The sequence below is a fragment of the Pyrgilauda ruficollis genome, unplaced genomic scaffold, assembly GCF_017590135.1.
Source record: "Pyrgilauda ruficollis isolate IOZ18807 unplaced genomic scaffold, ASM1759013v1 scaffold18, whole genome shotgun sequence".
In the NCBI taxonomy this organism is placed as follows: Eukaryota; Metazoa; Chordata; class Aves; order Passeriformes; family Passeridae; genus Pyrgilauda; species Pyrgilauda ruficollis.
The window spans coordinates 3,204,650-3,266,842 of record NW_024516984.1 but is presented as its reverse complement, the minus strand read 5'-3'; the positions used below and the strand labels follow the sequence as shown (position 1 = coordinate 3,266,842).

Below are 62,193 nucleotides of genomic sequence, written 5' to 3'. Positions count from 1 at the left end.
AGATGGTTACTTGTAGTTTTCAAATACATTATCCTACTCTACCCTTCAGTATCTTTACATTCAAGTGTATTCAAGTCTGAGGGACTCGATTAGGACACTAAGATACAGGAGACAGTGTTGCAGTGGAATGTGATACAACACAGAGACAACTGTGATACTGGAAACTGCTTCTTCTAAGTGCACCAGAGTAATTCATTCTGCTTCTTCACTAGTTAAGAATCTGCAGGATAGAATTAGTTCCTGGAAGAATTTATTACATCTTACATCTTGTAAGATGTAATAAACACCTTTTTGTATCATTCTGTCTGGCGAAAACCATACAAATAGTTGCAACTTTGATTTGTGCAGCCTTCTTGTGCCTGCCAACCCTAAGAATGGAGGAATTGTGGGAGGAGGAAAATACCCCAACAACAGAAAGTAGGACGTCACAGAAAACCAGATGGATGTTATTTATGTGTGGCCACTGTCTTCTGCACTGATACTTCCCCTAGTTTGTTTTGGGTCTAAGGAACTCAAGAGCTGTGCATAACAGTAGTCTTGCAGACAGAACTGTCAAACTTTTCTGCAAACCTGGGCTGTTACGAGCTGTAGCAAAGCAGCAATTCGTGGAAAGCTCTGTCTCTGCAGTCTCAGCCTTTACTTTGTAATTTATGTCAGTGTGTGATTGATGAACTTAAATATGCCCACAGAGAGAACATTCAAAATTACCTTGTAGCATTTCTGTAGGCAGAAGGGAATCGGTTCTTTTCAATGAGAGTGGGCTTTACTCGTTCATATAAAAATGTTAAAATATGTGGAATATTTCCCTCCCTTCCATAATGCTTTGACAATTCTCTCAAAAAAAAAAAAAAAAAAAAGGATGTGAAGCTATGCATTGTAATTCATAGAGTATTATTATTCATAGAAGGTCTCATTTGTGGAACAGTTCAGCAGTATTTCTAATCTTGAGATTTCATTGAGACAGTCCTGGATGTGCAATAGATGAATAATTATGAAACAATTTAAAATTTTCTCCCTCTGTTGTGATGTTGTTTTTTCTTACACATCAAATAACAAGTTGCATACAAATAAAGATGGTTCTCTCCACAAAGCAGTTGAACCTTCACCTCGCTGCTAATGCAGAAGAACTTTCTTTTGAAAGAAATTATGGTTTTGGTCTTGTCAGAGGATTGCGGAATATGCAACATACAGAATTCACTCATCCAGCTTTTACTTGGGCAAACTTCCCACTGATTCTGTTAGGCTTCCAGTTTTGCCTGTGATTACAGAAGCTGAAAGGCTTTAAAGAACAGGCCTACGGAATGCATAGCCTGTAGGGTTATATATAGCCTGCAAAGTGAGTGTTTTAATTTGGCATGGTGCCTTGGTTGGCTGGTCAGCCAAGAAGCTGTGAAGCCTGCCTTTGCCACTTCTTGGCTTGGCCTCTGCATAATATTTTTAGTTTACAAAACTGTTCATCTAGTGGTATCTGAAAGGGGATTGGGAGAGAGAGGAGATGCTAACCTATAGAAGAAAATAATGTAGTTGGGAGTTTAGCTTAAAACACAGCTTCAAGCTTTTTTGTAATACTGCATCTGAGACTGATGAGTTGATGCAGAAGGTTGGCAGTGTGGGAGCTCCTGCATGGGAGGCTGTATCCCCCAGCTGTGGCACTCATGAAGGATTTACTGTAGTTCACAAGTGTGATGTAGCTAAGACACAGAGACATAGGTTTCTCTTTGCACCATTTGTCTAAGTCTATGACGTAGATGAACAATTGGACCATTGGTTGCAACTTTGCAATGCAGAGCCAGAAAGCGTAAATCCTGCTTTTTATAAAATAGCCTTTATTTTGAAGTAGCTGGTTTAGATACCAAGGTTCTTCAGACAACTGTATCAAGTGCTTACTTGATGAGATGTAACAGAGAGCATGCCCAACCCCTTAACAAGATCAAGCAAGTAAATCAGCAGCCCAAAATTATACTTCACTTCTGGAGGGTGAACTAAGTCTTTCCCATGTTAATTTGCCAGAACCAAAGACAGCTGGAGCAGATGTTTATGCTTTCAAAGGGCTGGCAATAATTCTATAATCTGCTTTCCTATTGCAGATTTTGGGATTTATTTTTTGACAATGGTTTTGTTATGTTGCACTTTGTCCCAAGGTAAAACATCCCAGCACATAGCACCTGCTGTCTGCTCTAAGCCACACTGGTCACAAACCCAGGTCACCAATTAGAAGTATAAGGGGAGGAGGGAGAAGGGTAGAGAGAAACATGAGGAACCTTAGCAACAGTAGGGCAGTAGCAAGGAAGAGGATAACTATGGGAAGGGAGAGGAGAAAAGAGAAAAGAACACACACAAAAGCTAAGAGCAAACTGAGCAACAGGAACAACAGGAAGAAAGCAAGGATAAAGAGGAGAGGGAAGAGGAGAAGTAGGAATAAGACAGAGTAAGAGAAAAGGGAGAGCATGAGTAAAACAAGAAACAAGTAAGTGGTCGTGAAATACAATGTGAGCCGTAATTTCTAATACACCAAAAGTTCTCTTTTCAGTGTCAAGGTTAAGAATATAAATAATTTATGCAGTTGTGCCAGGAGAGGATGGCAGGAAGACAAGGAGCTGGAGTAGATTTTTCTCATGCGTAGTCTCTACTTTTATATTCTATACCCAAAAGCGAAGTCCAGCCAGCCCTCTGAATATTGCAAGACAAATAGATGGGGCCACACCCCGAAGCACCGTCTATTTCTTTTCTTTCTCTTTAATTTCAACTTTAAGGATCTCTCCTTCTCCTGGCTTGGGGGATGGTGTCATACTAATGATCAGAGACTCCTTACTGGTTGCTCTCTGCATAACTGCAGGCTTAGCATCTGCCTGTGGCTTTTCCTTCTGAGCAGGGGGTGCGGAGGGGGCTGCGGGCACCACAGGTTTCTTCTCCTCTTCTTTTGGCTTGGTCTCTGTTACAGCTTGAGTTTCCTAGAAACAAGAAGTTTAATGTTTTCCAATACTGCAGAAGAAATTCAGGAAGTAGCTCTGTTCTGCACATGCCATGGAAAGGCACAGCATGACAACTGTATTAATGGTATGCAACACGTGTAAATTTCTGTTCAGATGCTGAAATTGGTTTCTGAATGAAAAATGCAACTTCAGAATCAGAATATCAATATAAAACCTAGGAAACACATGTGGATATTAATATCTGCCTCTTACTAATATAGGGGGATGAAACAGACCCGTTTTGGAGCACAGAACCCTTCCTTAGGTCTTGCCTTCCTTTATGTCCTTAAACTAGTGGAGAAAGAAAGAGTGTTACATAAACCTTGACATACTTCACACTGCCCCCATTCCTTGGCCAAGCCTATTTGCTAATAAGTTCACAAATACACACTAAAATGAGCAGTATTTCTGCTCCAATCATATTGTTATAGTCATTGGTGTGAGCAAAGTTCTTTATTTAACTTAAATATAACCGCAGCTGTTTCAGCTATAAAGAAAAGAATTCTACCACCTTTGGGTAAATATGTAGAAGTGAGCAGGCTCTTATTAACATCAACATTTCTCAGAACAGAGTGTTATGTGGGAATTATTTTTCATCAGTTGAAACAAATTTTCTCATAAGTGCAAGATATTAGAGATTTAATCAGTTTTAGCTGTGTGGGCCACACTTTATATTTTGTCTTCAGGATTTTTAACAACCAGAGATCTGACACTGAATTGGAAAGTTCACCATGTGCCTGAGTCAGCTGGATCAGATTACTGTGTTTGGGTATTCCTGTATTTACTGTTGTTTACATAAAATTAGATCAGATGCCCTTAAGGCCTTTGTAAAATCCATTTATCCTTACTTTCTTAGAGGATTTTTTGTTTGCTTGCTTTTTTTCCTTGCTTTTGTTTTTTTCTGGTCTGCATAAAGTCCAGGTTCAGAAAGATTGAGCCAAATTTTAGAATTAATGTTTACAGAGCTTAGGAAAAGTGGTTATATCTCAGCTACTGGGAGTTTTTGCTGTTGATTGCAGCTAGGCTAAATTTTCATCTACTCTGTTTGCCCAAGCCCTCTGAGTAGATTCTACTCTGTTTTCTGTGGCTTTACCTGAGTTTCTTCTTGTTTCTTCAGCTGCAGCAGCTTAGCAAGGCCTTCTTTTCCTTTCCCTCCAAGCATTGCTTTAAACAATTTCGGAGTTTCCTGTTTCTGCCCAAAGAGACCGGCCAAGCCCCGTGGTTGTTGCACTGGTGGTCCCGGAGCAGGTTTCCCCTTCTGCTTCAGGAGCACCCTGGAGAAAAAAGGGGATAAGAACACACAACAATGCTGTGAAACTGAGAGAAGTTCCTGCAAAGCTGATATACCACAATTATGCATGAAGATCTGATGGCTCTTACTTGGTTCCCAGGCCAAGTGACAGGAGCAAAATTGGAAACAGTAAAGGTTTTGCCCCAGGCTCTGGTAGAGATGGAGGAAACTGTTCAAATTTGGAGTTGCTTACCTGTATCCTGGAGTATAAACAAGGGCTGGCTCAAAAATTAAGGTGTCACAAAATAGATCTAAGAGAAAGATAAGGAAAGAAGAGGTGTGGAGGGGGATGGCTGCCCCATCCTGAGGTGGCAGTCTCTTATCTGGCCTTCTGGATGCAAATTCAGAGAGCATTTGGTGCTCCACCAGGACTCCAGTTGGCACTTTTGGAGGAAATACTTTACCAAACTAACTTCCAGCATGGCTCATCTCTCATGGGTCAGGTTAGACAGTGGTACTTAATTTTGGTCCTCTTCAGTAGAAGACACCCTGACAATACAAACACTACTGCCAGGCTTGTGGCAGTAGATTTTCACACTGTTCCGTAGCTGTACTGATTTACAGCCATAATGACAAGAACTGAGAATGAATAATGAGGGTAAAGATTAGATGAAAGATCTGAGATAGATGGGACCAGTAAAAAGCAGAGGGTTTCCATGCTTTCATTTTCTATTAGATTACTGTACAGGTTTCAAGGCCACTTTTCTATCCTTGCAAAAGCCCTGACTTAAGGCTCTTTATGAGTGAGAACTGTATTCTCAGACTGAAGTATAGTAAATCCCATAATACTGTAATTTTCTCCAGCATCTTGTACTTTGGGAGTTTTAGAAGTGAAGGATTTACCATTTTTTTTTTTTCATTGCCACAAATTAAAAAAGGTATGCTTTAGCAGCTTGCATGGCTTTATTATGAAAAAAACATACAGGGGTTATTGGGCAGGTGGTGATAGAATAAATGTCTTTCTTGAATAAATTCTTTCAGTTTACTTCAAGGGACCCTTTAAGGGTGTCACATGACCAAAAAGAACTCAAATGTAAACCTTCCAGGGCAGAGCAACTGGTAACATTATTCCAAAACAGAACATAACCACAATCTTTATGAGAACAGTGCACAAATTTACTCTTTGTGCCTAGTTTTGACATAATTTTTGGATGCCTAGACTGGTAAGCAACATGGCCTCCTGCGCAGGGCAGGTACTGCATATCTTTAAAATCAGTACCTGCCCTGTACTGGTAAGTACAGGGCAGGTACTGCATATCTTTAAAATTAAACAGAATATCTTGTTTTTAGTCTGATATCTAGAGAGGTCTTTGAGCTCAAATGGGAGTGCAGATACAAAATGATTAAGCTCCATGGTTGAGAAAGGCTGTCTGGAGGAAGCAGAATCTAATGGGTGGGCAGAATAATGCCTAGGGTGGGCAAGAAAGCAAAACAGGCAGCATGGGACAGAGAGACAAGAATAACGAGGTCATAGTCCTGTTTAGATAGAAGCTGGAGAAAAGTGAGGAATGATTGTTGCTGGGGATCATTGGTCCATGCATTTGTTCCTCTTTTCTACCTGTTAATGCTAGTTTTGAAAATTGAGCAGTCAGCCCATTCTGTGTCTGGTTTCCTTGTTCCTCAGGGGCATCATGATTCTCAAGATACTGTTGTTTGACTACCTGGGCTGTTACAATATGATGAATGCAGCCATTTGCTAGCACTTCTGAAAAACAAAATATCTATACTGTGCTATGTTTAGTCTTCTCTGGGGGAATTTCAAGTCTGTGACCAACCTTCCAACCTTTGATAGCAATTTGAGGCAACAGTAGAGACCAGTAGGGGTACTGAAGTATACTAATAGAGGCAAACTATTTCAAATATTTGGATCTTTTACAAGGTAGTAAGGTACTCATTTTGTCGTAATTTTATGACAAAATCTGACAATCCTTTGCCCTTTCAAAGCTGTGAAAATGGTGATCCTTGCAAGCTACAGCCAAAGGAAGGTGAAAAGCAATCTTGGTTTGAAATCCCCTTTTGGAATGCTTTTGAATAAAATGCACAGTTATCTAATCTGTATAATTCCATTTTGTCAGGCCTCACTTTAAATCCATTCCTAACTGCTGCTTAAGGTTTTGGAAATGCTTACAAGTCTGTGGATGCATTGAAGCATATCTCTGTAGAATTAGTTGCAAGTGTTTCATTGCATCTTTGAAAACCTTTTCCTTAACCAATATCTGTCCTGCAGTTTCTTTCTTGATGATGTAAAAAGTCCTGATATGTATCCTTATCTCCTATTTTTTTAATGTTATCTTAAATATAATGCATAAGGCAACTACATTCAGGATTTCATTCTACTTACCACATTTCCGTAAGCCTTGGGTTTCCTTCCAAGACCATGCTTTCAACTAGAAACTACCAGGCAAATCTGACCCTTAACACCAAATGTGTTTACAACTGTCACTTTTCCAAGAAAGGAATGAAAATAGTCTAGGAGTCACAATTGTCCATCCTGCAGCTAAATGACATGATTTAAAAACCATTGTTAGGACATACTTTGCTTTCTTCATGAGAAGTTTTTCTGAGTCAGGATAGTTCACCAAGATTTCATTGAGTGTTTTCTTGTCCAGAATGAAAAGGTTGGCAAAACCATGAGCCACCACGTTGGCAGTCCTTCGATTTCCTCCACCTGCAGCTAGTAGGCTGGAATGAAAATAAACACCATCAGTCACAGTGTTACTTGCCCTAGTGAGGAATCTCCCTGCCTGTGCTTCTCCAATGAAGTCATTGTAAAGCTCACTTTGGAGCTGGCTGTTCTATCCAGTGTTCTGTAAAGGCCCTGTGCAATGGGATTAGAGATTCCATCTCAGGAAGGCAAACTGTGACCGGTGGTCAGGCATATGTAGATGCTAAGGACTGTGAAAAGTTTTGCTAATAGAGATACCCACAGCTCAGACTGCACTTGTTTTAGTTCTTATGTGAACTTGGCATTTTGTCAGTTTTATTGCTGAAAATTATTTGCATCAGTAGTAGAGCTGCATTATTTACAGTGAATGAATTATTCTCCCCCAAGGATTTTTTCCTGACTGAATAACTTCTGTGGGGCTCTTGTTTTTGGTTTTCTCACATATCTCATCTTATGTTTAAATGTTGGCAATGAATGATACAGTTTAGGAAGGTCTTTCAGGCTGACAGTTAGAAATGTGTCTGCCAGAAAAAGAAGGCTATTTTGTTTTGAACATAAGGCATTAGACCAGTTTAGCTAGCAGCAGTTGGCCGGAGGGAAGACATGTAAGAAAAATTAGATGTACAAATAAAAATAAATTGTTCATCCTGCACCAAGCAATTGAAGAGACTTCGCTTGTCAGCTCTGCTGGTAAGTAAGAGAATTTGCATTTTGTTCTTAGTACTAAAATTTCTCTATCACTTTATTCAAGATCTACCCCAAAGTTTGTCCTTTAAAGATTTCCCAGTGAATTAATCTTTTTAGAGAGCATTTAGTATTATCTAAATTTAAAATTAAAAAAAGATATTCTTAACCCCAGTAAACAGGAATTGATACTCATCTGAAATAAGAATAATGGATATATATTTGTTTTAATACTAAAGATATTTATAAAACATATTTCTAAGTATTGAATAATATAGGTAATATATTTAATAGTAGGAGACCTCTGCGACTGTGTGTGCAAGGCTAGTTTTGCATGCCCACAGAGTGTTTTTCTGCAACTCAAGACAGCATCAATACATAGACTGAAGCTGAAAATGCAGTTTATAATCTTCTTTTAAAACTATTTTCTATTATTCCTCAGATAGAATAAAACTCTGCGCAATAGGAAAAGCTGCTAAAGAAAATTGCAAATACCTTTTGAGCTCTGATGAATCTCTTCTCAACAAGTCATTGAACAATCATTTTTAGGCTTTCCTAACAGAAAGCTCATTTTATCAAGGTAGACGGGAACTAAAGAGATCAGCTTTTTCATTATGGTGATGATGTGAGGTGAATTTTACAAGTGAGGCAGTCTCTGCTCAAACAGAACCATATTTGACTAAGGACAAAGTTATGGTACTTCAGCATTCAATCTGGTTTGGTTAGTCTGTGAGGAGTTACATGACCACATTTTTTAAAATGGGTACATTTGCCTTGCAGGGGTTCTTGGTAATGCAATATCTATATTAATCACAAAATTTGCTTTTTTTACCTAACATTTTTTACTCCAGTTTTGAGTGTCAAATGCTCTAATAATAGTATGAGTTGATGACCTTAGAATTCTTATGCTAGCAAATTAAATTTCAAGCTATAAGGTTGTCAAAGTGATGACTCAGCTTATCTATTGTTTTTATAGCTGATCTCTGTGGGAAGCTGCCGTTAATAGAAATTGGAGAATGGCTTGTGTTATCAGCTGAACGTGCAGGGTTGTGGTGGCTCAGCTGGGCACCTGTGTGCATATGAGGACAACTGGTAAGTCAGGAAAGGGAAATAGGTCTGGACCTTACTTCTGATAATGATGTCAAACTCCAAAGGGCAGAGCCCATCAAAAACAGCAGCTACTACTTTGAGGGAAATCCTGGACAAAAGTACTGGAAAACATCATCTTTCACAAAACTGAATAGCGCCTGTAGTTTGGGTTTTTTATATAAAGTTTAAAATTACTAAACAAATGAAAGCTGATGCTGAGATCAAACATTTAGAGATCTTCCGTCAAAAATTTACATAAAATGGAGAAATGTTTTAGTTTTTCCAGAAATAACATTTTCTGATAGGAAATAGCTCTAGTGAAATACCAGTAAATGGATGAATGAGAACATCTGGCTTCAAGTGTAACTGTCTCTGGGCTAGTGAAATGTTGTTATAACTGGATTTCTCTTGTTCTGAATTGTCTTTGCTGATGGGCTCTCATTAAGACAACAATCTGTTTGCTTCTGATCCTGAAATTATTTTACTTCCCCAAACTGATATCTGTACAGGGAAGTAGCAATGAGGGTAAAATGTTAATTGGAGCTCATATTACTTCATCCCTTCCTGTAATAATTTTTAAGGATGAAATTGGCAAGGGATATGTTTCATTGTTACTTTTGCATTGGATTTCTAGTATAATTCAGGGAAGTTTTTGGAGATAAACTCTTTTTATTCAATTCCTTTGCTCCTGGAGACTTTTAAGCATCATTGACGTGCATTTTGAACAGAGTGAGATTAAATAGCAAGCATCTTATATATCATGTACCTAAACCACTCAGAAGGAAGCTGACATATTTCTCCAAACAAATCTTGAATTAGAAATCAGAAGGAAATCAGCCTGATATCAGGTTATAACCATTATAAAGTGAGAGAAAAACTTGGATGTCCTAGAAAAAGTAGTACGTAATCCATTAAAGAATATTCTTTTCCATTTGCCTGTGGTATTCTCTATTCAGAAGACCTTGAAAAAATTTATATTGAAAGGCACAATACAAATTCATTATTTTCTAGCACCTTGCCACTAGGAAGAGCATATCTCTACTGATAAACTTAGTGCATCGTATCTGCCAGTTGCTGTGTTTTTTTCTCCTTGATTTTATCCACTGCCTGATATTTTATATGCAAATTACACGTGTCTGAATGGGTTTGCTGCTGCAGTAGGTCAGTGATGAATAAAACAAGACTAGAATTGTAGTGTTATAGCATTGCTCAGGGTTCTGCTGGCCATATTGGCAATTATGTAAAGAGTAACACGGACTGGGAAATGAATCTTTAAAGGTCGTTGCGTGGTTCTCACATGGAAACAAGTGCTCACCTGTGTTAGATCAAAAGTGTAAAAATCCCTTCTTTGTTTTGAAACCAACAGTTATCATTTCTCAGTTTAAAATACAAAGTTCTCCCTTCAAATACCAGGCTAATAAATAATTGAAAACCATGTGTGTGTTACATATGGGGGCTGCTTTTGCTTTTTCTTCTCTTTTCATTATTCAGCCCTTACTGATAAGTTCCTTCTTAGTGTTTCTGCATAACTTACAATACAGCCTTTTGTTTGGATCTTTCACTCAGGTAATTATGTTGTCACACAGAGAAATACCTTCCTAATAACCTTCTCCAAGAACTGATATAATTTCACTTTCCCACTTAATGAACAAGTTCTGTAACTGAGCTATATCAGGTGTTTTCCACTTGAGGTCTAAGCAAATTCTGTATGCACATCCCTGGATAAACAGGAATGTTTCCCCTACTACAAAGGGAGACACAACTAGAGGACAAATGTAAACCTGGTACAGAGCTGATTATTGCTTTTCAAAAGCCAGATTAAAGCTACCAGCAACAGCATTAGCAATAACAGGAAGGCAGCTGGAAGAAACCAAGGATCCAGTTTATCACATGCAGCAGCACATTTACTTTATTACTTTTCCTTGGGCCAGCCTCAGCAAAGGAATGCAGTGCCTAAAAACTAGCACTTGATTGGCTAAATGGGGTACTTAGCACACAAAAGTTAATGGATTTTGCATAGAAAGTACATGCACAATATAAATACCATTTGTAGCCACCAGCAAAACAATTCTCATCCAGATAAATTCAGACAAAAAAAAAATCTGGTCTATCCACCTTTTTCTTGTCTTGTATGCTTTTAAATAAATACTTTTTCAAATGGGGTTGTCTGATTTTCAGAAATTTATTCATCTCTTAAATGAGCTATTTTTAATTGCTATTTTAGATTTTTGTATCTATTTTGTTGGAGATTAATTTTCATCTTTGCCATCTGCCATTTAAGGGCACCTAGTCTTATTATACAGACAATAAAATGCATTTAGTCCTTCTGTATTGCAGACAGCATAACAGGAGATGTGTTAAATCCTTAAAATGCTAAAGAAGAAATTTGTCTCGATATCCCTGTGTGCATTGATCAAAACACTGGTCTCAGATCTTACCCTATTAATCATTGATACTTCACTTAGATTTTCCTTCACTTACATGCATGTCCTTGCTCAGTGTCCTCTTTGTTGATCCTACCCACTTTCTAGCCTCCCCACTGTCACACCACGGAGAAGTTAAACAACCACTGAATATTTGACAAGTTCTAAAAGAAATTACTAAAAACTGTGATAGACCTACCTGATCTCCCCAAATACAGCTCCTGCTCTTAGTGTAACCAGGACTTTGGTACCATCAGGGCCTCCAAGGACTTGAACTTCACCCTGTTTGATGATGTACATCTCTCTGCCAATCTCTCCCTGGGCACACAAACACATAAAGAACCCATGTTTTAACAATGGTTTTTGTTATTAGAATACTGTTACAGGTTCTTCTTTAAATATCTTTCTACTCTCACATGAGCAGAGGGTGTACCACTATTATGAGGCAAAGTGGCAATTTAGTTTTAAAAGTGAAAAAGCAGCAGCAACAGAACCAGGACTGAAAATGAAAGGAGTTGCACTTTCTATCTCTTCACTTGGTGCTCTAAGCTTGCACGCAGCATGTCCTTGGTGAAGTAGGGTGAGACCAACATACATCCAGGGGGAAGGTGGTTCCAACATTCCTTACTACATGTTGCAGCATTAATAAGATTGCTATGGTTGTTGGTCACATAGTAGACTTCTACAAGTGAGAGGCCTTTTAGCTGTGAACCAGGCTGTAATAAGTTGATAGTTCAATTTCTCGTGGCCTGTCTTTGTTAAGAACTGTTTGCATTGGACTGCAGTGTCAAGACTTTGAATCTGTTGCTGTCCTTTATTCCCTCTGTTGTGGCAGAGTCCTAGCTGTACTCTAAGATCCTTTCATGCTGTGCATTGTGTAAACAAACACACCAAACTACTCTTCCACCCTTAGCCAACAGCAATTCTGGGATTGGTCTTTGAAGGGACACACTTGATCCTTCATTGTATTCACAAATGTTTAACTTCTGCACAGTGGAGTCAGTGGAGCTAGCCCAGCATTCTGGAGGAGGATTGTATGCTTAACTCTTGAAGGGAGCAGGACCTTAGTGAGCATGTTGGACCAGAACTGCTACAGACAAGTTAAGGGGTTCTGATGGTCTCTTGTGTAGGTGGTGGGACCTGTGGGTCACTTGCCAGAGCAGTAGCAGTGCAGATTGCTGTTCATCCCCCCCAAGCTTTGATTGCATCTGACATTGCCCTGTGTTTACGTGCCTTCTGGAAAGAGACGTGGGCTCTCTGGTCAGAAGCTGAGCTATTTACCTGTGAACTATCTGCCTGGCCAGGTTTAAGCCAAAAAGCTGAGACAAGATAAACATCTCTGATAAGAGACAGTGTGACAGCATTCAGCTGGAAACCTGGAGGTGGCTCACAGCTGTGAGTGAAGGCAGAGCAGATCCTGCTGGAAGGAGCTTTATGGGAGCAGTGTATTTTCTACATTCTTAGATAATTCTACTTAAGTGTGTCTGAGTACACAAATGAAACACAAAGTGTCATAGACTGAGAACTGTAGGCTGGGTTTATATGTACAGAAGTATAGAAACATTATATTTGATCCATTTTAAATATTATTTAAAATTTAAATATTTATATATTTAAAATTTTCTTGAGGTATCATTAGATAAGCCATATTTACATTAAATACTTTCCCATATTACTATAATTTCATGGTTGATAATGTAAGTAATAGAATTCATATTGTCTTGTTCTAGATTGAAATTTGAGAGCATATTTGTTGTTGTTATTACACAGAATAGCTTAATTAATTTTATGCTTTCTAATTCAGTCAGGATTAAGTTTATTTAAAAGGACATTGTTGACCGATATCTGAACTCTTTTTCTAAAACACTCTTTTTTTAATAATATAATTCTTATTTGAATAAAACAAGAATTCTCACCTTTTTGCAGACAAAGTCACCAGGTAAATATACAATGGATTTCAATCTCAGCAGCATGTCATATATCATCTGGGTATCACAGCCCTGTTAAAATAGAGTTGATCACTCTGCTAATTCAGTATTAAAAGTGATTATTAGTGCCTCAAAAGCCAATACAGGAATAATCCAGGGATTCCATAATTGGAATGCAAACTCAAAACGTCACAAAGATCAGCTACTAGAGCTGAGAATAGACTGAAAGAGTTGTTATTTCAAATAATTATGAAGTTCTCTATGGGTTGAACATATTTTCATTTTTTTTAAAGTGAGTTTCTTTACATCTAGATTTTCTGAGGAAGCTCAGTTAGTGTTATGTTCAGAGCTTTATGTGTCTTTTATGAGGATTTTATGGGATTTTTTTTTAAACTGATCCAGGGAAAACAACAGATCCTGTCAAATGCTCATATAGATCTATGAACTCTATGTCTTCAGCAGATGTAGAAAAAATGTACAGCCATGTAATTTTTATACAGGTATATAATGTAGTTTCTTACAAATATCCTAACAATAAAATTTTCTGTGTGTACTTCTAAAAACTCAGAGTCTCCTTGCTTTTGTCCCAGAAATCCAATTTTAAGCGCACCTTCAAATTGTGGCTCCGGAAAACTACCGTGGTAAGTAAAGGGAAAACTCTTTTACACAAAAACTGACTGTGATGCAGCTTTCTCTATACCAGTGTTAGAACACTGCCAGAACACAGAGCATGGGTGATCTCTTAGGCAGACCTGGGTGGCCACAGCAAGGTGGACTGTGTCAAAAATTAGATTACTCTCTGACTGTTGAGATTAGTTATACTCTGAACTCACTCGCAGTCTGACCATACCATCAGTTATAGGATGTCATCATAACAGGACTTTGTTCTAATCTCATTTGTTTTTTTCAAGATCACTGCCTCAACACAAAAGAAATCCAAATGCAGGCACTTGGGTTTGTTCTGACGTCTCCATTCACTGAGACATTTCTTTGGCTTATTTTGCCTTGCATACTAACAAATATGTTAAACACTTGAGTGTTGCAAGATGTACAAAACAAGGTTTCTATATGGAATATCACATATTTCTGCATTCTCCTCTAAAACTACTTGCTTTGAATAAATCCACTTTGTTGACAATGGCAAAGTTCACATCAATTGCAACGGCTAAATGCATTTTGGTTGGCATCTGCTCCAGTAATTCTGATTCATCTGAAAAAAAGAAAAAAAAAAGACAAATTAAGGAATGTCCACAAAAAAAGAGCAAAAATAACTTAATGGAGTTATTATAACACTTATAAGTTCAAGTGAGGAAGCAGCTAATATGCTTTTACTAAGATGCTTAATAAATCTTATCTAAAATTACTACCAAAACATTGTATTAATTAATAGGGTTTGTGGAGTAGTAAGAATCATATTGTTTTGTAGTTTCTTTCTTTTCCAAAGTAAGTTGAGCAGCCTCCTCTCACTTCCCACATGCAATTCAGAAAAGGAGAAATGTGAATTTCACTCTGTATCTGTATCTGTACAACCACTCTCACTAAGACATGCTAAGTAACTGGAATTGGAAATCCTCACCCAGCATTCCTTGAGAGTCCCATGTGTATTCATACCAGGTTCTAACACGATTCTGCACCAATTTTGGAATAGAATAGGTGTTCATATAGGAGACAGTGTTGTCCACACAGGAACGAAAGTAGTTCTGCCCTGCTGTTGCTGCTCCAATTACGTCTCTCATCTGCAAATATCAATTGTTTTTACCACACATTTCAGAAAAATAGTCTTGATTTTATCTTGTCAGCAACTTATGAAATAATATTACACTTTTTTTGCAAAAAATTATACATTCGGCTGTGTGTTTTGAATAGGTGCTTCATCCGCTTTTTCAGAAACATTACACATTTAATCTGATTGTCTGATTGTAACATGATTTCAGAGGAATTGTTTCTGGGTTTTAGCTTATTCTTCTGTCTTGTATTTCTGGACATGGATGAAAATTATAGATAATACTTTTCTTAAAAATCCATAGTAAAGCTACTCTGTATTTGGCATGCAATGCAAGTCAGAAGCAAAGCAAACTGGGCTGAATTTCTGTAATAGCATCATCTGACACAACTAGAACTAAGATTGTGCCACTGTTTAAATAGTGAGATCAGACAGATAGAGATCAGTCCTGAGCTCTGAGAATGGAAAGGTGACCTTAAAGTTTTTAGCGCAGGAACATCATTTAACATTTCAACTCAAATGTGATTCAGTTTTTAAAAAGTGGTTGAGTTAATGTTTATAGATATTTCTTCTTCAAAAGAATAAGTATTCAGGTGTCATTTTAGTGGAATGGCTTCATGTGGCAGCTGCCAAGGATTAATGTGCCATGGGTTGAATTTTGCTCTTTATGACAGAGGTGCAATTGATTGCAATGGGAATAACAATTTTTAGGCAAGTGTGCTAAAGCAGGAATAATAATAATTTTAAGGGTTCTTTCTAAGCAGGAATTATAACAAACAAACTGCAATGAAGCAGTTTGTGTGTTAAGGTTTAAAGTTTGAGACTGCAAATAACTACACTGGTTACAAAAAGTAATCTGCAGAATCTTCTTGGGGAAATGAGGCTTTCATTTATAGTTACAACAATTTAGGGAAAAAATATAAATATGCAAACTCTGAAGTTTAATTCTATTTACTTGAATTCAATAGTTTTCCAGAATAATTATTTTATATATATGTATTGTTTTATTTTTGGTAATTCTGGTTTATGGAGGAATTTAAAATCATATAAGGAAGAATCTCTTCAGTGACAGTTGCCCTTTCTTGCAGTTCCAAAGAGCAAGAGACATATGCAATCTCTAGCTGCTTGACTGAACTTTTCAAATACTGTATTCAAAACAAGAATTAAATTTCAGTTTTAATTTAGTTTTTTTTTTTTTTAATAATTAATTTCATAAGCATGGACAAATCAAAAAGTCTGGAATGGCTTCTGCAGGAATTGCTAAGGCACAGCCTCACTCAGAAACCTCAGCATTTATTTTTCTGTAGGCAATGTGTTTTAAAACCTATGATCTAAAGCCCAAATTTAATAGTTACAAACCAGAAATATTTCTATCATGTTCATTTGAAAATATAACTGATTTGCTGTGCTATGGGCTTTTTTATTTCCCTCCTGCCAAATGGGAACCAAGACAAATAGAAATGAGTTAATTTTCAGATTGACAGATACATTGTAATTTGTGGAAGAGATCAGAGTTCTAGTTTGACAAAAATCATGGGATTTCCATTAACAGAATCCTATCAGTAGTAGTATTGAGCATGACCTATTCAACAATCACAATTTTTATTTCAGATTTAACAGTATAATGTAAATGTCAAGGATTTGTCTCCTAGGCTGTGAGTAAGGGGGGAAAAAAAAGGAATTATACATAGTTTCAAAGGTCATCTGTGTCCTGCAGAGTCTTGGCTTTTAATCAGCTTGTATGCAAAACAGCTGCAAAACAGGGAACTGATTAAACACCTGTGTTTATCAGAAAAATAAGTATATGTGATGTTAAAATAGAGGATGGAAACTAAACTTTTTCTCAGAACTAAAGTCCATTCAACTGAATATATTATCACTACATTACAGTAATTTGAATCTTACTTGTTTTTTTATGTACCTGACCAATTAAACTGGAGAAGACAAAGACACCCATGAAATAATTCAGCAGTTGAAAGATTATCTCAAACAGCGTTTGTGGTTCTGCAAGGCCACCGATGGTGATTAAACTACGAACTGCCCAGTAGTAACACCTCAGGTACCTGTGGATACAAACAGCACTTTTGTTAGACTGTAGCTACTTATAAGTTTGAAGTTAAGCATATGCCTACCTGAGCTGGGCCTTTCAGTGATGCTTTTCAGTCCAAAATACTTTCAACATTTTATAAATGTTGAAAGTATTGCTGTGAATTTATAAATGTTGTGAATTTATAAGTTATACAATTACATAGGTCAGGTTGAGTTGACTAGCGTCACGCACAGCAAAATAAGAATGTATGGGACATGCAACTATAATTTACAGTTTTCTACTTATTCTAGGCAGCATTAAAGAAGACTTGTGTACAAAAGTGCCAAGATGGACATTACAGGGTTAGAATGCTACTAGTGAAGATGGTCAAAAGCAGTGTAAAAGTGTTGGAGACTTCGCAGAGTCTCTCTGTAGCAGCATAATAGATGCTCAAACACCTGAAGGTGCCCTTCATGGCTTTAGTGTGATGACACCAGTGCAAAGCCTTATGGTGGGAGTGACAAATGCAGTATTGTTCTTCTTATGTCCATTTTTACTCCTTTTACTGTGCTGGTCTTCCTCCCACTCTGCTTCTGAGCACCCTTCATTGGCTCTACCTCCTGGGTTATGTCAAAAAAGTTACATATTTCCACAAGCTGTGTGTTAATTCACCTTTTCCAAACCACTTATTCAGCACTAAAAGGTTGACTTCTCTGTTGATATCTCTTAGCTGCTGGTCTCCACATCTCCTTTTGTCACCTTAACAAAATCTTTCTTGCCTTTTTCACTACAGAGCCTTTTGCCTTCAAGTTGTGTATTTCTACTACAAGTTTATGAAAGCAGCAAAGGAGCTGGACAGAATGCTTTAAAAAAGTGCCTTGGCATCTCTAAAATTCTGGTTTAAATCACTTTCTAGAACATGGTACCACAAGCAATGCAACACTGCAGTGAGGAATAACTAGTTCAAATCATTGTTGTGAGAATGCTATAATTTCTTTATTTTCTGAGTAAACAAGTAATTGGTTTAGATATATTTTTAAAATCCTGCTATTAATTAGAATGTGACTTCCCAAGTTTCTATACAATCAGACTTCATCTTTGCTGATGATTAGGAATGGAACTTCATTTTCCTTAATTATAAAGTGGTATTTTCTATTACTTTAGCTATGACTACTGCTTCTGAAGCAATGATGATTCCTTATGTGTGTTGAATTTTAAATAATAATTTTAAAAAACCCCAAACAACCCCCCCGCCCCCACCCCCAGCACTAAGACACAGAAGAAATATTTTTGGCGATAAGTTTGTTTTGAAATAAAAAGTCTCACGTGCATCTTCTCATGCCTGCTCTGAACCTGAGGACATTAGTCCTGCTTGCAGACATTAGGTCTGTTTCAGACCCCTCTCTTTTTAAGATATGAACTCTGCTATAATAAGAAGTTCATGTAATAATACAGCTGCAATGTTGGTTTTGTGCAAATATGAGAAAATAAACTCACAATAACAACTAATTTCAATAAGAATTTTTCTTAAATCACTTGAAAGTGTTTTCAAGTTTTTCATCCAAAATGTAAGGCTTTACCAAGCAACTGATATCTGCTTTTCATTACAAAATTCTTTTTTTTTCTTGGTTGCAGATTATGAAAATGCAGTAACAGTGATCATTTTTACCATAGTTTTCTAGTTTTAGATGTTGACAGTCAGAACTGGCCATTTTCATTCAGAATCCTCAAAAAAAAAATTCATTGCATATTTTCCAATTTAACATTTTTCCTTGTTAGGGATGCAAAATGAACTGCTGGATTATGCCACAATAATATTTTCACTTGGGATAAAAAAATATCACATATGCACATTTCCAGCAAAGTATGTATAAGTGGCAGCTTTTTCTTAGACTTCTGTAGCATAAACAAATAATAAGAAAAAGACTGAGGTCTGGTTTGGAAGAATTACAGATTTAAGCATAAAATGATGCTTCTAGCTTGGCTGAGGGGAATTAGGTAAAGCATATTAATATATAGATTTGCCATAACTGAGAATGTTCCGGTGCTTGAAATGTGTATAATTTGGTAATATAAAAGTAAAGAAATTAACAATACTTCTGTGGTACTTTAGGAAAAAAAAGTAATTAAGCAAATCACTCACCCTCAATGGCTCTGTGTGCCAAGTTTGCAAACTCGACCATTAGAGACAATATAATCTTTATTCTGGGAATATCTACAAAGAATGAAAGCAGCTCCTCAGAAGAATTTAGGGGTCACATTCCTTTTTGCAGTGTTGTATGTCCAAAATGTGAGGGTTTTTTTATATCTTTCTACCCTTTCTTAGGATTTAGTTAATATACTGTATTCTGTGTTTTTACTTCAAAAGAAACTTTCTATTGGCAAGGTACATGATATTCACTATCTCTTTGGAACAGGTTTTCTCCATTTATGCATTTTTGTTTTTATTTTAATCTGAAATGGAAGTTACACAGTTGAAATACAGAGCAGCTTTTTTCTTCCCTAAGAAGGGGGGAAATGAGATTGTAAATTTTGTTTGAGGAAAGCCAGAAAAAACAACTCTTATTTCAAGAGTATTAGCAGCTCTGCTTCCTACCAGCATGTGTCTGGAAACTATCACTCTTCACTATACAGCTTACCAGCTTGCTATAAAATTACTGTTGAAGTAAACAACAGTCATGAGACAAGAAAGGGATTTTTTCCTCTGCACATCATAGAGAGTATGTTTATCCTTCAGGCAATCAAAGTACTAGATTTTTGCTTGAAAACATCCTAGGTATGAAAACATTCAGAAATACTGCAAATAAGATGCCTTGTAATATTATGTCAACAGAAATATCTTTGTCAGAAAAGTCCATTTAGTGCATTTCAGAATGCACTAAACTTCTTTCATGGTTTTGGTTAGTGCAGGTAAATCAAGTCTTTGTGATTTGCCTCTCAGCTTTTAAGGTGGTATTCACATATTCATTTCAGCCCAGGGAGGCATTGTTTCAGGACTATCACATTTGACTCCTCTCAGCTTACAGCCAGGATGGGTTTAAGCAGAGTAAAGCAGCAGCCTTTATAAACTAATGACTTCCTTCTTGGTATGTCTTCTAGAGAGATGTGTTCATCAGGTGCCTGTGGGTCTGATGATCTCAGACACAGCCGAGCAAACTACAAAGGTTTTACTTAAAAAAGTATGGCTGTGGGTAGCAGGTCTGAAAGTCTGACATATGAGCTGGGCTGTGCATTCACAGCTTGCCTGGAGACACAAAACTGTCTTTGCACAGCAAGCACTGGGATTATGACACATCAGACCTATTGCAAAAGCAATGCACAGCTGAAACCCATGAGACACATTTCAAGATTTGCCAGTCTCACTGTACGTTGGGCAATGCATACCAAAGGAGTGGATTTGTTCTAGACATGTACAGTGACCATTTTATGGGACTTAAAGATATTCACTAAATCTGTGCCCAGAAAAGGAAGGCAGCACACTGCAGAGAGACATAATTGGGATGCAAATAGATGTCTTAAATTTGCCAAAGAGTTTTGCAGTCTTCTTGTGGATGACTTGCAAACAGCAGAAGTACATCATAAGCAAAGTGAAATTATTTGTTCTGCCTAAATTTACTGCTGACCTGGAGGTTTTGCATGAGAATTTCAGCTCCCTAGTTTTAGTTTCTCTGTGAATAGTGATGAAAGAGAAATACTTCCTTGGAACAATTCAGAACAATGACATTATGTTGAATCCCTGAAAAAAGATTTGTCCATTTTCCTCAGGAATTAGGGAGATTGATCTTTTACTTAGGTAGTTAAATTAGATTATAAATAAACACAAAGAGTTGAAATTGTCCATTTAAGAGACCTTTTCAATATCTGCTAGTGTCCTTGCATAGGCTCTACACTGGTATTGCATTAGTGATTCTGTGCTTCTGCTTTAGGAGAGACTGAGGTCTTGCCTAACTCAAGCTGTGCACTTTCAATGCTGGAAACACCCTGTGTGGCTAATTTGGGTGTGTTGCAGGGAGGTAAAGTTGACTGTCTTTTACATCTCAAGTCAAAGGCTTTGACTGAAGGCAGCTGTGCAAAAGAGTTCAAATCTTGGACTGACACTAGCACTTTACAGCCTGGACAAGAACCAGAAAAGAATAGGGCTTGCGGAAATTTTCAGAAGAGCTACATTGATAACTTTGGTTGTGGTTTGAGTGTTGTGTATAGCTGTTGGCTATAGATTTAATTCACCAGCTAGTATGCTTGTTCAGGAACATGTATGTAATCAGACTAATAATGGGAACTGCTGTCTGTTAATTCTTTTTAGCCTGGAAAAGGAAAAAAAAAAATCCTAGGAGTGTTCACATTTTTAAGAACTGGTTCTGGCCATAACTAACAATATTTTATGGACAAAGCAGGGATTCCACATAAAGCATTAGGGCCACTAAATCAGTGCCATATCATTTTCTGTGGATCAATGTAATCTGAGACAGCTAGAATTTTGGTTTACTTGTCAAACTGCTTACTGTCATTTTTCAAAATTAGCTAAGTTGCTATGTATCCCTAATATTCTTTCTGAATATGTTCCCATTCTTTGTGAGACTAATGGCATATTTTCTTCAAATATTGTCAACCCTGAATGCTCTGTGAAAGAAAAATGATAAGTCCACTGCTATGCCATAATATATGCTGCAGTACTAGTCACTTTTCCTGACAAATTGTTCTTATATCTGCTTTCCTAATAAATGAATATACCTAGAAGTATCTTGTCTGATAAGTTAAATACACTTACATCTCCAATTGTAACTAATGTTCACACAATGCCTCTGTGTGTGAAAAAATCCTCAAACATTTGATGATTAGATTTTATGTCATGCCTAATTCTCTAAGGCAATGAAGGCAATGACTATTCTGCACAGTCAGCATTTGCTGTTAGTGGAATGCAAAGCTATACTTTATGAAATGCAGCTCCTTCTAGAATACTTTTAGAGGTTCCATGTTCATGGCACTATATATTCCAGTGTGAGTTAGAAACAGGCAAAAGAATAAAGTCATATACTCACCAAACAATTGTCAAGATGAAGTGGATTAATGGCTTAATGAGGTTTAGATGGATATATCATAGAATCATTGAATGGCTTGGGTTGGAAGGGACCTTAAAGATTATTCAGTTCCAGCCCTCCTACCATAGGGAGGGACACCTTCCACTAGATCAGGTTGCTCAGAGTGCCATCCAGCCTGGCCTTGAACACCTTCATGGATTGGGAGTCCACAACCTCTCTGGGCCACGTTCCAGAGCCTTAACCCCCTTGTAGTAAGGAATTTCTTCCTAATATCTAATTTAAATGTGTCCTTTTTCAGTTTAAAGCCATTCCCCCTTGTTATATCTCTGCACGCCCTTGTAACAGTTCCCTGTGCTGCCTTCTTGTAGGCGTCCCTTTAGGTACTGGAAGGTGCTATAAATTCTCCCCATGCCTTCTCTCCTCCAGGCTGAACAGTCCCAACTTCCCCAGCCTGTCTTCACAGAACAGGTGTTCCAGCCCTGTGATTAATTTAGTGGCTTCATCTGGACTCATTCCAACAGATCAATGTTTTTCCTGTATTTGGCTATTTGGATATCCAAACATGCATTTTATTTAAGAATCTCAGTTTAATGCAGAACTTGAATTATCACTTTATTATCACTGTGTATAAAACAAACCTGCTCTAAATTCCATGTGATTGCAGTGTGACTTCATTTGAGAACTTTTTTTACATTTTCTCATGGAAAAAGTAGCACAAAATATTCAAAAACCTGGCCACTGTGAATGCACAAGGCCTTGTCTGTGGGAAAGCCAGTAAATAAACCAATTGCTTTTCTGAGAAAAATGTGAAATATTTTTGTCTGTGAAAAACAGGTAATTCTTTCTTGCCTGTACTCTAGACTGTTCTGAAGAAACATTAAAAACTTGAAGACCGAGTAAACTCTCTACTTTCAGAGTTTACAGGTTTCTTATTCTTGTGTACCTTACTTTTTGGGTATGAGGCAAGTATTCCTAAGAAACACATTAAAAAAAATGGAAATTGCTTCTGCATTTTTCTTGTCAGATTTCTAGAAACCTCAATCCTGCAAATAAACACCCATCTATAACTTCACTTTCCTAAGTGGTTCCATTAAGCTCCATGACCCTGCTTGCACATGTCTGACTGCAGTACTCAAGCTGTGTAATTTAATGGTGTGTGGAAACTTCAGATATGGCATTTTTTTTTTTCAAGAGATAACTCTACGTATAAAAAATCTGGTTTACACAAAGTGTGGTTTGCTCTTCAAGGTAGTGACTTGACACCAAACTTGTGAAGTCTAACAAAACTACAAACATGAGGAGCACATGTCCAAGAGAAGGGTGAAAAGTTGTTTAGAAGGCAATTCATGACAGCAGTAGGATACTATATGTGGTTTTGCAAGGAATGTGATCAAAGAACAAATTGAGCTTCTGTGGCTTTAACTATATTATAACCTTTGAAAGAAATGAATGTTCATACAATTGAACCTACTAGATATATCTTTACAAAACTACACACAGAATGTATTACAACTTTGCTTTTTTTCTCTTACTTCCTCTCTTTTACCTTAATAAATGGTCTTTACTTTGCACCCAACCAGTGCTGTCACAAAGAGTTTATGGAAAATTGTGCCAAAATCGTTGTTTCCTCTGAAGACACTCTGCCATATGTTTAAGCATGACTTTCTCAAAAGATCTGAGAAAGCTGGTGGAATTTCTTCAGACCAATCACCATCGTGTAGAGGGACTAAAATGTTGCACTTTAATGACACAATGCTGTGTGGCAGCAAAAAAACTCCCGAACTATCCCTGTGTTTCTTTTGAGGGATTGCTATACAATCCTTCTTACTGTTCCCATGTGCAATGCAATAAGCAAGTTTAATTTATGACCCTTGTTGCTTTCTAAATGTTTAATTAAGTCGGTACTTAGCATCAACTCATAAACCTATAAAATCTGAAAGTGGTGAACTGATTATTCACTGCACCTGCCCTCCAAATATGTGTTAGCATTGAAAGCTGCTTATCAGCAGTCATGATACTAAAAGTTTGCTATCCAAGCAGTTAAAAAGTAAGCAGTGGCATGGGAAAAGGACAGGGAGGCAGGAATGAGCAAAATAAAAGAAAGAAAATTTCTTGCAAAAGAAAAGGACTTACATGTTTCCTTCGCCATCATACACCCATCTAGTGCTGCCAATTCCTTCATAGTCTGAAGCCCAATAATACAGGCATGCATTAATGTGCAAGATAAACAGCAAGTATCCAGTTGTTCGAATGACCCTATAAAAGTCAACAGATTCCTGTAAAGCAACTTAAATTTTTTCTTTTCTTTTTAATATAGAGCCCATTACATTTTTGGATTAACAATGTTAATGTTAAGCATACGCTAAGTGGTTCCCCACCTGTACTGAGTCTATGAGAAAAATAGCTGGCAGTTACCCATCTCTCACATCTGTCCAAGGTCAAATAAATATCTTCCCTAGAATATTTGACATGGGGTAATTTTTAAATTATGGTTCCCTGAGGAGTTTATAGTCCACTTCTTTAAATGGCTATGAATATTTCCAGAAATTTGAAGCTATATTAATGAGGGTACAGGGTAAAAAATAATGTTTCCCAAACTCTATCCAAGATAGGTGCTATACTTGTGAACCAAAGCCAAGAAATGTCTGAGGTCAGAAATAAACTGCTTTACAAGACCTGTAGTATAAAACCTGCAGTAGATCCTCTAAATAGTAAGATTTACTTGCTATAGCAGGAGTTATATCATTCCTAATCCTAGTTCTTATGCTTGTGGCCGGTGCTTTGAAGAATACCAATGATGAACTACTTAAGCACCAAGCAGCTTGCTGTTTAATACAGTAATGATCTCATTGTATAACCTTTGTTCAGACCATGGGGATCAAAAGAAATGTCTCCTGGATTTAGATCTCTATTGAAATATTCATACAAGCAGGGGATAAATAAGCAGGAAAAGTGCAGGACTTGCCTAAACACAGGCTGGTAGTTAATGAGGTTATCTGCTACAGCTAGAATTCAATGCAGTATGCAGCACAGAATAACTGAGTAATTGGTTTTATGACAATTTAATAAGATCTAACTAAGTTGGGTCTATAAACAAAGGCAATGGGAGCTAATATCTCTGTGGTTACTTAATTAAGCACTCCTTTGCTGCTTGTTCAGGTGCCTTTTTTGCCTTCCTTGGCCTTTTCATGCCGTTAGATAATATACCTGAGTCTATTCTTCTTTATGATGCTCACAAATTAAAGCTATTTCTCTGTTTAAAAGTTGGTGTGTTTCCAGGACAACTCTGTTTAGGATTGCAAGCTACAGAGAACGGCAGAGAGCTGTTGTGATCTTATGTTGCAGTGTTGTCCATGCTAGTTCTTCTGTTCAAGTCTGAATCCACAAAAGTGGGCTCCTGAGGTCTGGGTGGAGATTCCAGAAACCTTTGCTGTGTTATATTTCTCCAGACATATGTTGAATATATCACAATGAGAAGATGTAAGGAACTTATGCTAGCTCTATATCTACAAACTCAAACTAATTAGTTTGAGAAGAGAATCCTCCTAGCTGTAGAAGCTTAATTTGATATTCTCTTGTTAATTGGTGCCTTATTGCTCAGAGTCTGGTTATACCAATCTCAGACCAAAGCAAGATTGCCACATTAAAATAAAATGCAGTAGTTTGCACAAAAAGATTGGGGTTTTAAAGATTTTTTAGCTCCTGCTTGTACTCTTCTGGATAACTACCTCTGTTCTCAATTTGTTAATGAGAAAACCAGGAGTCAGTGTTTTCTGAAGTATGAATTAGAAAATGGATTCACTTTGAAATATTTAGATTCTGCAGTTTACATTCTGCAAGTGATTTAATACTGCAAATCTGAGTGGGCCTTTGGCCAGGAAGCAGACAAAAGCAGCAACACAGTTGTGGTTCTTAACCAATATCATGCTAAAAAACCTCTGTGACAGGGCAGAGTAACTGGCTCTGCTACTGCATACATTTTACAGGACCAGTGAGATAGTCTGTGTGTCTTAGACTTTCAAAATGAGCACCTTTCCTGTTTTTGACATGTAAATAAACACCATATCCTTCAAAGCTGGTCTAGCTTGAGTATATATACATCCCCTTTACAACTTGTCCTTTGAACATTCATCTCCCATTCGATATTTTCTTAATAGTGTGAAACTCTGTCCCTTGAAAAACTTTACTTAGGTGAAAATGAATTTTAAATTTGTTCCCATTTCTTTGAAATCCATATGCATACAACAGTATTGTTACATACAAACTAATTACTTGATTCAGAATTGTCTATATTATCTATATAATATATACTGTATCTCTCAATACTCCCTGCAAGTATTATAGGAGATACAGAAAACATGTTGAATTATGATTCCAAAAAGCAAAGGATATAATATAGAAAATAATTAGTTTTAAAACAATTAATTTTAAAGCTTATCAATATTAAAAAAGTTAGCATAAGCTGATGAAGGCCCATTTTTAAAAAAAATGAAATTAGAAACTGAAGAAGGCAGAGATTCAGAAACTGACAAGAAATTTCCTCTTCATGTGGAAATTCAGTCCTCTCTTGAACTAAAAGAATTAAAAAGAAAATAAAAAAAAAACAAACCAAAAAAAAAAACAAAAAAAAAAACAAAACAAAAAAAACAACAAAAAACCAAATCCCAAATCAAACCACAATGGAATTGTCCATAACTGAAAAGAGAGGTAAAAATAAGAATAAGTTTTGTGAAGGTCAACATCTCAAAAATTAAAAAAAAACTTTCAAACTTTCAAGTTTTGCTTTAATTCACAGGTACATGAAAGAATGAAAGAACAGATATTTGAACCTCCTTTTGTACTTTATCTTGCTTTTAAATATCATAAAATATCTCATTTGAATGTATTAATATCAAGTGTTCTGTTTAAGTGCAATAATCTCTGAAATGAAATGAGATGGTAACCAACATATTTCTACACCAACAGATAGGAACAATACATACCCCAAAAATGGTACAGGGAAAAGGATCTGTTGGTGTAGGAATTACACAAGGTAAACCAGTCCTGATGACATTGACAATAATGATGACAAAGCAGATGGGGTCATTGGATCTTAGCAGCATCACTGGCAATGGAGGAGCCTATGAAACTTGCCATAGCTACGTCCATGGACTACTTGAGTTGGACCCAAAATTCTTTCTGTCAATGCAGAAGGTGAGAACACAGTTCAGCAGACTATGGTTATAATCACTATTTGTGAACTGTGCTGAATTGATCCTCATTCCAGCTGTAGTCAGTGCAGTGGAGGATCAAGTTTCTCTATATGTCAGGTTCATGGGGAGAGCATGTTTGAAGAAAAATGTTGACACAGGCTCAGGCTCATAACTCCTATTAAGTACAAATAAACAGCTTCTGAGGATTTGGAACCACTATTAGCAACCTAAAGAAAGTGTTCTTTAGCTCTTTCAGTAAAGAAACTTTCTAAAACTTCTGATCAATTACATTTTGGCAGAAGCCTCAGTTTGGTGAAAATTTTGCCAGAACCAGGCCAGCTGAACTGAGCTAGATTTCATATGTAAATGAGGCCTTATATATACATTATTTAAATGATTACCATAAAGGCAGACATTTTAAAAAACCCTTTAAATTGAACAGTTAAAGATGTATCATATTCCACCCAATGCTTAACTGACAACTCATAATTTGAAATGCATTCTGTGCCAAGCTTTGCATGCTACTTGAGTTTTATCAGCACATACCTGTAGATGTATGCTTTTTCCATAATAGCTTCCAAACGATCATTAAACTCAAAGAATGTGTTATGCTGAATGGAAAACAAATGAAAGTAATCCAATCACAGTTTTTCAGTACACATTTTTTTTTTATAATAGTACTGGCATCAATTCACATACACATTTTGAAAATGGATTTTTCTGTAATCAAAGTTTCTATAAATATTGGTTCTGGCCAGGGCAGGGTTAATTTTTGCAGTGCCTGGGAGGGGCATGGCTAGGACTCATGTTATTCTATACAATCTCAAGTCATTGCTGGGAGTGGGATAAAGGGACTGTTTCTTCTAGGGAAGAAAGGTGTTCCTTCCTGTTGAGAAAATCTAGTGGAGGGAGCTGTCTGGTATTGCTTATTACTGGGGAGTTTTCCATGTGAATCACTTATTTTCTTACACCCTCTGTCATTAGCAATGTTGCTGTTAGTGTTCATTTTCTGGTCTCATTGTTGTTTCCAGTAAATTGTTCTTATCTCAACCTGTGATCATTGCCTTTTGTGCCTCTAGTTGAAGGGGTAGAGGGACTAGGCAAAACGTTTTAGTGGGAGTACTAAATTGGAGAACACAATTCCTAAACCATGACAAACATTTAACAAAAATATGAGATGAAAAACAAAGATAAATTTGAGTCAAGTGTTTTTCTGAGTGTTGAGTGATTATACAGAAATAACCTTGCTGTTTTGGTCAGAGTACTGCAGGTGAACAAATTCTACTTCCTCATACGTATATAATTGCTTGGGCAACAGGATCACAAAGAATTACATGCATTTTTTCACTTCCTGAAATTTCAGTAATTGTCCAGTAAGTGATCATATGTATCAACAGCCACATACTAGAGCATCAATGCCACATACTCTGTGGCATCAATGGCAGCTGTATTGAGTTCTCCCTGTTTGGTATTTGTAGTTGATCATTAGTGATCGCATGTAGCTTGTTTCTTTGTTTTTGTTCGATACACAGCTGGTTGCCTAATACAAGGTACTATTTAACTTTTCTTTCTTTCATATTATGTTGGTTCTGATTTAAGGAATTTTGAAGTTTTATTGAATACCAAAGTGAAGAAAACCTTCATTTTATTGTCAGAGTTCTTGTATTCTGCCCCAGCTTTAAATGAAAACCAATTCTTTGTGCACATGTTGATTGTGTGCAGAAAAATGCATTTAGCCACATAGTGGCCAGTGTTCTAATCCCTTCTCAGACCTTTCATTACACAACTTGAAGGTCTTTGGAGTCAATAACAAAATTGGGTTTATCCTTGACAGGTATTCTGTGTATAGTTTTTGTCCAAAAAAAAATTGCCTCCTATGTTGTTAAACACCTGACATAAGCAACACAAGGGGAAGGTACATTGGCATTAATTAGTGTTTTTTTAAAATCTTTGAAAAATAAGCAGGTAATTTGAGATTAATCTAATTTAAATAATGTGAAAAACCTAGCTTTAATCAAAAAATACTTTTTTGAAATTAAAGTCATAAGAAAAATAAGAAAATAAGGGCTTAATTTGGCTAGACTATAACTTGTATTTTTTGTTTCTTTATTAAATTATGTTGTACCTTAGCCTGAAGGCATTTTACAGTTTCTAAATTTCATATTCCTAAATATTATAAAAAAATTTCTGTTGCATTGCAAGAACATCTAAGCATGGTTAGCCATTCATCACTAACACAGATCTTACCTTAAGCATCCTGTTTGCTCGAAGTGCTGGATTAAATCCAAAGAAGAAGTATAAAATGTCAAATGGAAACACTGATATCAAATCAAGCTGTTGAAGAGCAGAGAGGTCAATTTAAACTTCATAGTAATCATAATGTATTTATTTGCTGTCAAAAACCTGCTTAGACTGAATCATGACTGTGATAATATTTGAAGAGTCAGCATGCTAAGCATGTAGGTTTTTAAGTGCTGGCAGGTAAGATTATCTCCTTGAAAACACCAACAGCTTGGCTCTGCCCTGCTTTTGAGTCCCCTGTGCCTGAGATTTAAATCTGTTTCATGTGGATTATTAACAGTATCTCATATATTTGATTATTAATACAACTCTGTTTTTTCAATTGTAGTTCTGATCAGACTAAAATGTTTGGCATGGAGCTGGTGAGTGCAGGTGGGGAGGTCAGTACACAAGCACTTCTTAAAAGTCCTTTAAAACACTTAAAACCACTTAAAAGTCCTTCTTAAAAACTTTTAAAACAAGGCTGCCTAAAGCAATTTGAAGTTAGATTTCTTGCTTGCAACCTGCAGAAGACGTGTGTTCCAAACAACAGATTCATCATAGGATAATAAATTTGGCTGAGTTTTTTTTTTTTTTTTTTTCCTGTTTTGGTTGGTTGGTTGGTTGGTTTGGGGTTTTTTTTAAAACAGATTTCTTTTTCTATCAAATTTGTATGCTGCTTCTTCCCATACCACTAAGGTTTTCAACATCTCCCTGCAGTCCATTAACTATGTGATTACTCATCTTTATTCTTTCCTAAGATAGAAAAGGAAAGCTGTGGCAAATGTATCTTTCCCTTTTAAAGATCTTGGGATACCTTGCTTTGTTGCTGTTTTTGCTTAGAAGTAAGAGAGGGATGTGTAACTCTGGGCTTCATCTCACCGAATCAGAAGTGCCTTTGTGCTGAGGGATGTAAATCGTGCTGGCAGCAACCAGCCTGCAGCTCTGACCTTTTATTCCATGCAGGTGAGAAGCAATTAATTCCCAAAAGTGTGCAAAGCAACCCAAAAAATTGGTTGAGAGAAGCACCCTCTTATTCTCTCCCGCTCTCAGACATATGTTTAAGAGGAGGGAAAATTTAGTCGAAAGTGCATTAATATCAGTAACTGCTTATTAGTACTTAATCATATGACAAATTCCCACGTTATATCTATATCTTGCATGTAGTGAGAACACTCAACTCTCATTTGTTTTTTTAGAAATCAAGAGCCCTAAACATACAGCAAGTGTGAACTTAAAATAAACCCATACAAATCCACTTTGACTGTATGGTATATATCCTGCACTTTTGGATAGCTTAATATCAAGTATTTAAGTAACGATACCACAGTCACTGAGGAAAAAAAAACTGTGAACAAGGCAGGTGCAAAAGTATAGAAGAGGAGAGGGCAACAACTGAGATGTGTTCTTAGTGTCACAGAGCTGTAAGTTTCATCAGGAATTCAATAAACTACCTATCTTCCATTGACAAAATAACCCCAACATTTAGGAGCAACATTAACAATTTTCCTAAATCAAATGCATCTTTGTTTTTATAAAGTGCCATGAGCATAAAAAACCTTAGTTTGAATTTTTGACTCCTGTGAGCGATGAAATGTTCAGTACAATGAGGTACTTCAAAAGAGTTTACAGAATAGTTGTCATATTTCTTCAGGAGTTTTAATTGTTTTAATGAATCTCTGGCAAATGGTGCTATTGTCTTTAGTTTGTGCTGGGATGACCTCTCAAAAATTAATCAAGTTCTATTTTATTAATTTATTAAAATTCCAAAATAATATCTAGAATTGCATTTATAAATATTCTCTCTTACAGGTAAAGACTGTTTGTGAAGATATCAGTCTTCAAGTGTGAGCACTGATATGCCATTGAGCCAATGCTTTCTGGTGATATTCTTAAACCAGCAGTGATTTTCAGTGAATGAAAAAAAAAAAATCCTGTGAACAGCCAGAACTACATATTGGTATCAGTAACACAGGTTCTACTTACCCGAAACTTCAGAGAACTGCGGTAGAATTTCTCTGTTTCTGCTCTGTCTGACTACAGTGATAATGAAGGGAGAAAAAGGCAGAGTCAAGATCAAAATGTCAAGGATGAGCCTCTGCTGCTCCACAGTACAGTAGGGGTGATGACAGTTAAATTAATGATGGTTTAAAAGTATGAATGGAGAAATATCTGTAGGTATTTCTGAGAAGAAGTACTGTTTTAGTCTAGCTTACATTAGATCAGATTTTATTAGAATCACTTGAAAAAATGAGAATTGGGGTTTGTCTGATTTTTTTTCCAATCTGGATGTTGGTCTAGAAAAGTGCATTAGATTTTTTCCACAAAACTTCCCTCTCAAGACATCTGCATGACCTCGTGTTCAACCCAAACCCCTTCAATTTCATGGCAAAAATGCATTTATTTGTAATGATTCCAAGAAAAAAAAACTCAAAGAGTGTTAAAAATGGTGTTGTACAAAATTAGCTCTTTGAAAGCCAACATTAACATTCTAGCATTACTAGCATTACAATAATCAACACTGCATTCATTAGTAATGATTAGCTTTTTATTTTTAAATTGTTCTTCACAGGAACTGATGCTAATATAATAAGAAAGGATAATCACAAGTATATGAAGAAATTTATCTATTATTGTACCTTCTGTATTTATATCAGGGAAACTTTAAAAATAGCATTAAAATCTTAATCATATTTCCATTCCAACTTTCACTATTATCAGTTTAAACTAAATGCAAGAGATCAGGCAGGAGATGGTTTCTGTGCACTAAAATCTGTGAACTGTAGAAACAGCTTCAAGGGAAATACAAGCTGAGCTTTGTTAGAGTTTTAACTTTGTTCATAAAAATTGAGTTTTGTTGGACTTAGGCAAGATCCAGTTACTGAATGTCTTGGTGTGGAAAAATACATTCCACTGCACTGCATTTAATACCTATTGAAATGGTATTTGCACAGCTTGGTCTATAAAGGTATCAGCAATTTCATGTATGTACAATGTATAAATATTTTATAAAAGCACTGAAGTAAAGCTAGTTCCAAATTAGATTTGAAGTTATATAATTTTGAATTTTCTGTCTGTTGGGCACAGTAATGTCAGGCTGAAGTTATCAAAACTTTTTTTCTCAATTAGGTATCTTTTTTCTATAAGATGTCAAAGAATCAAAAGCAGGGAAGACTTTAAAGAAAAGTTAACCCTTTGGTAGATTAAGGGCAAACTTTCAGGTACTTGTTTAAAATTTTATTTTACATTTTTCTATAGAAAGATAACACAAAAATTGTAGCAAGAATCAAAATTGAACATACTTATTTCCCCCAAAGAGATTATCTCAAACAAACTGTTTTTGAAGTATCCTAAAATTACAGGGATTTGTTCTGATTTTGGAAAAAAATAAAACCATCATGTCACAATCTGTTACAAAGCATGCACATCCTGTCCAACCCTAGCAGAATATGCCCTGTCTTCAAGTGTGATTCTGGTACAAGGCAAATAGGTGAAAGTTTCACACAAACATACAAACAGATATATGTATATGCAAGAGTACATATGACCACTGATTCCAGTGAGGAATCTGTTTAGAGCTGTATGCCTGTTTCAGCTGTTCTCATCTGTTACTTTCAAATCTGAAATCTTGAGGGGTTTTTTTTCAATTTTTAACAATTCAGGTAATGCATATGTTTCTTCCTACATAGGATAATGGAACATCAGTCTAGAATGGAAGGTCAGTGATAAAAAATATATGTACCCTTTGATGGATAAAAAAAGTTACATAGATTTGACACAGTGATAGAAAAGAAGTGTCAGATTGGATGGATTTCTATACTCTAACACACAACTACTGCCCATGGAAGTCCCACTTCCAATACTTACTATTATATCTCCCCCTTTGATAAACCGCACTCGGGGCTGGAAAATTATCAAGTCGCACAGGTAGCAGATGTCACACATGACATCAATGGCAAACCAGTATATGGTGTTACTGGGGGTTTGATATGGGAACACGTAGCGCAGGGGAATGAACCAGCAGTTCCAGTTATAGGCAATTGTCACAAGCATGAGCCACGCCACATAACGGCGATCTGAAAGGAAAAACATTAAACAGAGAGGCGTGAACTCGGAGCCTGTTGCCATTTTTTTTAAACTCCTTCATTCTGCTGCAGTCTCTGGGAATCCTTCAGTCCAAACCAATGTACCATTCTCCCTTTTGCAACTGGAACGCTGCTAAAGTGATATAGCTTGGAAATAGGAGTCACACAAGGAATTTGCAAAAAAGGGAGCATATTCAGTGCACCTGAAGTGTCAGTTTCTCTGGGTCTGGATTTAAGGCACTTAAGATGGTAGTTCATGTTCGGACTCAGGTCTGAACATTATTATTTCTTATCAGTAAAACAGTCTCACAACCATGAGTTCGGCAACTTTTCATTAGCAAGGCACAAAATGGCTAACAATCTCTTGTTACAAGGTCTTTTAAGACTAAACTATCCAATTAAGAACTGACATCTAGATTATTTTCCCTTTTACCCCAATAACTGATCCCAAAGAACCCGCAATGTGGACTTCTCTGCCCAATTACAAAATGTCACCCAAACCCATGAAGAAGAAGGAAGAAGAAGCATGAAGAAGAAACTCAGGATAATACCCTGTGCCTGCCATCTTTCTTCCATCCACCACATACTAAAAATCCCAAAACCTAAATTTCTCACCAAGTGATACACCTACACTACTCTCTATAATCTATTTCACACTTTTGTGGATTCTAGTCCATCTCGAAGTGTAGGAAACGTTCTCCATGAATGAGGGTCAAAGTCAGTGCTCCCCTGGGGGTCAGAACACCCCAGAACAGATAGAAAAATATTCCTGGTCCTCTGGGTTTCCACACTGAAGAAACTTGTATGATCAAGTATAATTATTGCATAAAAGATATTGCATCTTGCTCACGTATATTATGACTGACAAAATAATTATTTGGCCCAAATGAATGGTACAAATTCCAGATCAAGAAACAGAAGACCTGGGTTCCAATTCTCATCAGTTTGCATTACACTTTTTTTGCATACCTTCTTTAAAACTGATGACACTTTTCCCTGTTTGGAATAAATGTTGCTTAGGACAGGACCTCTGTGTCCTTGGGAGTTGCAAACTGGAATATGTATCTTATGGTGGCTCACAGGTGCCATGTAACACCAGGTCACTTCAATGTGACTTTACCCCATTCTATTACACAACTTTAAATTTACCTGTGTATGAGTCAATGGTATCTGGTAGCTTCATATACTCCATGTATTTTTTCAGTGGAGGTTTTTTGAATTTACAGCACAGCATATCACAGTAATGATCCTCCTCTGGCTTTGCTTCTGCCTCCTCTTTCTTTTCTTCTTTCTTTTCATCCTTTTTTTCATCTTTCTTTTCTTCTTTTGGTGGGGGCTTCTTTGGTGCTAGACACATAGATTACCAAAAACATTGGCATTTTAATAATTGCTCAATTAATTCACCCTGTTTTAACATGAAGAAAAGCTTCATCATGTTAAAAATGATCTTTATGTTCTAAAAACACTGGGCAGTGACTAAATTCATTATATTAAAAACATAGAAAAACACCTGAATAATAAAATCACCACTGGTATAAACACATACATCTGCTGTCCTGAACAAGGCACTTACATTACAGAGTGCAATATCTATATTACTGAATTTCCCTGGACAATGTTTACAAGTTATACCTTTTATAAAACTGACAAGAAAATTGTTAATTCATAATTTAGCATTCATTAACATAACTGAGCATTTCTCTTTGCGTGACTGTTGCAAAGAATGAATGCAGTGAGGGTGGAAATAGGAAAAGACCGCTGTGCCATGGGCTGATCTCTCCCCTTTCCTGAGACTCGATATGCAAGATGCAGCAGGTGAAACTGGTTGGAAGCCTGTGGATTTTTTGCATTTCTAGGCTTATAAATGTCTTGTAGCACTCCTTTGAACCCAGTTCTTCCATCTTATGCTGGATAATCTTGTTCGCACATGTGTCCTATTAATTCTGATGGCTCTACCTCTGATTAGGATACACAGTCTTAGCAGTAAACTGACAAACAGGATCTATAATAAGAAATAATGGTTGTAAGTTCTACAAGGAGAACAAAAGAGGTAGATCAGCAAATATGAAATTTAGAAAAAGAAATCCTTTGTCAGTTGGTATAGTTTATTGTTCTTCAGACACCATTTTTGCAGCTTCTTAAAAATTACCTACACAATGAACAGCTTCTAAAAAGCACCAGAACATAAAACAATCACACTCAATTCTTTGTGGAAAGGAAAAGGAAAATCAAACTTTCCTCTGAAGAGAAGAAAAATTGATTAACATTTCATATTTTGTCAAAAGTCAAAGATTAATTAATGTCAGATGAGTTTGCTGTATTTAAAGCAAGTGTGTCCAGATTTCTGTCAAGGCTAAAATTTTATTTACTGTATTTACACAGAAGATCTCATATCAAAGTGACTAACATCAACTCATAAGATATATGTTTCTTCATATGTTTCAGATTCATAAACATCTCTGGGATGAATAAACATCTCTGGGAGCTATTTCAAAATACAGAAAACTTCTTGACATGAATGATTCTAGATACTACCTCTATAGGGTTTCCCCCCAAATTCTTCAGTGATGTCGTACAAGGGGAGGTTGTACTTAAAGGTTCTGGCTTACTGTAGAGAAATAGGGATAAATTGACTTCATAGGGCACAAAGTGATCCTTTCCAATGGATAAACACACTATACTTACAAAAAATTATCATAGTATTTTCTGTTACCACAAAATTATTTTCAGTTTTAAACTGAACAAATGCATAGCTATTTCTAGAGGCACTTACATGTTGGAGGACTTGCTTCAGGTGAAGATATCACTGGGTCATTCAGCTTTTCCTTATAGACATTTGCCCTTTCACGCAATTTTTTGACAATCTCTTGAAGCTGGGCATCAGTGTACTCATTTGTTTGGGGACCCAGATGTGTTGGCTTCTGTGCACTGGTCAAAACAAAAGGGGAAAAAGGCTTCATGTACTGGAAATTGACGGAAGGAATCAGTGGTAATTCGATTTCTGAACTGAAGTCAGACATTGAGATTGGATCTTTAGTAAGCACAGTGCTTATTCATATCACTTAATTCATGCTAAGTGGAAACCTATGTTACCTGCTCTTGCCTCTTGCTCATGTCAGCAGCAGTCTGTGTGTTTTTTCAAGAGGTCAAGGTACCCTGTTTAGACTTCTGCACTAATGGCTTCTCACTGCTGTTTTTCACCAAGTTCTACTGTGGCTGTGTAAGGCCTAGAGCTTCCCTGATGTATTCACTAAGTTACAAGGCATCCTCTCCACACCTGTGTATAAAACTGTCCTCGTTGTGATATGGCAATATCCTAGGGATGACAGGAAGTACAGGTGAAGGAGGAGGGACTTATGATTACTTTGCACTTTCTAATGTTGAGAAAATTTATTTCATCTATGATTTTTATGGTTTGTTATGGCTAACATGAGGTTAAAAAAATTGCTTCTGTTTTCAGTGGAAACAAAACACTGGTCTTGCTGAGGTTTCTTCTTTCTCTGCTAAGAGTTTGCTCAGGGTCATAGTAACACTAAGCTGATATTCCAGCGCTCACAGCATTTGTTCAAACCTGAGAACTATTGATTTTCAAACACCTGCAGACTCATACTCTGCACTGAAACTAATGCTTTCATTAGGTTTTATGCATGCTGGGCAGTCAAATAGAAAATCCAGGTGAAAGTGATTCTTGATCAACTCTTCTGTGCTTATTCTTATTTGAAATTTCATCCTCGATTATTTGCTACTGTCTGATTTTGCAGACTGGGATTGTTTTTGAGTGCAACTCAGCTGGCAGCTGGGCCAAACATTTGGACTTCCTCTATGTAGAGACAAGGACATGGGATGTTTTTTCTGTATCCTTGACTCAACCATTCACAGCTGATGTGAGCACAGATGTCAGAGATGGCTGGAAATGGCTGTGACTGGCACAGGGAAACTTGAGGTCTCCCCCCAGTTGCCACAGGTCACAGTTGCCATCCTGTACTGAAATTCTGGAGGCTATGTCCAATAGAGGAGCTACAGCAGGAAATTGTTCTTTCTTTCTTAACAGTTTTTCAACTCTGTCCCAGGGATGTGGCTACAGCAAGAGTAGCAGCAGATCAGAAGTGACACATGCTTGAAATGCTCAGATTCTTGAGAAAATCTTCCCAAATGTGAGTAAGGGAAAAGTGGTATGACAGTACCTTGGGTAAGGAAGAAATGAACACCAGTGCAAAGTGCTCTTTGAATAAACACGATGTCTTCTCAAGACCTAAACCTACTTTGGAGTTTCTAACAGAAGGAGCTGTAGCTAAAAAAAGGAGAGTGTCAGGGTGGGATGTCTAGATTTTTGAGAAGCAGTTTTCTGGAGACACAACAAAAATCACAGTGCCTAAGGAAGTATAATTTAAGCATATAAAAATCCTTCAGCAATAAAACCATTGGATAAAGTGGAGATATGCTCCACTTAGAAGCAGAAGCAAAAGTTTGGAAGTATGTGTTGTCATACCTCTATTTTAAGCGTTATATACTGTCTATTTCTTAAAACTCCACAGACAGGAGATGAATCAAAACAGTTCTGATACATTTTGTAATCTCATCACAGTTCCTTTTGTGTCACATTGTCCCTTTGCTCAGGCCATCTGCAATGTAATGACATCCTTTCTTGTTTTGAGCTAACATCTCACAATTAGTTTTTTGCCTCTATGCAAAGAATTTAAAATAGTTCTTAGTCTTTGCTTTTGCTGTATTTGCTCAGGTCATTAGCTATCTTATAGTTAGGTACCACTTACCACAAGTGTCATGCCAAAGGCCCCTTCTAACTTCTTTCTAGGGATAAGCTACAAATTTCTTGATATTTTCTTCTTATTTCACAGATTTTCCAACAAAAGTTAAAGTCTCCTCTATCATTAATTTGGTGCAATGTAGTGCAAAGGAACCATGTTTCCATTTGGTACTGATTAGAGTCTATGTGACTTAGTTTAAAGTTATTTGCCCTGCAGTTGATGAGAAATTGATTTTCCTTGCCTTGCTTCTCATTTGGCTTGCATTACCTCCTACTCCATTATTTTCTTGTAACAAAACCCTTACTTTAAATTTTCTTTGGTTAATACAGATGCAAGAGACTGCATGTGGAACACTGCTAATTGGAGGATGTTTATTGTATATGTACTTTGTGTGGAGGTGCACTTTAAATTTTCTGGGCTAATGAAGCCCATTTAACTTCACTAAATTACTTTTAATTAAACTTGACTCCTTCTGTCGCATTTTATCTTTGACCTTTGTGCAGTATGTTACTTATTAGGTCTATGTTACTTACTCTCCATGTAGTCCTTTACAGAGTGGAAATGCTTATTCCCTGTACAAGCAATTTTATGTGGCCTAGGAAATGAAAATCAGGATGGCAACACATGTACTATGCACACAGTCTTGTTACTACTCAAACATATTTAGTTTAATGATAGCAATATGTGGAACATGAGAAGTATAATAATAATTCTGATATTTTTCACTTCTAGAGTTTATTTTTGTAACTTGTAGATTTAAACTTGTTTGTTTAGTGATAAAATTGCAGTGCCTTTATTCTACCCAAGCCACAAGAGAAGTTTTAGACACCTACAGCATAGTTAAAGAGTATCACCTGGAAATAGGCTATGGAAATACTGTATTGAGTAATGTATGCAAAAGCTGTTAAGTGCTGTGGCTTGCAAGATTTCTGTGTTAAGAGTTCAAACAAACACTGATAAGAAATGCAATAGTTCAGAAATTTTGCCCTCTTCTAAGTTGCAATCTAGGGTTTTAATTCCTCCCTGTTTCTGTCCATGAACACCAAATACCTGAGTTCAATTTAATGTTTAATTTACCAGCTGACCCCTGAGAAAATGTATTTCATAAATGTATGCTGCCTGGAAAATATCCATGCTACTTTTTTTCTCATTTCAGTTATAAACCTATTTTTTTTGTAGCACCTAAGAAACTTTCTGCTAATTACATGGAAATAGAGTTCTTGGTCCTGCAACAGAGCTTTCATTGCTTTTATTGAGCTCTGATATTGTGATTTATGATTGCATTTACAATCTGTGTCTTGAAAAAAAATTGTCTTTTCTGAATAAATTAGGGAGAATCTCTGATTCAGATAATCAGTTTTCAGAAGGATATGATAATACACAAAACATGATGGCACAGATGAGAAAGATTTTGGAGAGACAGAAAAATGTAATTCCAGGCAGCATGAAATGTATTGATTCAAAAACACATCCTCAATTTTTGCTGACAATCCCAGTGTGAGTAATGCCATAGAAGCCCTGAGTTCCAAGCCTAAGAGCAGTCATCCTAAATTACTAGGAAAAGTAGTAATAGAAAAAATTCAACATATTAGTCACTTGCTTGGTATAGCAAGAGAAGTATTCCAAAAGGCTAAATTCCCCTATTTTTTTTATAGTGTCTTTATAGTCCAAAGAAGGCTTCCCTGAGGAGAGTTTCAGGATGACTGAGATAGGTTTCTGCTCTGAATTGCCTGCGAAGAGGGACTATTTTTCTCCTTTATCTGCATAGGATGCTGATGGGGTTTTAGGATTGAGCTTTAATAGTCTCCTTCATGATTTTGGTACAAAATGTAGTAGTGCACTAATGATGTTTAACAGGACATTGGTTTTGGAAGATTAAAAAGTAGGAATGATTCCTATGCAGGGAAAATTTGAATTATTTAGTCTAAGTAACAGAAATGAGGACAAATCAAATTCCCCATACTACAGACATGTACTTAGAATCAAATCGTAAGAATTTTGTTTGTAAATGCTGAGATCATCAGTTGCAGGTGACAAAAGGATAAATGTCCACGTGTTTAGTCAGAGAGAAGTTGCCTATGAGCCATACATAATCTGGCTATGAAAAACACTGGTGCAAATATAACTGTAGAATGAATATTACATGCAAGGAAATAAATATTAATATTGGAATATAGGCCAATATGAAAATTATTCTGACCAACTATACTCAAAAGTTGCATTCCCATAGTCTAAGACACTGGAAAGTCTCCTAGAATGGCCAAGGTTACTGGGAACATGACTTTGAAAAGCACAAAAAACCAGACGGAGATATAATAAGATCACTGTCTATGAGATCAAATTTTGGTGCTGAACCATGGGAAAATAGGTATTTGAGCTGAGAAAAGGTATTGTGAGAAGAAATGTGAATAGAGGAACAGTGAATTATCATGAGTTAAACATTTGAAGAAAGTTTCCAAGCCTTTAAAGGCCAGAATTCTAGGCAGCTTTCATTATGAGTGAGGAGCAGTTGAAACAAGTGTGGTAGACTTCAAGATTATACTAGCTAAGATCATGGAGACTGTCGTAGGCTGTGATTCCCAAGAAAGCAAAAGAATGTATGCAGTATGACATGAAATCCTTTTCAGCAAAAAAACTTGGAATATATAAAGGTTTGGAAAGTGGATAGGTGACTTAACCTGTATATTTACTACCTACTTCTTCCAAAAAACAGCTCAAGCACTAAGAAAGTAAGTATCTAAGATAAATAGATTATCTTAAAGTCCTGGAACAATCTGCTTATACATTAGATTCCATGGGCTTTCAAAAAGCACTTAATTAAATTTTAATTTTCCTTAACTGTCTTGAAACAAGTGTCTTCCCCTGACCCACCATCTTTTCCTTTAATCACAGAATCATCAAAGTTGGAAGAGAACTTCAAGATCATTTAGTCCAACAGTCAATCCAGCACCATCATAATTATCCCTAAACCAAGTGCCACATCCAGATGCTTGCCTGGGCAGTTTATTCCAATGCCTTTCCACTCTTTCACTGATGACCCTTTTTTCCTAATATCTAATCTGAACCACTCCTAGCAAGGGCAAGTGCCTGATAAAGACCCATCTTTACTGGTACAGAAGATTATGTCCTTTTCTATTTGCTGCATTTTTGAAATACTGGCATTGTATTGACTTGTCATTGTAATAAAACAGAATAAATCACATTTTTATTTAACTTCATTTTAGGATTGAGTTGTTCTTCACAACATAATTTTGTTTTAAACTGATGTTCCTTTGTTTTACTATATATTTTATTAACTGTTTCATTAATTTAAACATAGTGATACCATAATATTTGGGTTGGTTTTGGTCTTACGTATGTATAAACAAGAATGGGCCATAACCATATATGAGCTTCATGCAGACAACATACAAAACAATCTTTCCATTGGAATTCATGACTTTCCCTTAGTTCAGAATCTTTGTACAGAGATCATGCTTGTTTGGGCCCTAAGCAAATATTCTTGACAAAAAAACCCCATAAATTATCCATTTTCCAGACCTCATGTTTTGTTCATAAAGCAAAACAGATATGGAAGCAGCAGTGTTCAAGGAAGGCACTATCTTTTAGACTTACCCACTGGTACTGAACTCAGAATAAACTTCTTGATGCAATGCAGACTGAAATCTCATAATCTAGGCTGCAGAGATTCTTGCTGTTTTGCTCAATTTTTTTTTCAAGCAGCTTCTTTGACAATCCTTCTAGTTATTCAGTCACAACAATTTGTGAATCCTCTAATCTTCTTTACAGTACTCTCTAAGGAGAAGTTTGTCTCCATGCATGGAACTCTCACTGAGATACCAGATTAAAATGTGAATAAGATTTTATTTTAATTAAAAATTCTGCAGTAGTAACTACAAAAGAAGTAGAAAGAAAGTAGTAGGAATGTTGGAAGTATCAATTAGCTATGAAAAAATCACCTTTCCTTAAGGTAACTGGTGATATACAGTTTTTTAATTGCACTATTTACTATGATGGGAAAAATGGGGACAGAATAATTTCTAATACTAATTGCTTTAGAACAAAGGTATAATAGTCTGAGGAAGTCATTCCCATTTTTTGCTTATCTGGTGCTGTTGTGTCATTGAGGCTTTCTTATCTGTAAGTAATTAAATCTGTATGGAGCATCTGCCACTTATCAGGAATTTTTGACATTTTAGCATTTAAATACAAACACATATCTTATTGCATAAGCCTTTAATTTATGACTGTGTAAAATAATTTATTCAGAGCGTGATACAGTGCTGTACAGAGTTCATGAGCACAGCACAAACACTTCCTATTTTCTGTATTTCAGTTTTTCTTAATATGCAGGGTATTAAAAACTAAAATAAAAATGCCACAAAATTTCCCATTGTGAATGTTTTCAAAGGTAGGAAAAAAGTCTCAAATTTGAAAAACTTAATTTCCAATACATGCTTTCATTTGTCATCTGTTTTCATAGAGTCCCTAAAATAATCATACAATCATAAGGCTATGGAGAAATTTGAGATATCCTGTCCTCACACCTCAAAGCAGGATGAGGTACACCTGAAAAATTCTTATCTAACCTTTTCTTAAATATGTCTAGTCATGGCTATTCTATAATTTTCCTAAAGAATTTATTTCTGTGCTTGACTATCTTAATTTTAATATTTCTTTTTCCTCAATGTAAATCTCTTTTGGTACAATTTGTCCTATGCACTTTGAACATAGCGTAAAATTTATGGCCCCTTCTCTTTTATCTCACTTTTTGTCCATTTGCACATTTTAATTTTCTCACTTTTTTTTCCCTCCCAAACAAAAAGGATTTGGTACAAGGGTAATAATTGTATGATGACTAAGAATGTCAGTTAATTCTATAATTCAGTGTACGTTCCCAAACTTCATGCCATGGGCCATAGTTACCTATGTTAATTATATAAAATTACCTTGGTGTGACCCTCTTGTTGCAAATCTACCTCCATTAGGGTAAACTGTTATACATCAACCTTTGTAGGAGCTGACTACATGTACCTTTCCCAGGATCCGAAGAAACTTGGAGAGAAAGAACCTGTTCCTCTGAGATGATTTTCAGTTACTGCTATTTAAGAACATCCTTTCCCCTTCTTCAAGACCCTGACACATTCCTTTCCACATGCAGCAGCAAAGCAGGTATGTTCCCTGCAGACCCTGCTCATCACACTTCTCCTCCTGAGTGTCATGTGCCCAGGGTACTGAATAAAACTGGGCTGCCAGATGTGTTTGACTTCTCCTCTGACCCTCACATCTCCACCTGTCACCGTTTCCTCTGTTCCTCTCATGGGCTGTACAACATGTTTTCATCCTAAATTTCTAAGATTTGGAAAAAGAGTAAATAACTGGAGATGGGGTGTTTTAATAAAATATGTTGGACAAGATTAAACATAGGCATTAAGACTTACACTTGTCATCAAGTTTTTTTTACTAAACAATAAGCATTATATCTTAGATTTAAATACCTCTTATATTTGTCAATAAAGGTCTTGATATATTTGCAAATGTTTGGTACAAATGTGATTTAACTACAAATGCAATTTAAATGTAAATGTTTTATATAATAGTATATGTGTCACAATGCTCATTGCTTTGCTTTTTTTCCTGAAAATGACTCAACATATAATAGCAGAGATAATATTTTGAATAAATTATCATTTCTCCCTTTACAAAAATGTTTATTCTTACTTTAAAAAATATTAAGTGAATGGAAGATGTACACAAAATGCACAGAAATTGCCTTTAATCAAAGAAACCAATCAGCAGCAAATTATGACATACTGTACCCTTGCTTTGTTATATATTAAAAAAAAAAACCAATTTATTCCATTGATACAGTTTAGCAAAACTGTGTATGAATATTATGAGTATATGATTTGAAACAATGCAAAGGTAAAAACCCCCTGCATTTCAGTCTGTGCAATGACATTCCTATCCTTTCCTCACTTCATTTGTTCTTCAATGAAGAACTTCGGAATCCACTACTTTTTAATTTCAGGCTACCTACTTGATTGCCATGCAGAGTGACTGAAATTAAATAGCAAGGGTAACTGCATCCTGCAGATTGGATAGAATTTAAAGGCTCTGGGAAAATCCATCTCACCAAAGATTACAGCAAGTTTAATCCATTTTGGTACAGACTGCACACCATCACCTTTCTATTTAATTTCAGATTCTCAATATAGCCATTTCAGAAACTCAAGTCCAAGAAGTTGAAGTAAAAGGCTCTGAAGAAAAAGGCCTAAGCAGAGGGAATATAAGTGCTAAGAAAAGCATTTTTATTTTTTAACACATTAATGTCTTTTCAGTCAGGCTTAATAAATATACTAGATGCATTCCATCCATTTATGATTTCAGGTACTGCAATGATTAGCTGGAAACAACTAAGGAAATGTATTAGCCTCTCCATAAAATGTACTTGTAACTGTGTTTAAACTGGGATTTTTCATAAGGCCCAGCATTGGCCTTGTTTAACTTCATCTAAATTTGGTTAGCGTTTATTGCCATGAGTGTCGTTTTGGTACCTCCCTGATGTTCCTACAGTAATCAAGGATTTCTAGAGACTCTGCAGAGGGTTGGTACTGGGTCTGTTTCACTAATGTGCTGAGATTTTGTGCTTGTGATAGGAAATAGTTTCTCTAAGGTGCATCTGCTCGGTGAATTGATGTGTTGTAACTAGTGGATGGCAAGCACTAATAAGCATGGTAATTTTCTTGTTCGAGGTTATTGAGGTAAATGAAGTGCATTACTCACTAAGAACATGCTACCAGCAGGAGTTCTCTTTATTAACCTGGCTATACACCACGTAGCAAATTGCCTCTTAATCTTTGTTTTGTTTTCTTTTCTTGCTATTAGCCAAATTAAAGAGAGGAAAAAAATCTTCTTTATAGGAGGACTGGTAGAGTCTCTTAAGTAATAGGATGTGGCCATGAAAAAGGCAAACCACAAGCATGAAGCTCAGTTTGCCTGAACCACCCATGGTCATATGGAAGCTTGAAGTACTGGAGTTCCTTTTTTTTTGAAAATGTTGAAAGCTGTGTTTCTGCATTTGAAAAAGCAAAACCAGATGAGTATCCTTTCTGAGTGGGAATAATATTTTAAAAATAAATTTAATATTTTATTAAAATGTATTTAATGCATTTTATATTTTATTTTTATATTTTGTTTGTAATAGCTAGATTCTGAAGGTGGCATATCAGATATAATGTTTTGTTCCTCTCTAAACATAACTGAGAATGTGTAAGATTTTGAGATGAAATCTAAAAGCATAGGAAATCCCAGTTACCTATTGCAATTTTTTCCTTTCTGTGGTCTTGACTATTTAGCCTCCAAATATGGATTATTATTTTATGCAATATTTTGCATGAGAGGGTTCACAATCTTTGACTGGGGTTTCAGTGTACTGCCTTAGTATAAATAGTACATTGTAATCTCCTTGGTAATCTGGGAAGATGAAATACTCTTACAAATTCTACAGAGCTTAAAGGCTTTTAAAAGACACAGAGGAGAGAAGAGGTCACAGAAGATTTTTATCCTCTATTTCCTCTGATCTCTACTCTCAGATGATTTGTTTACCTTCTTGCATACTCTATCTCTTCCAGGACTTGATGCAACTTTGTCTCATACTTTGAAGCTTTGCCACTAGTTTCTTGTTAATAAGGTTCCCCTGTCTTCTATTAGAGTGCAAATGAAGCGCTGAGTGTTCTTCTGCTCCCTTATTTCTTGCTGTGAAGAGACAGGGTAGTCTTAGCTCACCCTTCCAGAGGTCATTATTGCTCAGCAATTTGCTATTAATGAAAATTACCTGTTGCTCTGTTACATTTTTGACAAAGATAGAGGGGAGAAAAATATTGGCGGACAGAACCAATTTGTGTGCAATTCTATCCAAGCCATTAGGAAACAGATATTAAATGTTTCAGTCACTAGGCCATAATTCAGTGCTTGGTACATCATCCATTCTTGTGGGTTTCTTCTTTCAGACATAGTGTTCAGGTGGCTAAGACCAGTGCTGTGTCTGTATACTCTTTATTAATGTCCACCACCCTGTACTGGAGTATTTTAAAAAATGAGGATCTGAGAGGGAAAAGCAGATAGTTTTCTTTTTCTTTTCTTTTCTTTTCTTTTCATATTTTTTTTTTTTTGTTTATTTTTTTTTTGTAGACAAACAATTGCTATGGGAATTTTTAGGAGCAAATGCAGTGTTTCTCAAAATTGTCATTCACTTAGCAAGCAAAGAAAAAAAAAAAATTGCTCTTTTAGAGGAAATTTAAAAATGTGTTGTTCCAAACAGTAAAATTGCCTTCCTTCCCTCTTCCTTATTCTATGTATCTGAGCCTGCACAGGGGTATTTAAAAAAAATTAAGTGTCATAGTAACAGCAGCTAAAGTGAAAACTTTTCTATTAACATTTCCATGAAAGTTGATAAGCTCTGGATGCATATGATTTGTGAAAAAAATATATATCCATGAACCTTATTTCATTATGTATATTACTCAGGCATGTGAGCATACTGATGATTTCCTGCAAATCAGGTGACTTTTGATTAAACTTTGACTCTTGAAAGATAATTAGCATAAGAAAATATTCTACGTAAATTAATTACCCTGAGACTCCCAGCAGGACTTCCACCCACACACTATGCCCATGGATCTTTGTTGTCCACTTCAGGTCAGGCTTTGATCACTGCCTGAGCAATGTTTAGGTGTGTCCACTTCCAGATCTGTCTTGTACCTGTCTTGTAGCCTTTTCTCCAGCCCTGTCTCTGACCCTCTCTTTTTGCTCCTGACTGGACTCCCTGTTCCACCACTTGGCCTTGTTGATGGAGCCTGTTGCTAGGATCCTGCTCTGTGTCCTGTGTTCAGACCCTGTGAGGCTGAACCTTGTTGGTAAGAACATGTTTGTGCTGGGGTTATCTTGGCTCCCATCTCCTCTTCTCTCCCTTGTGGCAACCTGAAATACATCTGGGCAAAGTCTAAAATTCCAGTTAAGAAAATTCTACCAGGGATTTTGCCAGGGATTTTGCCAACCTTGATTTCCATAACAATATCATAGAATTGTTTGATTTCCAATAGACATTTAAAGATCATTTTGTCCATCCCATCTGCTTTGGACAGGGACATTGTCCACTAGATCAAGTTGCTCAGAGCCATGTCCAACCTGACCTTGAACAACTTCCAAAAATGGGACATTCACAACTTCTCTGACAAACCAGTGTCTTGCCACTCTTATCACAAAAAATTTCATCCTCATATCTAGTCTAAATCTGCCCTCTTTAAAATCATTATCCCCTGTAGAATTGCAAGAACAATCACAATTCTCTTAGCCTTTCCTCATAGGAGAGATGCTCCACCTCTCTGATTACTTTTTTGGTTCTCTCTAGATCAGGTCAATGTCTTTCCTGCAGAGCTGGATGCAGCACTTCTGGTGGAATCTCAGCAGGCTGGAGTAGACGAGGGTGAACCACTTCCCTCAACATGCTGGCCACACTTTTTTTGATGCAGCCTGGGATACAGTTGGTTCTCTGAGTTCTGAGCACACATTGCCATCCCATGGCTAATTTTTCATTCACCAATATATCTCCAAGTCCTTCTCTGCAGGTCTGCTCTCACTCTGTTCATCATGCAGGCTGTACGGGTAGGGGTGATTAGTGTGATCCACGTGCAGAACATTGCACTTGGTCTTTCTGAGCTCCATGAGGTTTGTGTAGGCCCACCTCTCCAGCCTGTCAAGGTCCCTCTGGATGGCTTCCATTCCCTCCAGTTTGTAGGCTGCACCACACAGCTTGGTGTTGACCAAGGGATAGCACTCGTTACTAATCTCTATTTGAGAAGTTTCCAAACATGGATTAAACAGTAACAGAGAAAACTCCTGGAAAACTGGACTCTTAGTTGACAATCCTGACTGTCCTAATAGTCCTTGAAATGGCTTTGAATGATAAAACCAGCAGTTTTCAAAATACCTCCCAGGTATGGAAATATCTAGAAGTTAGAAATGATCAAACTCTTCAGCAGGCATATTTTATTGTTCTAGTTGGCCTCAGTGCTAGACAATGGTTTGAGCATGTTTCATTTACTACTACTTTTGTAGATCACATGTATCTATTTGACTCAAATTCTCAGCTTTTCTCAACGTGATAAAGGCAGTTGATTTCCATAAAAATATCCTAGTGAGCAAATTTGAGCACATAGACTCAATAAGGTAGTAACCTTGATCAGGAACTGTGTCTTAATAGATTTCCATAAACATTAAGAAACAATGAATTCAATTCTCTCAAATGCACATTTTAAAAATCATTCTCCTATCAGCCCTGACAGTCATGCAACAGACCTGGTTAGTTTAGTTTCATGCCAGTGCAATGACACCAGTGCCATGACTTCTGGACTCTACTGCAGAATTTAGTGAGTAACTGTTTTGGCAGTAGACTTTACCAAATATTTACTGTATTTTTAGAAGCTGTTGCTCAAATTAGACTGACTAGGTATGTCTGGATAGACATGTGACACTGAGTCAGAACACCTCTGAGAAAGCAATGTTTAATGTAAATATTTTTAATTTTCTTTTAACAGACAGATTTTGTTTTTACTAATAAGAAACATACCCTTTTGTTTCATAAGCATGTAATTATGTTAACCATGGTTACAAGATTTACCAGTGGAGCTGTAATCATTGAATAACATATTGTATGATGACAAAAAAAAGGAGATTCTTATCTAGGTTTTCATTTTTGACCCACTGATTCACATTGAAGTGACTAAGTTATTTATAACTTTTCCATTCTTTCTAGTCAGAGTTATTTTTAATTGCATCTATTATTTTATAGAAGCATGTGAAGTAGCATTTTGCTTGATTATTTCCAGACACAAAGTCTGTCTTAGTAAAGGGGAGGAAGTAGGTAGTTAATTTGTCATCTCTATAAATTAACTCCATGTCAGGGAAAGATTTTTCTTTGTGTCATTAGGACAATCAAAATAATAGAAGGCAAAAACAAGCAGGAGGATTTTCTACCCAGTTCTGTATTGAGTGTATCAGTTTTTCTCCACTCAAAGTGATCTCAAAAGGCAGAAACTTCAGGATGCAGAGCAATGGGCCATATAAGAGTAAAGACTTGGAGCTGACTGACTAGATAACAGCTTTGCGTAAAAGAATCAGGGGGTCCTGGTGGACAACAGATAGAACATGAATCCACACTGTGTTCTAGCAAGTAATGAGGGCTAACTACACATTCTGATTTAGAAAGAGCACCAGAGGTGCACAGCAAGAGTATGAGAGGGAAAAGAAGCAAGTTAAAGCAAAGGAAAATTTAATTCCATCTAGTTTTCACAACAAGGGTGGTCAAAGTGTGGACCAGAATGCCCAGAGAAATTATGGAAATTCCATTCTTGATGCTATAGATTCACAATTATCCTGAAAAAAGTTTTGGGTGCCTTGATCTAATCTGGGAGTTGGGTCTAACCTCTAAATATTTTCAACAGGAGTTTGGATATCATTCCTTCTGGAGAAGCCTTCCAACCTGAGCTGTTCTATCAAGACCTTTATTTTCCATAGTGACACAGAGAGTGTCATCAAGTGTATGCAGCAAGTTTGCAGATGACACCAAGCTGGGTGGTGTCATCTGCAGGCCTAAAGTAGAGCCAAAAATGTGATCAGAAGTCTGGGCCACTCCTATAAGGAAAGGCTGAGAGAGTTGAGGCTGACACCTTATTGGTAGCCTTTTAGAATTTGAAGGGGACCTTCAAGAAAGATGTGGGCAAACATTTTAGCAGGGGTAGTGGCATGACAAGATTTAGCATTTTTAAACATAGAGGGGGCATTTAGATTTAGATATAAGGAAGATTTAGATTTAGATTAGATATAAGGAAGAAATTTTTTACAGTGCGACTGGTAGAACACTGGGACCTGTTAGGTAGAGAGGTGGTGGATGCCCAATCTCTGGAAACATTCAAGGTCAGCTGGGATGGGGTTTTGAGCAACCTGATTCACTTATAGCCGTCCCTGCTCATTACATATGAGTGGGACTTGAAGACCTTTAAAAGTCCCTACCAACTCAAAGAATTCTATGATTCTATGAATCTATGAATCTCTGCTTCTGAAATGACTAAAGACTATTCAAAGCTTATTGTTTTTTAGACTTCATATTTATTTTATTTTCACAAAACAGTCACCTCAGATTTTTACAAAGGTTGAATGACCCTAGATTCTCCCCTGAGGAATACTACTGTTTCATTTGTTTGTCTCTTCTCAGCAAGAGATAGTACTAATCTTCTGATTGTGAAGACTAATGCTGATTTAAGGTCATAGCTCAGGAAAAAAAATGTGCAGGGTAAAAATTTTCAAGTCGAAATGATGTGACAAACATTCTAGGCATTCAGGGCAGCATTCTGGAACTTTCTTCTTTGCTAAGATATAGTAATAATTAAGCAGTACCACTGCTAAAATTTGCATATTTCTGTAGCTGAGAAAATCCTTTTCCTCATTCCTGCAATTTAGGATGATGTACACAACAAACTATCAAAAGCACATAATAAATGAATGTCTCATATATATGCTAACTTGAAATTGAAATAGAGCTCTTCAGATCCTTACAGGTGGGACTTTTAAATAACTGATATATGGCACACAGAAATGTTAAGTCAGGATGCCAGGTAGAATCTTCAAATTTTTAATTGAATTTACTCACTTAGCATCTTCTTTCCCATCTTGGAGTTCCTGTTGCTCTTCCTGTTGAGTTGTCTTAGCTGGTTCAGTTGATTTTTCAGGTTTTGAAGGCTCAGGTGCTTTTGCTGATTCTGCATCTAGAAAAAAGGTTTTGATTATTAAAAATGAATTTTAAAATAATTATAATAATACTTTTGAAGGAATCACAGTCTGTCAGACATTATTTCTTCAGGAGATAAGCACTAAAAGACACAACTTCTGGGACCTGGCCTCTGAACAATATCCTGCATAAATCTGTTTCAGTGCTAACTGTAACTGAACATGTAACTGAACTGAACTGTAAGTGCATGTTTATGATAAGTTCACCTTTAGTATATTTAATTTACTTGTAGTTTTTAAATAGATTCATCAGTAGCCAGCTCAACAATGGTCAATTCAGAGCTCCTCTGTATTTATGAGGGACAAGAAGTGATGCAGCAAGGTAGAGGACAGATAGATCTGTCAAGAAATTATTTGTGAAATGCAGGAAGAAAAGTGAAGAGTAGTTAATTTTCTTTTGAATAGAAATGTTAATAAAATTATCTATGCTTCAGTGTTTGTACTGCACCAAAGTTGTTGCTTCAGCTGCCATGACAGTACTGGTCATTGCTGAGGAAATTATGATTGAAATATATCATTAAGGATGTATGTTGCACTTTGTCTAGTCTATTTCTTCATTTCTGTGACTACTGACTTTTTGGAAGTCATGTAAGTAGGAAGTCTGTAGAGTTTGAAGCAAATGGTATGGTCTCTTGCCATTTAAGCGGCCTTAAGTGATGCTTTCTTATAATTACTCCCATATCTTTTTTTAAACTTTCATGTTGAAAATAATTTGATAGCTCTCATCAGTCTGACACTTTGCATAATGGAGGAACAAGCTCAGCTTTCACAATTACTTTAAGGAATATGATGATAGAGGAAAATCTTGGCAGAAAAACACGGCAACAAATAAATCAGAAGCCTGTTGTATGTGCTGTATTTTAAGTTTGAGACAGTGTAAAGAAAATCAAACTTTCAATATTTTACATGGATACTGTAAAGTTACTTTCCTGATAGTTAAACTCCATATTTAGAGAGTTATTCCTTTAAAAAAAGTAAAAAATTGTTTGCTGCAACTGCACTTGTTGCAGTTTCTGGTCCCTTTTGAATTCATGGTTTGTCGTATCCCAGTTCTCCCTGCCTTGACTCCACAATTCAAAAAGCCAAGTACTCAATCAAGAGTGACAGCAAAAATAAACTCAACATTTCTGTCATCTCCTCACTTCAGGAATTTTTTTTGTTATAGTAGTTACTCCTAGATGTATCTATAGGCTACAGTCTGATATGAACAATTAGAGCAGTGAAATGGTGCTGAAAGCATGGCAATGAATTTATATCTGTCAGACATAAATATTTGGCATATCTGGCAGATAAATTTCAAATGAGGTGTATTGTGATCCATTGAAATTAGTGATAGTCAGCAGCTTGAATAAAGTAGTTTGACTCATGGACTTATTATTCTGGTTTGGTTTTATTATAAAGGAATCCAGTTATGAGTTCCTAAAGGGTTTTGGGTTTTTTTGGGGGGGGAAAAAGAAAGAGGAAATCAGGGTTCGATCAAGAGGGTTTTGTTAGAAGGGCATTCTTCATCGAAACAAAATACCAGTGTAGTTACACTGCTTAGAGTAACAGGCTCCTGATTAAGACAATCCGTCTTTGGAATGACAACATGTATGAGAAGAAAGAAGTACAAAGTAAAAAATTATGCTTGCACATGGACACTCCTGTGCAGAGGGATAATAACTTCTAAGCATGATAGATATTCTCAAGGTGTTCAGTCTGATGTCTGAACCCACACTGATCGTTAAATGCTGATTGCATTCAGACTGAAGGAGAACCTTGCAATCCCATGAATATACCAAATTTTTACATACAAGGATTAATACATTTCTTATTTGCATTAATATTAGGACATCAGAGCCTAGCACCACTAATGGCTGTGTGTCCAATTTTGGTTTTTCCTCTCTGTGTGAAATTGAGAGGGCTGTCTGCATAGTGACATATTAAAAAACCAAACCCTTTGCTCTTCACTGCTTGAATGTAGCTCGTAGTCTTCTAACTCATGAAACCAGGCCCAAAGGAATGTCCTTAAGTACAGTATGGTAATCATTTTAAGGAAAATTTAGACTACAACTGTTGGTTTCCAGAATAAATAATGATCCAGCAGGTAGGTGGCAGGTTTACAGCTTTGTATAACTTTGGTCATTGTAGTGAAATCATGAGAAAAAAGGCAAAACCAAGTCAAGGCACCAACAATGAATGAAATTTTCAAAACATACAGATCCATGTGAACTCAACAAAATTTCTGAATTATTTGCATTCCCATTGTGCTGGATATAGGTGGATGAAGTTCTCAATGCATTAGTGGTGGGAGGTGAGGAATGAGGCCCACTGTTGTCTACACATTCTAACCATCTGACCTTCCCGCAAGGATAATGCATTTTAAAACTGCATTGGGATAAGTGTTACTGGTTCTGTTTTAAGATGGAAGAGGAGAGTGAAAATTGCGGAAGTTTTAAGATGGAAGAGGAGAGTGACAATTGTGGAAGTATCATTTTGAGGGCAAAACACAACTTAATGGAATCCCTCCAAATAAATCTGATTAAATTTTTAAGCCCACTGAAACCTCATCATACCAATGATCTGCCTAGGACCCCAAGGAGCAAGGAAAAAGATGCAATTTATAAAATCTATTTGTTTACCTCTCTTAGATAAGTTTTTAGATATTAAAATAAGAATAAATGTCAGCATCTGGATAGTAGCACTCTGAGTACAGAACAGAAAAAGTGCTTTTGCTTTACTATACTTCAGGAAGGGAAGAATTTATTTCCTAGAATTCCCATCCAGCTCCACTGCCTTGCACTAGCAGTCTGACCAATATCACATCTATGCTTCCCCTCCCGTCTCTACGGGTTGGATATACATAAATGTAGAACTTGTCATGGCTAGTAATAATATAAAAAGCAAGAGTTTCCCGAGCTTCTTTTGTCTGCTCAAAACACATTTTAGTTCAACTTAATAATCAACTGACATAATCTTATTTAATTTTGAATCCACAATATATTGTTTTACAGGGTGATTCACAAAACAATGGCTCACTCTTAACTTCTTTTTCTTCTGTGGAAGCAATATTTCCATCAGAACACCCACACATAATGTCTATTTCATATTAATTGAATATATATGGTTAAATACTTCCTTCTACTCTTCTTAGTGACTTTTGCAAAAGTGTAGTCATTTTAAAATACACTGTTGCTTAAAAACTACTATATGATTGCACAATGATAATGAAGTACTAATTATAGTTGAGTTACTATGTATGTAATAAAGTTCTAAATGTTACCACTCATTTCTGATGTTTATTACCAGGATTAGTGTAAGCAATGTTGATTTAAAGAACATTTAATGTTGCTCTTTTTTGTTCCTTCAGTAATGAAAAATAATCCTGCAAATCTGATTGGCCTGAACTATCTTGACCTGTTTGCTTAAAAACTACTATATGATTGCACAATGATAATGAAGTACTAATTATAGTTGATTTACTATGTATGTAATACAGTTCTAAATGTTACCACTCATTTCTGATGTTTATTACCAGGATTAGTGTAAGCAATGTTGATTTAAAGAACATTTAATGTTGCTCTTTTTTGTTCCTTCAGTAATGAAAAATAATCCTGCAAATCTGAACTATCTTGACCTGTTGTCCAATACTTGGCAGAAACACAGAAGAGAATTAGTCATGGTAGAGAAAAAGACAAAGATAAAAGAATAGTTTATATTTTTTTTCTGTTGAATATATATTAGATGGTTACTTGAAAACTTTGTGTAGCTTGATGTTTGTCCTCTGTGCTGGTTTCAGCACACTTTATATGCTGACCATGTTCAGCATATAAACTGAGAGAAAGAAGTAAGAAGGAATTTTGGAGTGATGGTATCTATCTTCCCAAGTAACTGCAGCACACGATTGGAACCCTGCTTTTCTGGAGATGGCTGAACACCTACCTGTCAATGGGAAGAGAATTAATTCCTTGTTTTGCTTTGCTTGTGTGCATGGCTTTTGCCTTCCCTAATAAACTGATAAAATATCTCAACCCACAAGTTTTCTAGCTCTTATCCTTCTGATTCTCTCCCCAGTTCTCCTGGACAGGGAATTAGTAAGTATGGGGTTTGGTTGCTGGCTGGGGTTAAACTGCAACATGCTTACATGATAAAATTTATTTTATTAATATACAAACAATGGTGCCAATTTTAATGGTGCATGGAAACATTTGATGGTAGACAGCATTGTTTGAAACAGGAAAAGTTGTATAAAGGCATGGTTAGAGTCTGCTAGTAGGAGGCAGAGTGACTAATGTTTGAGTAATCTGTTCTTTTTAGCAGTGACGTATTATGTGCCTTAGAAACATAATTTTAAGCACTTAAAAGCAGTGACTTTCTGGGACATTTCCTCTTCTTGCAAAGTGTTAAACATTTCAAAATATGTTAGAAGTCTCAAATTGGCTTTTAAGTGGTATTGCCTGCAAAGTAGCATAGAGAACAGGTTCTCTTGAATAGCTGGAGTAAAGACTGACTTTGCATTTGTAGCAATGGAATGGGAATGAGAGAACCAGTCTACAAACTCTGTGTGATACTTGTGACATAGTTAGTCATTTGCCTGATTGTTTTTGCCTCACAAAGGTATTCTTGAGCTATCCAAAATATCTAAAAATGCCTACAAAATTTTAAAGATCTCAAGAAAAAAAAAAAACAACCACAAGAAACCTATGGATAAAGGAGAGAAAAGGCTTCAGCTCTGACATTACCAAATGCACATCTTTGTAATCTTCTTCTGATATGAGCAAATAGAGCAGTGAAATGGCGCTGCAAGTATGGCATTTCTTGAAACAATGTTTCTTAAACAAATGCTATGTGCAGGGAAAAAATGTTCAGAAATCATCAGGGGTGAAATAAAAAATCAGTAAGTAGGTCCATCTTAACCCTCAACTTCAGTGGCTGAAAATATATTATTTAAGTTTATTTTCTATGAAAGAGAGATTGTATGAGTAAGTTGAGTTTGTTTTCCTAACATTTAGACATGCCACTCATGTGAAAAATGAAGATCTGAGAAGAGTTAAAAGACTTCACATCAGCAAGAGTGATTAAAGCTGATTAAACATATTCAAGTCCTTGGTAATATTTGAAAAAAACATTTTATTTTTATATTATTTTTTGGGAATAATAGCTGCCTCTTTTCTGTGTGCCAGTGACGAGCATAAACGATAAGGTGGCAAGGAATAAGATTATTTCAAAGTCTCTTTGGATTGGCAGGTTTAGTCTATTGGACTGCAGCTTATAAAATTACATATTTCATTTGTATTTTTTGAAATAAAAACCACTTATTTAACTCTGGATTTCCTGGTGCTAAGGGACAGGTCTTGTCTTGCTGCTTAAAAGCGCAATTTAGAGTCAAATTCATAACAGGGCAAACAGAGGTTGCAAAATTTCACATTTAATTAAAATCACCCTTCTCAGAGTTTTAACTTGGTTGTAGTCCATGCAGAGTTAGTTGGTACCTAATTAACCAGAATCAGCCAAGGTTTTACAGCGTAGGATTTTGGTACCCTCAATAAATACATCTGCTTTATTTCTATCTCCAGGAAGGGAGAGCAACCAGATTCTGCATAACAGCTAATTATCAAGACTCTCCTCTTGGCTCTGGGCCTTATTTATTTGCAATAGGGTCAAATACATGTTGGGAGGGTTTTTCCCCCCCTTTTGAAAATATTCAATAATTGTAATATGAATACATAGTGAAATAAAAGTCCTTCATTCTTCATTCATGGTTACTGTTTTGATTAACTTCTAGGTTCATTCCATGCTCCATGTGTAGGCCAGTTACATGCTCCATTCTAATTTCTCAGATTCCATAGAGTTTTGCATTCTTTTCTGCACGATGACCCAGAGGCTAGGAAGGCTATAGGACTTCCTCCCACTCCCCTCTAGTCTAGGTTTTACACAGGTAGTCAGGCAGCTCTACAAGAGTGGGACAGATATGAGTTTAAAGCCTCTTACTATGAAAGAGGCAAGGTATTACAGGTAGGCTAATATATCAGAGGTGACAGCTATCAGCAGCTTCTGTTTTTACTTGTTTTCTTGGAAAAGTGACAGTTCCTCAAGTACCTGAACAGAAGAGGGAGTCTGGAGTGAACTGAAGTTCCTTTTGAGCAGCCCTTCCTCTGCAGTGCTGCACTGCTTACTTGAGATACTTTCCAAAGCATCTAGCTCTGAATATACTAAATGTCACTGAACATTAACATGGTAATCTCCCAGAAGGGAGGTTCTGTCTGCTGTATGATCTAGAAATGCAATTCCAGCATGTGTAGAAATACCTATGGTAGTTTTACTTTAGCTTTCTCACTCAAGTCACCAAGAACAAAGCAATGTCAATAGTAAAAGTAGTATAAATGTAATTAGTAAAAGTTGGATAAATGTGACTGTGATTCAGAAAACACCTTTGAGACACTTCCTGATTTAGCAGAAGATCAAAACCCAGAATACTGGAAACAGTCTAGTTTCTAGTAAGGGGAAAATGTAAGGATGAGGACTTCAGAGAAATACTAAAATGTAGTTGGAAAGAATCAAACTGGAATTCTCTGTCAGGAGGATGAAATAAATTATAAAACAGAGAATGATAATGCAGTCACCAGCTAGCAGGTGGAGGCTGGATGTGTCCTTCTAAAGAGCATAACAACCAACAGAGCTATTGAACAGCAGTGGGTAAAACAAGGGAAGCATTTGTATAACCAGTCAATTATAGGAGATGATAAATATGCAAAGAAATTATAGCAATTGGATTCAATATCATGGAGAACCTGTAATTAGGTGAATCACACTTTGTTAAGTACACAAAAAAATGCAGGGAATAAATTAAAAAAAATGAATCCATTATGGAACAAACTGACTAAGCACAGAGAATTAATTGCAGAGTGAAATAATTATGCAGAGAATTAATCACAAAGCAAGCTAGTGATAGAGAGGGCAACTGAGGAGGCAGAGATAGAGCAATAAGTAGCCAACAAAGAAGCCAAAAGTACCAGGTGTTCCTGACTGACCTAAGTGGCCAAGTTTTAATCAAATAGGCTCCAATGGTACCTCCTGCTGGATTTTCATGTGTGCTGGAAACATTGTGCTGCTTTGTGAAGCACATAGAGAAAGGGAGGAAGTAATGGCTGGTTTTGGTGATGCAAAAAGAAGGGGGTGAAGATAAGCTCTACTCTGTTGATTTGTATGTAGCACTATGGAATTGCAAACTGATACTATGATTAAGGGTTTTTCTGGTCTATTTTATTTTGAATATACCAGAGAAAGTGACAAGAGACCTTGGAAAGGCTTTTCTCTTAACACATTTGAAGTTCTCCATTTAGCTGATCTGCCTTAACTAATGTTGTTTGAGCTCTGGCTGTAATCCAAATTTGTACATACAGCATAAAATGCTTTCTCTAGTCTCTCATCCTCTGCTTACCCACACAATTTCTCATTTTCTTCTTCCAGGAGATAACCACCCAATTTTAGGTCTGACACAAAGTTCAAAAAATTTGGCAGAAGTTTATCTAGACCCTCCTGTGAGCTGCTTTAGATTAGCTTCCATTTTCTGTCCAGAGATATAGAAGTTCCTTATTTGGCTCGGATGATAGGGACTTGCATTCATTGGTGAAAATCTTAAGCTTCTCCTGAGGTGTGGTCCCTGTAAATTTTCTGGCTTGTATAGCCATTGTCTATCTAATTCATTAATATTCTTGGTGTCTTGTTGCAGCTGTTTGAAAAGTATACTTGAAGTACCTTACAAAAAATGGTAGCTTTACAAATACCACCAGAATGCGTGGACCTGTATATAATACTGTGTTATTACAATTTCCTGAAGTAACGAATGGTGCAGTTGCTACTATACCACCACATATATTTTAGAAGGAAAAAAAAAGTAGATTATTATGCAGAAATATATCTTTGTGATTTGTATTTATCTGTAAAATAAGATTAAGTTTTTAATGGAAACAAAAAAGAATTTCTGTACTGATACTCCATTCTGTCATGGGGTAGTATCTGTGACTTAGTGTTGTTAAAAAAGCCAAATATCAAGTTTGTTTTTTTCCATTGCTGTTACAGTTAATTCAGGTCAGATTTTGTTTTCTCTTAATTTCATGCTACAGCCATTATATAACAAGACAATTTCATTAAATGGACTTTGTTTAAAGTTTCATTATATGAGGAAACAAATTGTGACACTTGCTATGATTACACAAACACAAGTCAGTTTTATGAAAGTTTCCTTATAATCTTTTTCCAGTTGCTTCACTCTTAGTTATTTTTTTATCACAGAAAGCCGGAGATTCCTCAGGCTTTGCTTTGCTGCTTTAGTGAAATGAACATGAGCAGGAACATGAACTGCTCTCCTAAAGGAAAAGCATGAGGTGACGGGAAGAATGGACTCTGTTTTTCTCCAGAAGTGGGGGATGGAAAAGGAAAGGGCTGCACCACTCATGCTGAGGAGGGAGGGAGGGAGGAGCAGACATGTGCCAGCAGGAGTTGGTGCTTCACCCATCCCGAGCCTTTATTTGGGTAACAGGTGTAAGCACTCATTCAGGCTCTGGCACACACAAAACAGGCTTGGCTACTGGAGATGGGGGAACAGGGGGGCAGGACAGCCATGACCAGCAGCCTCTGTCTCCAGAAACCAGCTGCTTAGGCAGAAAATTACCTTGTTTTACTGCCCTGAGTTCCATGTTCCCGAGTACTAGTCCTGAATATCTTCTGAAGGGGGATGGCAAAGATTTATAACAGCATTGCTTTTTTAAAAATTTTGTTGTTGTTGTTGTTGTTGTATTTTTTCATTTGGTTTTGTTTTGGTTTTTAAAGTTTGGAATGGTTGATCAGTGAAATATTTGCATGTCAGATACTTTAAAATGTGTCTTATCTTTTCTGGTACCTCTTATCTTTTCTGGTATCTCTTCTGGTGAGAAGAGTGACTAAAAGAAGCATTAAAATTTTTTTTTTTTCCCCTAAGCCACTAAATGCCTTTATTTTAAGATTTCTAAGAAGTGAAATTGCAGTAAGAGGAAATAGAGCTTCCTAGCCTAGCTGATCAGAGGGGCAAGCTCAAGAAGGCACTGTGTGCTTGAAAGCTTGTTGCCCTTTGTTATTGTTAGATACTGTTCCTATATTTGTAACAAATCATTGGCCTGGAGTCAATGACAATTCAGAGATCTTAATTTCTTCCACAAACAAGAAATAAGAGCTCCTGCCAGAGCACTAGGAAGAAGAACAGTTTCATTTACAATCCTATAGAGTATACATATACTATGTCCAGATAATCTTTGAAAACTCATAAATAGCTTATTACTGACCTTGTTTCTTTGGTATACACTCTGCTTTATTATTGGCCTCTGCTTTCTGTGGTTCATTTGTTGTTTTATTTTCATCCTTAAAAAAATGCACAAGATTAGAAACTGTAGATTATCATTGTTGAGAATGATAAGGGTAGTTTGATGTCTGCAACATTTTTTAGGAATTTGTTTAAGCTGCCACACACTGACCATTGTTCCTGAGTGTTGTGTGTGTTCCCAGATGGATTTGCCAAGTGACTTGTGATGCATGTTGAAATCAAGCACTGATATTGTCACATCCTTTGCGTAAACCCAGCTGCTTAGCTTAGAGTTTGCAGAGCTGCCTTGTTCAGTGCTGTCTCTCACCAAGCCAGCGTGCATCTCTGAGTTTAGCCATGATTCTGCCTGAACCTTCTATTGGGGTAACATACCTGGTATATTTTGAACTACCTTACCCCAATGACAGATATAAATCTCTACAAAATACTGCGATGGTGTCAACTTTCACTGCAAAAAATTAACCTCCTCCCACTCTTTCTGACTTAGATCCATTAACCAAATCCTTGTGTACCTGTACCTTGACTCATCTCAGTTTTAACAGAGGGGCTTTTGAAGGAAGGAGTGAGATGTGCATGGGGAGTCCTAGGTCTTCACAATACTATCTAACAGCATTGTGTAAATCAAGCCCGACAGCATTTGTCATCCCATATAGAATGAGTTTTCCTGGTGTGCAGCATGCTTATTAATAGAGAAGGGTATTGGATTGTATCTGCATATGGAAAAATTATTTGACATTAAGATCTTTCAGATCTTCATGCAATTTTTTTTTTTTTTTTTGCTCTCCTAGGTCAGTGACTTTTTTTTTTTTTTTTTTTTTTTGTGTTTCTGAGAATAAATTGGTTTGGTTTTTTGTGGTTTTTCTTTTTTTTTCCTATGAAAATATTTGTGTTTTCCTGTCTGTTTTTATTTGAAGAACCAGGCACTGAAGTTCTAATATACATATGTATAAAGAACTAAATTATACATTTTATATACATATTTATATATAAGAATATTAAAATTCCAGTCAAAGTCTGTGCATACTCAAGGTTGTTGCATGATGTTTTGTTGTAAATGTTCTTTTCTTTGTTTCAGGCTCCCTCATAATAGCATAAGTACATAAATTAGTGCATTGATCAGTATAGTAACATTTTATCAGATATTATGTACTTTCTTCTCTTTCTTTTTTACTCTTTAGATGGTATCTCCTTGCAGGCAGGAAATGTCTTAATCCCTAATCCATTTATGTGCTTCCATTTTAGCAGTGTTTGGAAGAGTGTAGGCTGATGGTGATACAACCTGAATGTTGCACTGATGTATGAAATCATTCTCACCAAAAGAGTAATCCTTGTCTCCAGTAAAACCTAAATATATCTGTTTTACTAGGGCACTTTGCCAAGTGAAGTATCAGCCTGCACAGAAGTAACCTGTCAATATTCAGGGGTTTTCTTATTTTAAAACATTATTTTATCGACACAAGAATACTGAACTGTAAAAGCATGAACAACGCCTGTAGATCTGCAGTATATAAAGGTTATTGAACATAGACATTTTTGCCATTTTTTGTGGCTGACATTATGGATATGCCCACTTACTGAAAATTAATTTTATAATGGAGGGATTTTGACTGTTTCAATAGGCATGAATGATTAATAGCTCAGGCTGATACTAAAGAACCTTTTTCACTTCCCTAATTATTTGGTGAAGTCATAAATTGTTGTTATTTTGTCTTGTAAAGTTTTTGATTATGTTGAGCTGGCAAAAACAAAAATGTTTTTTGGAAAATTATTGGGAAAAGAAAAGAATCCAAACGTAATGAGAGAAAAAGTACTTATCCTTTTGCTTTGGTTAAAAATATTTAATT

General features: G+C 36.4%; 1 protein-coding gene across 1 annotated transcript; it reads right to left on the bottom strand.

The window, feature by feature from the left end:
- Positions 1-2,717: 2,717 nt before the first annotated feature.
- Positions 2,718-59,690, bottom strand: CNGB3 (cyclic nucleotide gated channel subunit beta 3). Its single transcript, XM_041464384.1, is given in 19 exon segments — positions 2,718-2,951; positions 4,066-4,246; positions 6,799-6,945; positions 11,324-11,442; positions 13,041-13,124; positions 14,165-14,262; positions 14,629-14,788; positions 16,697-16,838; positions 23,977-24,099; positions 27,582-27,646; positions 29,283-29,369; positions 31,302-31,348; positions 33,179-33,391; positions 34,550-34,679; positions 36,139-36,328; positions 47,768-48,017; positions 48,848-48,855; positions 50,876-50,990; positions 59,666-59,690. Coding segments are annotated over 19 exon segments (2,418 nt in total).
- Between the last annotated feature and the right edge of the window lie 2,503 nt (positions 59,691-62,193).